The sequence below is a fragment of the Haliotis cracherodii genome, unplaced genomic scaffold (assembly GCF_022045235.1).
Source record: "Haliotis cracherodii isolate W230 unplaced genomic scaffold, xgHalCrac1.p SCAF_11, whole genome shotgun sequence".
In the NCBI taxonomy this organism is placed as follows: domain Eukaryota; kingdom Metazoa; phylum Mollusca; class Gastropoda; order Lepetellida; family Haliotidae; genus Haliotis; species Haliotis cracherodii.
In genome coordinates, this window is record NW_027266266.1 from 47,764,142 (window position 1) to 47,825,089 (window position 60,948).

Genomic DNA, 60,948 nt, shown 5'->3' on the forward strand with positions numbered 1-60,948 from the left:
TGATGGTTGGTGTGGATGCAGGAGTAGTGTTTTCTGCAGGCAGAGAAGCCCCCGATGAGTTGGGGCTTCTTTCAAAATTATTCCAGTTCTAAGGTGGGCTGGGGGAAATGTGAATTCAAACGTGTCCCAGACGTTTCCCACGAACGGGTTATGGTGCGGACAACCAACTGCATCTGATCTGATATACTAGTTTATACCACCCATCCATAAACTGCACCTGATCTGATAAATAATTAAGACAATGTACCCACAGACTGCATCTGATCTGATATACTAGTTTATACCATCCACCCATAAACTGCACCTGATCTGATAAATGATTTAGACAATGTACCCATAAACTGCACCTGATCTGATATACTAGTTTATCATCTAAAACTGGCTCCCACAGGAGATATCTCTTGGATGAGATCAAGCGATATCTACACTTTAGATATCGCTGCAATGAAATTACATCACAATGCTTTGCAGACCATTGTGACATCACTGGTTACCATGACGTCACAATCAAACGACATCACTAATGGCTCTGCTACTGAAGCTGTTTGCAGTACTTTTTATACCGAAGACACTGCTAATTACTGTCTACAAATTGAAAAAGTTGAAAGAATGATGTTGGATGATAAATAAAATCTCACCCTCGTGTCTTTTGATATCAAATATATCAACACTCGTTGATAAAAGTGGCAAATATCATCGGCAAGCCTCGGAATTTTTCCAATTTTATCAACTCGTGTTGATATATTTGATATCAAAAGACACTCGGGTGAGATTCTCTATTTATACCACTTACATATAAACTGCACCTGATCTGATATACTAGTTTATACCACTTCCCCATAAACTGCACTTGATTTGATATACTAGTTCAGACAATGTACCCATAAACTGCACCTGATCTGATATACCAGTTTATACCACCCATAAACTGCATCTGACCAGATAATCCAGCATATACCACGCACCTACAAGCGGCATCTGATGCTAGCTTATACCAGTCATCTACAAACTACATCTCATATGATATATAGCTTATACCACACTCAGATAAACTGCATCTGATCTGATATACTATAGCTTATACGACTCACCCATAAACTGCTACAGATCCGATTAGAACAAGGAAAGCTATCATGATTCTGAAAATTAATAAAATGGAGTTTTAGTTTGAACATTATTTACAGTAAATGGAACAGATTCATAGCACCCAGTACACCTGGTGTTGGGGGAGTTCGATAGCGCCCAGTAGATACAGAAGGTAACAGGTCTGGACAGCGCACCTGGTGTTGGGGGAGTTTGATAGCGCCCAGTAGATACAGAAGGTAACAGGTCTGGACAGCGCACCTTGTGTTGGGGAGTTTGATAGCGCCCAGTAGGTACAGTGAGTGAGTGAGTGAGTTGGGTTAAACGCCGCTTTAAACAGTATTCCAGTTATATGACGGCGTGTCAGCTTCATGTGGGAGGAAAGCCCGAAGTGATGCAGGTCTCAGACGTTTACCACTTCGGTGAAACCCACGAGCACGGGTATGGTGCTGACAAACCTAGAAACATAATCGGGGCCCAGGAGATACAGAAGGTAACATGTCTGGACAGCGTACCTGGTGTTGGGGGAGTTTGATAGCGCCCAGTAGATACAGAAGGTAACAGGTCTGGACAGCGCACCTGGTGTTGGGGAGTTTGATAGCGCCCATTAGATACAGAAGGTAACAGGTCTTGATAGAGCACCTGGTGTTGGGGAGTTTGATAGCGCCCAGTAGATACAGAAGGTAACAGGTCTTGATAGAGCACCTGATGTTGGGGAGTTTGATAGCGCCCAGTAGATACAGAAGGTAACAGGTCTTGATAGAGCACCTGATGTTGGGGGGTTTGATAGCGCCTAGTAGATTCTGCCCTTTATGTGATGATGTGAGAGAGATATTTAGAGATTCGTTAGATAAAACTATCCTACCTTTAAGTCACCAACTGACCCGTGAAGATCCGGGGTAAAATAGGTCTTCAGCAACCCATGCTTGCCGTAAAAGACGACTAACGGGATCGGGTGGTCAGGATCGCTGACTTGGTTGATGCATGTCATCGATCCCAATTGTGTGGATCGATGCTCATGATGTCAATTACTTAATTGTCTGGTCCAGACTCGATCATTTACAGACCGCCGTCATATAGAAGGAATATTGCAGAATGCGGCGTTAAACAAGAAACAAACAAACAAACAAACAAACAAACAAACAAACAAAAGATCACCTGCTGGAGAGGTTTGTCATTAACTATAGGTACAGTAACAGGCAAGCGTTTGTGTTGCACAAAGCAATATTGGCGCTTAGACAGGGCAAGTGGGCCGGAACAGAACACCTGGGCCCACTTGCACAAAGCGATCTTAGCACAAAGATGATCGTAACTCCCATACTTTAGCTTACAATAGTCTTAACGCTAAGATCGCTTTGTGCAAGTGGGCCCTGGTCTCCCTTTGGGGATTCCGGGTTAAATAGGTCTCCATCAACCTATGCTTCTCTTCTCATGGGCATTCCGGGTTATAATATGTCCCCAGCAACCCCTGCTGGGCCCACTTGCACAAAGCCACAAAAGCGCTAAGATGATCGTAACTCCCATACTTTAGCATAGGCTTACAATAGCCTTAACGCTAAGATCGCTTTGTGCAAGTGGGCCCAGGATGAGGTATTGACCAAAAAAAAGTTAAGATTCGCCACATAGCGGCATGGAAACATTAGCAACTATACCTGGAGGAGGAGAAGTACAGCTAGTGTTCCACAAGGCTGTCTGGCTGATACTACCGACAAGCGGGCGCGTTACTTCTCATTTAAAGTGTGAAGATGCGAAGGAGTGTCGTTTTAAAAAGTAAACATTTGTGCAGACTTTATACACTTGTGTCTTTCACAGAGTTGTCAGTTTAATTTGGATCGTGTTGAAGTCTAAAATATGCGTGTGATAGAGGCAAGGTCACGACAACTATGCAGTGTCCCTATTTAAGACAGATCTTCTGTTATTGGGTTCTCCATATATGGAAACATACTCTAAATTTTAGAAACAGTTTTTCCCCTGGGATCTCCACTGATGTTTATCGGATGGAGCGTCGGCCCGGAGAGCGGAAGGTCGTTGATTCAATTCCTAGCACGTCATACCAAAAGATGTTAAAAGATGGTACTTGTTGTTATCCTGTCTGGCGCTCGGCATTAAGGGGCTAAGGCAAGGACGTCAGTGTACTGTGTCTGAGTAGGGTATTCATGTTAAACTGCGGCATGGTATCTCAGTGGGCTAGCACTGTAAATCGGCATTAGTCCGGACGAGTACAACCAGCCACACATACTCAACGCACGCACGCACGTGAGTGTGTGAATGCACGTGGCTATATAAGAGCAATAATCTTGAACGCCATGTCATACCCATTTCACCTCACTTCAACCTTTCCCGCTGAATCAGGTAACAGAACACCTCGGGTCTCTTCCAAGACACATGTAGGAGGGAATGGATGACATTCCCACAGCGTCTAAGCTTCAGTATATAAGTGGCGGACATTTCTAAATTTGACCCATCAGTGACAAACATTTGGTCCGATGCAAGTACCTATTTTGACTTGTACCATGTGTTCCCGGGTGAAATAATTGACTAGCCTTTGCATGTGTTTGTGATGGATGCCACTGCTCTACCACTAGGCCACGGAGGCGGTCCTTTAAACAATAAAACTCTTAGGTAAAATGTTTTGTATAACAAATCTAACCATCAGTTTTTATTGCACATTTGGGTGTACCTACATATAATAGCAAACAATTAAAAACATACAAACCAATAGTTGATAAAACTGTAAATTGTTAGAAAAAATAAATAATCACATACCACCTTATAACGGTTATCAAATCAAATAGTTGAATTAAAAGTTGTATGTATATAATACATGTACACAGGTATTCACACTAATGGTCTGTCATGCAAGCAAGTTATTTTGGCTGTCTGACCTCGACCTTTGGTATCCGAGGGGACCTCTGGGTATTGGCGTCCTTGACCGGATTGGGGTTGATTGACTGCGCGTTTCCGGTTGACCTGTTGAAGCGCCTCATCACCATGTGCTTCAGTTCCTCGTGGCTCAGAGGGCGGAGGTCGGAAGATCCGGGATAGAATAGGTCTTCAGCAACCCATTTTTGCTCTAAAAGGCGACTATGCTTGTCGTAAGAGGCGACTAACGGGATCGGGTGGCCAGGCTCGCTGACATGGTTGATACATGTCATCGATCCTAGGTGCGTGGATCGATGCTCATGGTATTGATCACTGGATTGTCTGGTCCAGATTCCATTATTTACAGACCGCCGTCATATAGCTGGAATATTGCTTAGAGCGGCGTTAAACAACAAACAAACAAACAAACAAACAAACAAACAAACAAACAAACAAACAGACATGCCAGCATGACAGAAAAGCAGAATGTAAAATAATGCATGACCACAAGTTGTCGTTCAATTTATTTATTAATTTACATCTTTGAAACTGTGTACGGAACTGAAGATGAGTCCCTATCTCTCCCAAAGTGCTTGGTAGTTTTGAAAGAATTGGGTATGCGGCAAAGAATACATCATGTCTATACAAAGAAGGGTCATTGCAAACAAAGGTTCAAATAAAATTGGTGGGTTTTTAGGCCGCTAAAAAAGACCGTGGGAAAGTACCTCTCTAAATCCTTCAGACTGTGTTTGTGACGGGGAGGGACCTACCTTCCCAAGAACTGGAGAAGGTGTTTTGACGGTGTTATTGGAGGGATTACTTACCCAAGACCTGGAGACACATTGCCTGATAGAACTGTTTAGATGTTGCACATTGTACCACACATCACCCACCCATATACAGACACATTGCCTGATAGAACTGTTGAGATGTTGCACATTGTACCACACATCACCCACCCATATACAGACACATTGCCTGATAGAACTGTTGAGATGTTGCACATTGTACCACATAACACTCACTCATATACAGACACATTGCCTGATAGAACTGTTGAGATGTTGCACATTGTACCACATAACACTCACTCATATACAGACACATTGCCTGATAGAACTGTTGAGATGTTGCACATTGTACCACACATCACCCACCCATATACAGACACATTGCCTGATAGAACTGTTGAGATGTTGCACATTGTACCACATAACACTCACTCATATACAGACACATTGCCTGATAGAACTGTTGAGATGTTGCACATTGTACCACACATCACTCACCCATATATAGGCACATTGCCTGATAGAACTGTTGAGATGTTGCACATTGTACCACACATCACCCACCCATATACAGACACATTGCCTGATAGAACTGTTGAGATGTTGCACATTGTACCACATAACACTCACTCATATACAGACACATTGCCTGATAGAACTGTTTAGATGTTGCACATTGTACCACACATCACCCACCCATATACAGACACATTGCCTGATAGAACTGTTGAGATGTTGCACATTGTACCACACATCACTCACCCATATACAAACACATTGCCTGATAGAACTTTTGAGATGTTGCACATTGTACCACATAACACTCACCCATATACCGACGCAGTTCCGAGTAGAAGAAGGAGGGCTATCATGGTTGCTGAAACAGGTGAGGGACATCAGTCTATCACTCTTCTCATTGTACACCCACAGAACTATGACCGCCGTGAACAAGAGTGTCATGGTAAAATGTCTGCAGTGGTTTATATGCAAGTGTGGTACAAAAGGGGATGACAGGGTCTGGGTATACACAAGAACTAACAAGTGTTGACCGTAAACGTGGTGTTAGAAGAGGTGGCGGGGTTTGGGTATGTACAAGAACTAGCAAGTGTTGACCGTAAACGTGGTGTTAGAAGAGGTGGCGGGGTCTGGGTATGTACAAGAACTAGCAAGTGTTGACCGTAAACGTGGTGTTAGAAGAGGCGGCGGGGTCTGGGTATACACAAGAACTAGCAAGTGTTGACCGTAAACGTGGTGTTAGAAGAGGTGGCGGGGTCTGGGTATACACAAGAACTAGCAAGTGTTGACCGTAAACGTGGTGTTAGAAGAGGTGGCGGGGTCTGGGTATGTACAAGAACTAGCAAGTGTTGATGGTAAACGTGGTGTTAGAAGAGGTTACGCGGTCTGGGTATGTACCAGAATTAGCAAGTGTTAGGGAGGTGACAGGGTCTGGGTATATACGAGAAGCAGAAAAAGGTTGTATTAACAGTACAATAGTTGTAGGTATGCAAGCATCGAGTTAACCTGAATACGTTACCTGTTGAAGTGTTCAAGCGGGATTTTCCACCAGAAGTGTTATCTCTTATATAAAGTGTTGCAAAGGGAGTAGTGCAGATGGAGTGCCTAAATTAATTCACAGCAGATTTAACACAGCAGGTTAGGTAAGGACTCCATGTTTAGATACAAGAAAATGTTGAATCACAAACTATGTCGTGGGTCACGTAGGATGGGTACAAGAAGTATCTGGGGATTTATTCTACGCATGTACCCATCGTTATTCCGACATTGATATTGTAGAACTATTAGGACCGAGTATCGTCTTGTTGGGGTTTCGTCCCCAGCAACATTGGAGAGGCGACTCAGTGGATCGTGGTGTCAGGCTCGGTCAAATGTTGATACCATGTCATCGTATCATGTCTGCGAGGGACGTTGATCATAATACCAAATACCGATTTGTCTGGTCCAGCCTCGGCAATTACAGGCCGTCGTCATATACTTAGAATATTGTCGAGTGCAGCGTAAACCAGAAAAAAAACTAAAAGAAAGAGTACTAAATCAACATTGCTAGAAGCGCTCGTCGTATCTCTAAGACGTGGCCATTCGGTGGCTGAGTTCTGTTGGAAATGCTAGAAAACTGCTTTTCTGGCTTCATTTAATAAATACGAGTCAAATGACTATAAAAAGAGCATATATCAAAATAACTCAAATTGCCCTAATCTATCCTGTCCTTAATGACACTGCAATGACGCTTAAAATGTACTTTTACTGGTAAAATATCACCGTGTTGGGGGTGGTCTCAAAATATTGCTGTTATTGTACTTAATTGACGTGTGTTGATGGGGTAGCAATTTAGGATATATGTTGCATTATATTTGCTTGGAAACATGATAGAATAGTTAAGAGCTATGAAACGGGATGAGTATTGGAAAGTTGCGGTTTTGGAATCCAGAAGTATTTGTTGTTCTACAGATGATTTCTTGAGGTAGCATTTATCTCCGCTGATGACGTATATGAATCTTTACTTTTGAATGTCGTGTTATGTCTTGCCACGAACCCTTTACACTTAGCCAAAATGGGCACAACAGGGTTGAATTCACAATGTCTGACTGGCGAACGTAACCCAACGTAACCGTGTTGTGCCGCCAGCACATATGTCGTGTTCTTATTCCGCCGAATTTTCTACATGAGTTGAACTTTCGTTTTATATGGTCTGAAGTCGACGATGTCATATATTCCTGTATGGTCGCCTTCAGACTACTCATGGTTAGGGAGACAGTATCTGATTCCCGGACGTTATATTAACTGTCGTTACCCATGACAATGACACTGACGTTGTTTAAAATGGGGAATAGCTGAAATTCCAACCAGTCTATGAACACATCACCTCCTATAATTGCCTCATGAAAATCACCAGTTTTCTTTTTCGCCCCGATAACTAGCACACATCCATCAATAAGCCCCATATCATGGGTTGCAGCGTGCAAAACAATGACACGATTAGCTTTACCTGATGGCACCATGGGTGATTTTTGCCCATCTGCCGATAGCCACATGGAGTCAGCGGAATGATTCATTAAGGACGCCTTGACTGTGAAAGTTATAAACGGTTCGGAGATAATGTGACCTCATAAACAGGATGGAATATTTTCCCCTGAAAAGTGCTCGGTCATCGCCACGCTCAGTGTATCGAAATCCCATCTCTTGGAGAGCAATAGTTAGTGCAGTTAACATAAATTGTATCTTTAATTCCTCCCTGATTCTACAACAAGTCAGGGTTACCTTCTGCTCATAAAACTTGTACACTATACGCCTAATCACACTGTATCAAAGCTGTCTAATATCCTCTTACGTCCCAGTTTTGATTTTGAGACCACCCCTATGCCTGTTTTGTTTTATTTATCATACCGTAGGCTTGATGGTATAAATTGAAAACCCCATAGCCTGGGCAGTTCGGTAATTCACCCTATCTAAATTAATAATGGTTTCCCTCTATCTCTCTAAGTGTAAAGAACTTGTATACATTTCCCAGTACAGATCGTGTACCATGGTTATGGCTATGCAAGTGTTATGTAACATGCTTCATGGGAGCAATGTTAACAAAACAAACGCAACGTCATTTTGTCATTTAAGAAGATGCACATCTACAATTTTCTTAAAATGATTTTTGTGTGTGGATTAGCTGTTTTATGAAGACTACATTGTTATCGTTATAACGGAGTCACGTGCGCATATTACTATAGTCATTTTCAGACTGTCACCATTGGACTTTCTTTCGGATTTGTCTCCTGTAAACTTGTCGACAAGTGAGTGAGTGAGTCAGTTGGGTTTAACGCCGCTTTTAACAGTATTCCAGTTATATCGCGGCGTGTCAGCTTAATGTGGAAGGAAAGCCCGAAGTGATGCAGGTCTCAGACGTTCACCTCTTCGGTGAAACCCACGAGCACGGGTATGGTGCTGACAAACCTAAAAACATAATCGGGGCGAACCGGGATTCGAACCCACAATCATAGGGACGCAACTCTGCACAACAAACGCGACGCCTTAGACGACTGGGCCACCCGTGCTCCCCCTTGTCGATAGGATTCCTTGTGACTGAAATACTTCAAACCACAGGTAGGGCGATCTGTAGTTACTCGATATTTCAATTACTACTGTACAAAAAGCAGTTTTCTGGCATTTCCGACAGTACTTTGTTGACAGTGCAGGTGGTGTTAGAGGAGATGAAAAGGTTGGGTATGTACAAGAACTAGCAAGTGTTGACAGCACTCGTGGTGTTAGAGGAGGTGAGGAGGGCTGGGTATATACAACAACTAGCAAGTGTTGACAACACTCGTGGTGTTAGAGGTGGTGAGGAGGGTTGGGTATATACAAGAACTAGCAAGTGTTGACAGAGCAGGTGGTGTTAGAGGAGATGACGGGGTTGGGTATGTACAAGAACTAGCATCTGTTGACAGCACTCGCCTTAGGCATATACCTAATTAAAACAGGACTAATTAGTCGCATTTAAACCCCAAAATAAAATATTAAAACCAAAACTACCTTATCTAACAACCACCCAACACACACAGCTCCCTCAGTTCGTCCTCCACCCACTCTTGGCATTCATTCCAAATCTCAAAATTTCAAAATCACTATATAAGCATCCCCTAAAGCCCCCCTCCTGGGTTGCACAAACTCACTTTTCCCCTTTTCGGAAACACATTAAATGGCCTGGCCGGGCCCGTGTGCGACATACGCTTGCAGTCGGAAAGCGCACGTTAAATCTCCAATGTAAGTAAGTAAGACTGGACTCGTGGTGTTAGAGGAGGTGACGAGGTTGGGTATATACAAGAACTAGCAACTGTTGACAGCACACGTCGTACTAGACGGGACGAAAAGGTCTGAGCATATACAAGAACAGGAACAAGCAAGTGTTGACGAGGTCTAGGTATATACAGGAACTAGCAAGTGTTGACGAGGTCTGGGTATATACAGGAACAAGCAAGTGGTGGCGAGGTCTAGGTATATACAGGAACTAGCAAGTGTTGACGAGGTCTGAGTATATACAGGAACAAGCAAGTGTTGACGAGGTCTAGGTATAAACAGGAACAAGCAAGTGTTGACGAGGTCTGGGTATATACAGGAACAAGCAAGTGTTGACGAGGTCTGGGTATAGACAGGAACAAGCAAGTGTTGACGAGGTCTAGGTATATACAGGAACAAGCAAGTGTTGACGAGGTCTGGGTATATACAGGAACAAGCAAGTGTTGACGAGGTCTAGGTATATACAGGAACAAGCAAGTGTTGACGAGGTCTAGGTATATACAGGAACAAGCAAGTGTTGACGAGGTCTGGGTATATTCAGGAACAAGCAAGTGTTGACGAGGTCTAGGTATATACAGGAACAAGCAAGTGTTGACGAGGTCTGGGTATATACAGGAACAAGCAAGTGGTGGCGAGGTCTGATAAAACACAGGAACAAGCAAGTGTTGACGAGGTCTAGGTATATACAGGAACAAGCAAGTGTTGACGAGGTCTGGGTATATACAGGAACCAGCAAGTGTTGTCGAGGTCTGGGTATATACAGGAACTAGCAAGTGTTGACGAGGTCTGAGTATACACAGGAACAAGCAAGTGTTGACGAGGTCTGGGTATATACAGGAACTAGCAAGTGTTGACGAGGTCTGGGTATATACAGGAACAAGCAAGTGTTGACGAGGTCTGGGTATATTCAGGAACAAGCAAGTGTTGTCGAGGTCTAGGTATATACAGGAACAAGCAAGTGTTGACGAGGTCTGGGTATATACAGGAACAAACAAGTGTTGACGAGGTCTAGGTATATACAGGAACTAGCAAGTGTTGACGAGGTCTGGGTATATACAGGAACAAGCAAGTGTTGACGAGGTCTGGGTATATACAGGAACTAGCAAGTGTTGACGAGGTCTGAGTATACACAGGAACTAGCAAGTGTTGACGAGGTCTGGGTATATACAGGAACTAGCTAGTGTTGACGAGGTCTGGGTATATACAGGAACAAGCAAGTGTTGACGGGGTCTGGGTATGTACAGGAACAAGCAAGTGTTGACGAGGTCTAGGTATATTCAGGAACAAGCAAGTGTTGACGAGGTCTAGGTATATTCAGGAACAAGCAAGTGTTGACGAGGACTGGGTATATTCAGGAACAAGCAAGTGTTGACGAGGTCTAGGTATATTCAGGAACAAGCAAGTGTTGACGAGCTCTGGGTATATACAGGAACAAGCAAGTGTTGACGAGGTCTAGGTATATTCAGGAACAAGCAAGTGTTGACGAGGTCTAGGTATATTCAGGAACAAGCAAGTGTTGACGAGGACTGGGTATATTCAGGAACAAGCAAGTGTTGACGAGGTCTAGGTATATTCAGGAACAAGCAAGTGTTGACGAGGACTGGGTATGGACAGGAATAAGCAAGTGTTGACGAAGTCAAGTGTTGACGAGGACTGGGTATATACAGGAACCAGCAAGTGTTGACGAGGTCTAGGTATATACAGGAACAAGCAAGTGTTGACGAGGACTGGGTATATACAGGAACAAGCAAGTGTTGACGAGGTCTAGGTATATACAGGAACAAGCAAGTGTTGACGAGGACTGGGTATATACAGGAACAAGCAAGTGTTGACGAGGACTGGGTATATACAGGAACAAGCAAGTGTTGACGAGCTCTGGGTATATACAGGAACAAGCAAGTGTTGACGAGGTCTAGGTATATTCAGGAACAAGCAAGTGTTGACGAGGTCTAGGTATATTCAGGAACAAGCAAGTGTTGACGAGGACTGGGTATATTCAGGAACAAGCAAGTGTTGACGAGGTCTAGGTATATTCAGGAACAAGCAAGTGTTGACGAGGACTGGGTATGGACAGGAATAAGCAAGTGTTGACGAAGTCAAGTGTTGACGAGGACTGGGTATATACAGGAACCAGCAAGTGTTGACGAGGTCTAGGTATATACAGGAACAAGCAAGTGTTGACGAGGACTGGGTATATACAGGAACAAGCAAGTGTTGACGAGGTCTAGGTATATACAGGAACAAGCAAGTGTTGACGAGGACTGGGTATATACAGGAACAAGCAAGTGTTGACGAGGACTGGGTATATACAGGAACAAGCAAGTGTTGACGAGGTCTAGGTATATACAGGAACAAGCAAGTGTTGACGAGGTCTAGGTATATACAGGAACAAGCAAGTGTTGACGAGGTCTAGGTATATACAGGAACAAGCAAGTGTTGACGAGGTCTAGGTATATACAGGAACAAGCAAGTGTTGACGAGGACTGGGTATATACAGGAACAAGCAAGTGTTGACGAGGTCTGAGTGTATACAGGAACAAGCAAGTGTTGACGAGGTCTGGGTATATACAGGAACAAGCAAGTGTTGACGAGGTCTAGGTATATACAGGAACAAGCAAGTGTTGACGAGGTCTAGGTATATACAGGAACAAGCAAGTGTTGACGAGGTCTAGGTATATACAGGAACTAGCAAGTGATGACGAGGTCTGGGTATATACAGGAACAAGCAAGTGTTGACGAGGTCTGGGTATATACAGGAACAAACAAGTGTTGACGAGGTCTAGGTATATTCAGGAACAAGCAAGTGTTGACGAGGTCTGGGTATATACAGGAACTAGCAAGTGTTGACGAGGTCTAGGTATATTCAGGAACAAGCAAGTGTTGACGACGTCTGGGTATATACAGGAACAAGCAGGTGTTGGCGAGGTCTGGGTATATACAGGAACAAGCAAGTGTTGACGAGGTCTGGGTATATACAGGAACAAGCAAGTGTTGACGAGGTCTGGGTATATACAGGACCAAGCAAGTGTTGACGAGGTCTGGGTATATACAGGAACAAACAAGTGTTGACGAGGTCTAGGTATATTCAGGAACAAGCAAGTGTTGACGAGGTCTGGGTATATACAGGAACTAGCAAGTGTTGACGAGCTCTGGGTATATACAGGAACAAGCAAGTGTTGACGAGGTCTGAGTATATACAGGAACTAGCAAGTGTTGACGAGGTCTGGGTATATACAGGAACTAGCTAATGTTGACGAGGTCTGGGTATATACAGGAACAAGCAAGTGTTGACGAGGTCTGGGTATATACAGGAACTAGCAAGTGTTGACGAGGTCTGAGTATACACAGGAACAAGCAAGTGTTGACGAGGTCTGGGTATATACAGGAACTAGCTAATGTTGACGAGGTCTGGGTATATACAGGAACAAGCAAGTGTTGACGAGGTCTGAGTGTATACAGGAACTAGCTAGTGTTGTCGAGGTCTGGGTATATACAGGAACTAGCTAGTGTTGTCGAGGTCTGGGTATATACAGGAACAAGCAAGTGTTGACGAGGTCTGGGTATATACAGGAACAAGCAAGTGTTGACGAGGTCTGAGTGTATACAGGAACAAGCAAGTGTTGACGAGGTCTGGGTATATACAGGAACAAGCAAGTGTTGACGAGGTCTAGGTATATACAGGAACAAGCAAGTGTTGACGAGGTCTAGGTATATACAGGAACAAGCAAGTGTTGACGAGGTCTAGGTATATACAGGAACTAGCAAGTCATGACGAGGTCTGGGTATATACAGGAACAAGCAAGTGTTGACGAGGTCTGGGTATATACAGGAACAAACAAGTGTTGACGAGGTCTAGGTATATTCAGGAACAAGCAAGTGTTGACGAGGTCTGGGTATATACAGGAACTAGCAAGTGTTGACGAGGTCTAGGTATATTCAGGAACAAGCAAGTGTTGACGACGTCTGGGTATATACAGGAACAAGCAAGTGTTGGCGAGGTCTGGGTATATACAGGAACAAGCAAGTGTTGACGAGGTCTAGGTATATACAGGAACAAGCAAGTGTTGACGAGGTCTAGGTATATACAGGAACAAGCAAGTGTTGACGAGGACTGGGTATATACAGGAACAAGCAAGTGTTGACGAGGTCTGAGTGTATACAGGAACAAGCAAGTGTTGACGAGGTCTGGGTATATACAGGAACAAGCAAGTGTTGACGAGATCTAGGTATATACAGGAACAAGCAAGTGTTGACGAGGTCTAGGTATATACAGGAACAAGCAAGTGTTGACGAGGTCTAGGTATATACAGGAACTAGCAAGTGATGACGAGGTCTGGGTATATACAGGAACAAGCAAGTGTTGACGAGGTCTGGGTATATACAGGAACAAACAAGTGTTGACGAGGTCTAGGTATATTCAGGAACAAGCAAGTGTTGACGAGGTCTGGGTATATACAGGAACTAGCAAGTGTTGACGAGGTCTAGGTATATTCAGGAACAAGCAAGTGTTGACGACGTCTGGGTATATACAGGAACAAGCAAGTGTTGGCGAGGTCTGGGTATATACAGGAACAAGCAAGTGTTGACGAGGTCTGGGTATATACAGGAACAAGCAAGTGTTGACGAGGTCTGGGTATATACAGGACCAAGCAAGTGTTGACGAGGTCTGGGTATATACAGGAACAAACAAGTGTTGACGAGGTCTGGGTATATTCAGGAACAAGCAAGTGTTGACGAGGTCTGGGTATATACAGGAACTAGCAAGTGTTGACGAGCTCTGGGTATATACAGGAACAAGCAAGTGTTGACGAGGTCTGAGTATATACAGGAACTAGCAAGTGTTGACGAGGTCTGGGTATATACAGGAACTAGCTAATGTTGACGAGGTCTGGGTATATACAGGAACAAGCAAGTGTTGACGAGGTCTGGGTATATACAGGAACTAGCAAGTGTTGACGAGGTCTGAGTATACACAGGAACAAGCAAGTGTTGACGAGGTCTGGGTATATACAGGAACTAGCTAATGTTGACGAGGTCTGGGTATATACAGGAACAAGCAAGTGTTGACGAGGTCTGAGTGTATACAGGAACTAGCTAGTGTTGTCGAGGTCTGGGTATATACAGGAACTAGCTAGTGTTGTCGAGGTCTGGGTATATACAGGAACAAGCAAGTGTTGACGAGGTCTGGGTATATACAGGAACTAGCAAGTGTTGACGAGGTCTGGGTATATACAGGAACAAGCAAGTGTTGACGAGGTCTGGGTATATACAGGAACTAGCTAATGTTGACGAGGTCTGGGTATATACAGGAACAAGCAAGTGTTGACGAGGTCTGGGTATATACAGGAACTAGCAAGTGTTGACGAGGTCTGAGTATACACAGGAACAAGCAAGTGTTGACGAGGTCTGGGTATACACAGGAACAAGCAAGTGTTGACGAGGTCTGGGTATATACAGGAACTAGCTAATGTTGACGAGGTCTGGGTATATACAGGAACAAGCAAGTGTTGACGAGGTCTGAGTGTATACAGGAACTAGCTAGTGTTGTCGAGGTCTGGGTATATACAGGAACTAGCTAGTGTTGTCGAGGTCTGGGTATATACAGGAACAAGCAAGTGTTGACGAGGTCTGGGTATATACAGGAACAAGCAAGTGTTGACGAGGTCTGAGTGTATACAGGAACAAGCAAGTGTTGACGAGGTCTAGGTATATACAGGAACAAGCAAGTGTTGACGAGGACTGGGTATATACAGGAACAAGCAAGTGTTGACGAGGTCTGGGTATATACAGGAACAAGCAAGTGTTGACGAGGTCTAGGTATATACAGGAACAAGCAAGTGTTGACGAGGTCTGGGTATATACAGGAACAATACATGTGATGTGTAGAGGAGGAGAACTAGCAAGGTATATAGAAGTATTTGTAGACTTATTTAATGTTGTTATAAATCCAAACCATGTACATGTTTGTTCTGAACAAAGACTAATTCTCATTCATATCAAAATATGTGACAGCTTTCTTAATGATACGTAAATGTTTTCTTAACTATGCAGAACGCGTGGGCCAAGTAGGGGCCCTACTTCAACGATGCTGATCCCGTGGTCCTTGCGCGTCATCGCCTCATCTTCATTGTCAACCAACACCGTGGGACCCTTACCACCCACTCTGATAAATGAAACACGTTTGGAAGGTCGATCACAAAGTTTTTTTTGACAGATGATATCAATTGACGTGAGATGGAACACAGTTGGTGTAGAGCTGAAACATTCGAAGTGTTAAGTATTTTTCAAACATAGTTATTAATCTGAACATCATTTAGGTACTGGTCATTAATTATAGGGACGGGGTCATAAACAAATGTTCCATGTATTGGTTGTTGGTTGGTTGGTTTGTTGTTTAACGCCGCACTCCCATGTATTGGAGGGGGAGATAAATTGGTCATAATATGAGTGAGTGTGTGTGTCAGCAAAATATGATATAGTCCAAAGACCAATCGGTAGCCAAATGGTTAAACCGTTCGCTCGTCACTCCGAAGACCCGGGTTCGATTCCCGACATGGGTACAATGTGTGAAGCCGTGATATTGCTGGAAAATTGCTGAAAGCGGCGAAAAACAATGCTCACTCACTCTCACTCACTCACCCAAAGACCAATCTCACCCACACACCAGTCCCTAAGTTTTCGGGCAACAGAAGTCTTCCAGTCTTAACATTGAAATGCAGTGATTTCTGAATATAATTACATATTCTATCATGAAATTTAGGAACTTTGTTATTCAGTCAGTTGAGAATAGTCATAAACGTCGTATTTGGGTCCAGTGTTTGAGAAGAATACGTTTTACTGGACACGTTCGGCCATTTTGAGAGATGTGTACGATTTCTTTCTTTGGTCACGGATTTTCAGCCGCCTTTTAGACGCCTGTCCAAAACAACACACTGCATCTTGCAATGATTAGTTTCATAAGTAAATGACATTTTAGTTTCCAAAGTTACCCAGACTACTACAGTAGAACACGGATAGAGCGAACAAACGGATGCAACGAACTGTTACAAAATCCCCCATTTATCGCCTATATATTATCATATTTATCAAATTTACGCACTTAACAAACTCTCTACAGTGAACTAACGTATAAAGCGAACTGATATCTGCTCCCCGACAAGCGAAAATACCACTAATTAGTGATGTGTTTTGTGAACAGAGAAATCCCATGTTTGTTGAGATGTGGCCCAAGATCGGTCTAGTCGTTCTCACAGGCCTTACTATTTTCCCTTACTCACAACCCTTACTATTTTCCCTTCCTCACAGTCCTTACTAATTTCCCTTCCCCACAGTCCTTACTATTCCCTTCTTCACAACCCTTACTATTTTCCTTTCCGCACATTCCTTATTATTTTCCCTTCCTCACAGTCCTTACTATTTTCCCTTCCTCACAGTCCTTATTATTTTCACTTCCTCACATTCCTTACTATTTTCACTTCCTCACATTCCTTACTATTTTCACTTCCTCACAGTCTTTACTATTTTCCCTTCCTCACATTCCTTACTATTTTCACTACCTCACATTCTTTAGTATTTTCCCTTCCTCACATTCCTTAGTATTTTCCCTTCCTCACAGTCCTTAGTATTTTCCCTTCCTCGCATTCCTTACTATTTTCCCTTCCTCACAGTCCTTACTATTTTCACTTCCTCACATTCCTTACTATGTTCACTTCCTCACAGTCCTTACTATTTTCTCTTCCTCACAGTCCTTACTATTTTCACTTCCTCACAGTCTTTACTATTTTCACTTCCTCACAGTCTTTACTATTTTCACTTCCGCACATTCCTTACTATTTTCCTTTCCTCACAGCCCTTACTATTTTCCCTTCCTCATAGTCCTTACTATTTCCCCTTCCTCACAGTCCTTACTATTTTACCTTCCTAGCATTTCTTACTATTTCCCTTCCTCACAGTCCTTACTATTTTCTCTTCCCCACATTCCTTACTATTTTCCCTGCCTCACAGTCCTTACTATTTTCACTTCCTCACATTCCTTACTATTTCCCCTTCCTCACATTCCTTACTATTTTACCTTCCTAGCATTTCTTACTATTTTCCCTTCCTCACAGTCCTTATTATTTTCACTTCCTCACATTCCTTACTATTTTCCCTTCCTCACATTCCTTACTATTTCCCCTTCCTCACAGTCCTTACTATTTTCACTTCCTCACAGTCTTTACTATTTCCCCTTCCTCACAGTCCTTACTATTTCCCCTTCCTCACAGTCCTTACTATTTTCACTTCCTCAGTCTTTACTATTTCCCCTTCCTCACAGTCCTTACTATTTCCCCTTCCTCACAGTCCTTACTATTTCCCCTTCCTCACAGTCCTTACTATTTTCACTTCCTCACAGACCTTACTGTAATGCAAGAGACATAAATCAAGCTACTCTAGATTTTCCACGGGTTCAGAATTTCCATCTCACTTTGGTTGTTTTTTGTATCTCACTGGGATTCCTTTTTAAATGTTGTTGCTTGTTTCTATCAACATTATACATTTTCAGAATCAATAAATCAGGTTGCCACAATCCATTATATAACTTCTATTTTCGGTAAATTTTCGATATCGGTTTCTAATTTTCGATGTTTAGGAAATGCTTTCGGAATTTATTTTGGTTGTGTTTTTACACTATAGCTACCCACGGCTTTTATTTTTTCTGCTTCAAACAATCATGGCGGATAGGTATCTGGCAACTGCATGTGTATCACTGGAAAAGGGTATCGTCACGTGACTTACGTTGGTTAAGTAGGTCTGGAACTCTGCAACCGAGACTCGCCCATCTCCTGCAATTCATAAACCGGAGTCAATGGTTAAAGAGAGGGGAGACAACTCATTCCTTCGCACACACCATCCATATGTCTGTTTCAGAGACTGTCAAGTCCAAAGTGTTCACAGTTTCTGAAACTGGCGACAAAGGAACAACGACAGAACATGTGTGTTCTGTGTGGGTTTTCATTTGTACGAAACGAAATTTCCGAATTGAGGGGGTAAAGATATGGAGCAGAATAGCTTTAGAAAGCTGACATCTGATTGGCTAAGAACCAACAAATCTTTCATTTTGATTGGGCGGTGAAAGTACCCTCAAGGTTCACTTGACGTGACCTGATCTTCACGCAGAGAGGTATCGTATCGGAGAAAAAGATGTGATTTTAATGCGATTGTGTTCTAAGCGTACGATATGTACTTTCCGTTGGGTACATATGTGTAAATCTTATTGTTGTACACTTTTGTAGTCAGTCCCCATTGAATAAATTCATTAATTTTACCGGGAGGTTTACGACAAAAGACAACCACCCCTTCTCTACCCATCCCGTAACCTGAAAGCGTGAATGAATGAATGAATGAATGAATGAATGAACACCAACCGTCGGTATCGAGACCTTTTTCCAAAGCGACGACGTCACTGTCGGTGAGTTTTAGGTCGTCGTTGGCATCGAAGTGGTGGAAGAGGTAGCCGGCAAAGTCGTGCTCGTCGTGGTACCGCTGATGCCATTGTTTCACAAACTCATCCTCCGAGACATCGCCGCTCACTGAAACATCATCATCAACAGCCTGTCAAGCGAATATGTTTTCGCAAAACTCGAGGCAAAATGATCTTTTCAAGCATTTTCTGAACAAATTGTTGTTTTTTAAAATAGTACCGCGAATACTGTGCTAAGTCAGTGTAAGATTTCTGTTTGTTTATTTTTCTTTAAAAAAAAATTCATTTCAGAAGGAATTTACATTTTCGCATGTTCAGCATGTATGTTATCGCATACATTGTCAGGATGAATTTGTGACGGAGATGCATTCAGACAATATGCATACAATATATTACACGGCTAAATGTTCGTATTTCTTGACATGTAGCATGAGCAGTATATTGGTCGGGGCATGAATATATATGCGCATATACATGTATACAGTAAACTACGGTTATAACGAACTCAAAGGGACTACTAATTTTAGTTCGTTATAACCGTAGTTCGTTATAAGTACATATACAGCATGACTACAGCAAGTAGTCGGGACCAAAAAGTCAGTTCGTTATATCCGTCAGTTCGTTATTAGCGTGTTCGTTATAACCGTAGTTTACTGTACGTACCAAGCAACTGTTTCTAATTACAGTACAGTAAACTACGGTTATAACGAACACGCTTATAACGAACTGAGAGATATAACGAACTCTCTTTTTGGTCCCGACTACTTGCTGTAGTCATGCTGTAAATGTACTTATAACGAACTACGGTTATAACGAACTAAAATTAGTAGTCCCTTTGAGTTCGTTATAACCGAAGTTTACTGTATTTCAAATAGTTGTATTGACCATATTTCTTCAAACGTTGCAATACAGCTGTTCTTTCTGGGTATGAACCACGCCACTTGAACAAGATCTTTTATCATTCTTAGGAATATATTCAAGTTATGTTTATTGTTTTCAATACTACAGATATAAATATTAGATATATCTTTTTGCAGATGAACTTATATTATTCAGGAACTAAATAAGTTGTTTGTTGTTTAACACCGCAATCGGCAATTTTCCAGCATTATGATGACAGTTTGTAAATAATGCAGTCTGGACCGGACAATCCAGTGATTGACATCATGAGCATCGATCTATGTAACTGGAATACGATGACATGCATCAACCAAATCTGGTCTGACCACCCAATCCCGTTTGTACAGTCTTACGACAAGTATGGGTTGCTGAAGATCAATTCTAACCCGGATCTTCAGTTGAGGTAAGAGACTGAGAGTTTGAGAAGGTGACGTCACTTCCGAAACGACGCTACGGTGTCGAATGGTCCCAGGGTATTAACCCTAATCGATATACCATACGCTGAAGAGACGTAATATCGCAACACAACATGATTTATATATTTTAGGACAAGTTTGATTTGTGTAAAACCTGAGGCCAAATTATATTACGTCCAGATTATAAACCTATTCATTGGGATCGCTATTAAGTAAGAGACTTCTTTCTATAGGCATTAAAACCTATTGTGAGGTTTTACTTTCCAGTTGGGTTAAATCTCATAAGCAGGGACGTTGTAATGTCCCTGGGATTTTATATAATATCCCTGGGATTTTATACAATGTCCTGGGTATTTTATTGATATAACTTCCGTGCATATTGTAACATGTAATGAAATGTAAAATGAAATGACACATGTTTCCTTTATATTACCGAGGATCGAACTCGCAAACTTCATATCTGTAGCCCAGTGAGTGTACCGCGAGGCTACAGAGGTGTTGATAAGCTTCACTGGTTTTTAGAATGTCCTTTTCAAGATCCGTACGCCAGCAACAGATATTTTACGCGTTGATAAATGTTGTTTTAATTTCTTTTTTCGGTTTATAAGCATGAAAAAACACTTTCCCTCGGTTTTGGTAGACAGAGCATGCCCTGGGGGTCGGGAAAAACCGCGGGCATACTCTCCCCAGGGCATGCTCTGTCTACCAAAACCTCGTGAGCCTGTTTTCTCCAATACATATAAATTGGTCAGCCGTTTTGGGATGCAATCAACAAGGGCAATGTCCAGTGTAGGGTCCCTGGCCTCTATTTGAGGGTTTATGGCACTGCTTCTCAAAGGACATAGGAGTGAGTGAATGAGTTGGGTTTAACGTCCCTTTAAACAGTATTCCAGTCATATCAAAATAGGTCGATTCAGGTCGCCTAGCGTTAAGGAATGTTATATTTATTTCCTAAGTTTCGTAACAAATGTTTGAAACTAATCAAGTCTGGATCAGGTAAATCAGTAAAAGAAACCCAGCCGAACCAATATATTCATGCTAGTCAACGCCATCTTCCCGAGGCAAGAGAGTTAACTGACTTCAAAAGTCCAGTTTCCACCCTTGCCGAATTAGGCTGGAATTCCTGGGCTCGATCGTAGCGCCACCAGTGGCTTTTACGAGTTATATCCCTTCTATGCCTCTCCTATGGACCAATCAGATTCCACCTCTCGTATCACTTGCATTTGCTTCAAACAAAACTGCGGCGACCAGTCAAGACGAACTGATCGATAATCAAGATCTATACTGTGATAAAACGTGTCTTACATCGCAAACGCATCAAAACACGTGAACACCTTGATCAAAAACATGAACAGATTTAGAAAATATCTGTTGACAACGAGTTAGCGGTGCACATGCTTTGCAAATCCTTCAATCGACCGAAATCTGCATGACAGTTTACGAACCGGATTTCGATTTCTGAGCGCGATTTTGATTGGACTATGCATAGACTCGTTAGTCCAGCCAAAATGTAACTCCATAATACCAGCCTAGTTCGGTCAGGGTGGAAACTGGACTTTTATAGTCAGTTAACTCTCTTGCCTCGGGAAGATGGCCAACATTTACAACAAACATAGGTTACGGATACCAACGCTTATCCGAATCCTCACGCGGGTATATAATAAGTAGCGTCTCTTACTGTCCTTGTCATACTTGGTGAGAAACTCAGTCTTGACCTCGGTCTGCTCAACAATGCCGTCTCCATCTTTCTCCATGTCGGCGATGACGCTGGTGATCACCTGGGTCGCCTTCAGCTGTTGTTGGTTGTTGTGGATGCAGGAGTGGTGGTGGTGGTGGCCATCTGTAGGGTCCTGTCTGAACGCAGAGAAGCCCTTGATGAGCTGGGGCTTCTTTTTTCAGTTTTAAAGAGGACTGGGAGGTAAACCTGACTTTAAACTTGAAACCCTTGAACTGGGGCATGATGTTGACAAACTAACAATCTTAATCAGTGAATACACAGTGCCATTTAGAAAGTGGTCAAATGTAACTGATGTTATATTTGGGATAACACTTTCCAAGTAAAGTACAGATTCTAGTACTTTTTGGGTTGAGTCCCGTCCGGGATTCGAACCCATACCTGCCAGGATGAGGCACCTAATCCCCAGCACACAAAGTCAGCGATCTAACCCACTCAGCCACCGAGGCTTCCACAAAATGAAAGTCCGACAACTGGTAGTTTACTAAGAAAGTGTTATCCCAAATATAACATCAGTTACATTTGACCACTTTCTAAATGGCATTGTGTATTCATAGCTTTCGGCCATGGGAGCCGTGCTAATTTACACTTGTTAGGGGGTTACTCAAAGTACGTGATCTAGACTACCAGTTGTCGGACGTTCAGGTCAGGGGTTCGATCCCCGGCCGCGTCATACCAAAAGACGTTAAAAGATGGTACTTGTTGTTACACTGTCTGGCGCTCGGCATTAAGGGGCTAAAACAAGGACTGGTCAGCTCGGAGTCAGTATACTGTGTCTGAGTAGGGTATTCATGTTAAACTGCGGCATGGTATCTCAGTGGGCTAGCACTATAAATCGGCATCAGTCCGGACTAGTACAAGCAGCCACACAAACACACACGTACATGCACGTCGCTATATAAGTGCAATAATGTTGGACGCGACGTTAAACTCCATTTCACCTCACCTCACCATCTCATATTACTCACCCACAATCTACACCTTATATACTAGTTTATTCAACTCACCCATACGTTGATTACCTTATACCACTCACCCGTAAACAGCCACGATTCCGATTAAAACAAGGAAAGCTATCATGGTTCTGAAAAACAAATATACAGGTTTCAGCTTGAACAACATTTAGCAGATTCACAGAACCCAGTACGGCTGGAGTTTGATAGCGCCCAGTCGATACAGAGAGTGCCATGTCTGGCCAGGGCACCTGGTGTCGGGGGAGTTTGATAGCGCCCAGTCGATACAGAGAGTACCATGTCTTGACAGAGCACCCGGTGTTGGATGAGTTTGACAGCACACAGTACATACAGAGAGTAACAGGGCTGGACAGAGTAACCGGTGTTGGATGAGTTTGACAGCATACAGTACATACAGAGAGTAACAGGTCTGGACAGAGCACCCGGTGTTGGGTGAGTTTGACAGCATACAGTACATACAGAGAGTAACAGGTATGGGCAGAGCACCCGGTGTTGGGTGAATTTGACAGCATACAGTACATACAGAGAGTAACAGGTATGGGCAGAGCACCCGGTGTTGGATGAGTTTGACAGCATACAGTACATACAGAGAGTAACAGGTCTGGACAGAGCACCCGGTGTTGGGTACGTTTGACAGCACACAGTACATACAGAAAGTAACAGGTATGGACAGAGCACCCGGTGTTGGGTACGTTTGACAGCATACAGTACATACAGAGAGTAACAGGTATGGACAGAGCACCCGGTGTTGGATGAGTTTGACAGCATACAGTACATACAGAGAGTAACAGGTATGGACAGAGCACCCGGTGTTGGGTGAATTTGACAGCATACAGTACATACAGAGAGTAACAGGTATGGGCAGAGCACCCGGTGTTGGGTACGTTTGACAGCATACAGTACATACAGAGAGTAACAGGTATGGGCAGAGCACCCGGTGTTGCAGGAGGCTGATTGCACACAGTACATACAGAGAGTAACAGGTCTGGACAGAGCACCCAGTGTTGGATGAGTTTGACAGCACACAGTACATACAGAGAGTAACAGGTCTGGACAGAGCAACCGGTGTTGGGTGAGTTTGACAGCATACAGTACATACAGAGAGTAACAGGTCTGGACAGAGCACCCGGTGTTGGATGAGTTTGACAGCATACAGTACATACAGAGAGTAACAGGTATGGACAGAGCATCTGGTGTTGGATGAGTTTGACGGCATACAGTACATACAGAGAGTAACAGGTATGGGCAGAGCACCCGGTGTTGGGTACGTTTGACAGCATACAGTACATACAGAGAGTAACAGGTCTGGACAGAGCACCCGGTGTTGGATGAGTTTGACAGCACACAGTACATACAGAGAGTAACAGGTATGGGCAGAGCACCCGGTGTTGGATGAGTTTGACAGCATACAGTACATACAGAGAGTAACAGGTCTGGACAGAGCACCCGGTGTTGGATGAATTTGACAGCACACAGTACATACAGAGAGTAACAGGTCTGGACAGAGCACCCGGTGTTGGGTACGTTTGACAGCATACAGTACATACAGAGAGTAACAGGTATGGACAGAGCACCCGGTGTTGGGTACGTTTGACAGCATACAGTACATACAGAGAGTAACAGGTCTGGACAGAGCACCCGGTGTTGGATGAGTTTGACAGCACACAGTACATACAGAGAGTAACAGGTATGGGCAGAGCACCCGGTGTTGGGTGAATTTGACAGCACACAGTACATACAGAGAGTAACAGGTCTGGACAGAGCACCCGGTGTTGGGTGAGTTTGACAGCATACAGTACATACAGAGAGTAACAGGTATGGGCAGAGCACCCGGTGTTGGATGAGTTTGACAACACACAGTACATACAGAGAGTAACAGGTCTGGACAGAGCACCCGGTGTTGGGTGAGTTTGATAGCACACAGTACATACAGAGAGTAATAGATATGGACAGAACACCCGGTGTTGGATGAGTTTGATAGCACACAGTACATACAGAGAGTAACAGATATGGACAGAACACCTAGTTTTGGATGAGTTTGATAGCGCCCGGTGGATACAGAGAGTACCAAGTCTGGACAGAGCATCTGGTGTTGGAGGAGTTTGAAGCCCCAGGTATATACACGGAGTAACAGCACTAGTCAGAGCATCTGGTGTTGGAGGAGTTTGAAGCCCCCGGTATATACACGGAGTAACAGCACTAGTTAGAGCATCTGGTGCTGGAGGAGTTTGAAGCCCCCGGTATATACACGGAGTAACAGCACTAGTTAGAGCATCTGGTGCTGGAGGAGTTTGAAGCCCCCGGTATATACACGGAGTTTCAGCACTGGACAGGGAACCTGTTGGGGGAGGTTTGTCATTAACGATAGGTACAGTAACAGGCAAGCGTTGATGTTGCACAAAGCGATATTGGCGCTTAGACTACAAAGGGGGCCTGAACAGAAACCCATATTGAAAAAGTTGCCGGCATGGAAACCTTACCTTGACAGGAGTACAGCTAGTGTTCCGCAAGGTTGTCTGGCTGAGAATACGTACAAGCGGACACGATAATTCTTACATAAGGTGTGTACTGGGTGACGTAGATGCCAAGGAGTGTCGTTGTATGAAATGACACTTTTTACACCTGTGTCTTTCACAGGGTTGTCTGTCGAATCGTGGCCGAGGTGAACTCTGTTCTCCACGCGACATAGCGGGATACAGGCAAAGCTTTTAAAAACTGCGCTCTCTTGCCGACGAGAACTGTTGAGATGTTAGACAGTGTACTAAATATTAACGAGTACCCACATTCCGACACACACCCGATTAGAACTGTTGAGATGTTGGACAGTGTACCACACAGCACAACCCACATACCGACTAAAACTGTTCAAATGTTGGACAGTGTACCATACAGCACCACCCATATACAGACCCACACCCAACTAGAACTATTGAGATGTTGGACAGTGTATACCACAACAACACCATATACAGACCCACACCCAACTAGAACTATTGAGATGTTGGACAGTGTATACCACAACAACACCCACATACAGACCCTCACCCAACTAGAACTATTGAGATGTTGGACAGTGTATACCACAACAACACCCATATACAGACCCACACCCAACTAGAACTGTTGAGATGTTGGACAGTGTATACCACAACAACACCCATATACAGACCCACACCCAACTAGAACTATTGAGATGTTGGACAGTGTATACCACAACAACACCATAGACAGACCCACACCCAACTAGAACTATTGAGATGTTGGACAGGGTATACCACAACAACACCCATATACAGACCCACACCCAACTAGAACTGTTGAGATGTTGGACAGTGTACCACAACAACACCATATACAGACCCACACCCAACTAGAACTGTTGAGATGTTGGACAGTGTATACCACAACAACACCACCCATATACCGAAACACACCCAACTAGAACTATTGAGATGTTGGAGATGGTGACGGGTTCTGGGTATATACAAGAGCTGGCAAGTGTTCATAGTACACGTGGTGTTAGAGGTGGTAACGAGGGCTGAGTATATACAAGAACTAGCAAGTGTTGATAGTACACGTGGTGTTAGAGGTGGTAACGAGGGCTGAGTATATACAAGAACTAGCAAGTGTTGACAGTACACGTGGTATTAGAGGAGGTAACGAGGGCTGAGTATATACAAGAACTAGCAAGTGTTGACAGTACACGTGGTGTTAGAGGTGGTGACGAGGTCTGGGTATATACAAGAACTAGCAAGTGTTGACAGTACACGTGGTGTTAGAGGTGGTGACGAGGTCTGGGTATATACAAGAACTAGCAAGTGTTGACAGTACACGTGGTGTTAGAGGTGGTGACAAGGTCTGGGTATATACAAGAACTAGCAAGTGTTGACAGTACACGTGGTGTTAGAGGTGGTGACGAGGTCTGGGTATATACAAGAACTAACAAGTGTTGACAGTACACGTGGTGTTAGAGGTGGTGACGAGGTCTGGGTATAAACAAGAACTAGCAAGTGTTGACAGTACACGTGGTGTTAGAGGTGGTGACGAGGTCTGGGTATATACAAGAACTAGCAAGTGTTGACCGTAAACGTGGTGTTAGAGGTGGTGACGAGGGCTGGGTATATACAAGAACTAGCAAGTGTTGACAGTACACGTGGTGTTAGAGGTGGTGACGAGGTCTGGGTATATACAAGAACTAGCAAGTGTTGACAGTACACGTGGTGTTAGAGGTGGTGACGAGGTCTGGGTATATACAAGAACTAGCAAGTGTTGACAGTACACGTGGTGTTAGAGGTGGTGACGAGGTCTGGGTATATACAAGAACTAGCAAGTGTTGACAGTACACGTGAGATTAGAGGTGGTGACGAGGGCTGGGTATATACAAGAACTAGCAAGTGTTGACAGTACACGTGAGATTAGAGGTGGTGACGAGGGCTGGGTATATACAAGAACTAGCAAGTATTGACAGTACACGTGAGATTAGAGGTGGTGACGAGGTCTGGGTATATACTAGAACTAGCAAGTGTTGACAGTACACGTGGTGTTAGAGGTGGTGACGAGGTATGGGTATATACAAGAACTAGCAAGTGTTGACAGTACACGTGAGATTATAGGAGGTGACGAGGTCTGGGTATATACGAGAACTAGCAAGTATTGACAGTACACGTGGTGTTAGAGGTGGTGACGAGGGTTGGGTATATACAAGAACTAGCAAGTGTTGACAGTACACGTGGTGTAAGAGGTGGTGACGAGGGCTGGGTATATACAAGAACTAGCAAGTGTTGACAGTACACGTGGTATTAGAGGTGGTGACGAGGTCTGGGTATATACAAGAACTAGCAAGTGTTGAAAGTACACGTGAGATTAGAGGTGGTGACGAGGGCTGGGTATATACAAGAACTAGCAAGTGTTGAAAGTACACGTGAGATTAGAGGTGGTGACGAGGTCTGGGTGTATACAAGAACTAGCAAGCGTTGACAGTACAGGTGGTGTTAGAGGAGGTGACGAGGTCTGGGTATATACAAGAACTAGCAAGTGTTGACAGGACAGGTTGTTAGAGGTGGTGACGAGGGCTGGGTATATTGTTGACAGTACACATGGTGTTAGAGGAGGTGACGAGGTCTGGGTATATACAAGAACTAGCAAGCGTTGACAGTACAGGTGGTGTTAGAGGAGGTGACGAGGTCTGGGTATATACAAGAACTAGCAAGTGTTGACAGTACACGTGGTATTAGAGGAGGTGACGAGGTCTAGGTATATACAAGAACTAGCAGGTGTTGAAAGCACACGTGGTGCTGGAGGCAGTCACGAGTGCTCGGCATGTACTTGACGTGAAAAGGTTACATTAGATGTTCCACTGGAAGTATTATCTCTTATGAAATGTGTTGGAAAGGAGTGCTGCGTGGCCTACTCTAGTTCACAGCTGTTTGATTGCCTCACACACTGTCGCGAGCAGAGGTCATGGACTACATGTTTAGATAAAAGCAAATGTTGAAACACCATCTTTGTAGTGTCGGATACGAAACGTGGTTTTGGAGGATGATGCGAAGCTTCTGTATATACAAGACGTGCCGCATGTACACATCGTTATTCCGATACACTGAGTGAGTGAGTGAGTGAGTTGGGTTTAACGCCGCTTTTAACTGTATTCCAGTTATATCACGGCGTGCCAGCTTAAGGTGGGAGGAAAGCCCGAAGTGATGCAGGTCTCAGACGTTTACCACTTCGGTGAAACCGACGAGCATGGGTATGGTGCTGACAAACCTAGAAACATAATCAAGGCGAACCGGGATTCGAACCCACAATCATAGGTTTTTGGCGTGCCCAAGGGACGCAAATCTGCACAGCGAATCGCGGCGCATTAGACGACTGGGCCACCTGTGTCCCCTGATACACTGAGTGAGATTTCTCAGTTCGCTATACACGTCACTAATTAGTGATAGATGGGCTTTTCGATCATCAGATATCAGTTCGCTGTATCCGTTAGTTCGCTGTAGAAAGTTCGTTACATACGTAAATTTTATATGATATTATATAGGAGATAAATCGGGGATTTTGTAACAGTTCGTTGTATCCGTTTGTTCGCTATATCCGTTTGTTCGCTATATCCGTGTTCTAATGTATTCCTACTGCATCACTATAAGGCCTGAGTATTATAGGCCTAGTTATCGTCCCGTTGGGATTTCGTCCCACGCAACATTGGAGAGGCGACAGAATGTAACGGGGTGTCAGGCTCGGTGATTTGGTTGATACCATGTCATCGTATCCTGTCTGCGATCAAATACCGATGCTCATGATGTCAATCACTGGCTTGTCTGGTCCAGATTCGACCATTACAGGCCCCCTTCATATACTTAGAGTGTTGACGAGTGCGGCGATAAACAGCCAAACAAACAAACAAACAAACAAACTAAAACAAAGAGAACTAAATCAACATTGCTAGAAGCGCTCGTTATATCTCTAAGACGTGTCTGTGTAGTGTTGGCTGCAGATGTAGTTGGTGTCATGATGAGGTTGTGTTGTGGATGCAGGTCATCCTCAATAATCCAGGGTACTATATCTCCGTCCTTTGTGATATATACCCTGGACCCATTCACCATCAACGTTTCGTTTCGGAAGTGACGTCACCATCTCAATCTCTCGTATCACAAATCAGCACATCATTTTTCTCTCTTATGAGAGTAATTTGATTGGAGAGATATTTTTAGTGTCATTGTAGGATATATCCAACTAGATGGAGATATAATACACGCTTTAATTAGCTTATATTAAACATAATCGTTGTACTCAGGGAAGAATGTGTACTCGATAAATATACTGAACCGCAAAGGAAACGTCACCATGGATAGATATATGAGAAACCTCATTTGTCCAAACACTGTAAACATACTTTGAGACATATTTAAAAGATGAAACTTGACAAAACTGATCATCAAGGTTGAAATTAATGTCTCAAATGTTCTTAAAGTGAAACACAACACTAGTCTCTGAGAAAATGGTATCCCAAGTCAGTATCTCGTGTGTCCGCCATGTGCATTGATGATTGCCGTGCAACGTCGATACATGGAATGGTTGTGGCGGTTGATGAAGGCCATAGGCACTTGAGCCCACACACTGAGGAACGCCTGACGCAGTTCAGCTGCAGTTGTCGGCCTTGGTCGGACGTCATTCAGCTGTCTTTGAAGCTCGTCCCACAGGTGCTCAATGGGATTTAAGTCGGGACTGAGGGCAGACCACTGCATGGTTTTGATGTCATTCTGCTGGAGAAAGTCTCGTGTTACTCTCGCAGTGTGGGCACGGGCGTTGTTATGCTGAAACTCGTGGTTGCGGCGACGTGCGAAATGAGGTATGGCGTGTGGTCTCAAGACTTGATCAATGTACCGAGCTGCTGTGACACCATTGCCTCTCCCTGGACCGATGTTCTGGAAGACCACAGGGCCGACCTTCTGTGCAAGACCAATTCCACTCCACACCATGATGCTCTGACCACCCCACGAGCCTCTCTCAACAACACAGCGTCGCCAGACTCCCTCTCTGCCATCTGCTGTTGAGATACAGTAACGACTGTCGTCTGAGAAGAGGACTCTTCTCCATTGCTGGTGGCGCCAATGCTGGTGCTGTGTTGCCCACTGAAGACGGTCCCGGCGATGACGTGGTGTCAGAATGGGTCCTCGGTGTGACCTGTGACAGTGGAGGTGTCTGCTCGTCAATCGTCGACGCACGGTGTCCGCAATAATGTGTCGCTGGTGTGTCCCCATGGTCTGTCGAGCAGTTTCCGCAGCAGTAACAAAGAGATCTTAAAGATGCTGTCGTACAATCTGACGATCCTGACGTCGGGTGGTGACCCTTGGTCTTCCACTACGTGGTCGGTCATCTGTTGTGTTGGTGGTCTGGTACCGTTGCTGGAGCCTGTATATGGTCCTTACGTGGACTTGAAATGTATTGGCTACTTGCAATCGTCCAATGTCTTGGTGTCCCTGATTTCTTGTCAATCTTGGCATGTCGTAGCAATTCAATAAGGAAAGAATGTTATCCGATCTGGCTGGATTTTTATTGGGCAAGTAATGGGGGAACGCATGTGTATTTCAATTTGCACGGAACTCACGTTACCATGACCGTTGCCGTGATGCGTTTGGGCGATCGGTTTTATTGTCATCTGCTTTGTATTTTTATCATCAATTTCATTTTTCCGGACAAGGTAATGTTAATTTTTTTTAAATGAAAAAAATACCCAGATATTTAAATGACAACTTTTCATGCAATGTTACTTGGGGTGACGTTTCTTTTGCGGTTCAGTATATTAATGTTAAATATTCGTCAAAATGATATATAATCAATATTTACGGACCCTGCACTGTCATCAGTGTTATAAACAAAACTCAGATGTGTGTACGTCTCTGGCTATCTCTATGTTACCAGAAACTAATCATCACGCAGTCTTTTGTCAAAACTTGATCCTGGACCAGGCAACAGGAATTAACGGAGTGTCACTTTCTCACATGGAACTATCTCTGTGTGTTGCTAGTTACTTCAACCAAAGCCATTTATGTACAATAGGCCGTGACCATGATAACTGTGTAATGGGTCATAAAAGCTTCACTTAGAACGTGGTCACAGTCTGTACTGCCGGGTCGAACTATCGCATCCCCTCCTGGAGCGTTCTATGAAGAAACCATGAGCTTGTGAGTATGTGCGAGTGTGAGGGTGTGTGTGAGTGTGAGTGTGAGTGTGAGTGTGAGTGTGAGTGTGAGTGTGAGTGTGTGTTTGAGTGTGTGTGTGTATGTGTGTGCGTGCGTGCGCACGCGTGTATGTGTGAGTGTGTGTATGTGTGTTTGTTAGTTAATGTGAGTGTGTGTGTATGTGATAGTGTGTATGAGTGCATGAGTGTGTGAGAATGTGGGAGTGTGTGTGTATGTGTGTGTGCGTGCGTGCGCACGCGTGTATGTGTGTGTGAGTGTGTATGTGTGAGTGTGAGTGTGTGTGTGCGTGCGTGCGCACGCGTGTATTTGTGAGTGTGTGTATATGTGTTTGTTAGTTAGTGTGTGTGTGTGTATGTGTGTGTATGCGCGTGAGTGCATGTATGAGTGTGTGTGTGTGAGAGTGTGTGCGTGCGTATGTGTGAGTGAGTGTTTGTTAGTTAATGTGTGTGTGTGTGTTAACGTGAGTGTATTAATGTATGTGTGTGAGAGTGTGTTATTGTTAATTTGTGAGTGTGTGCGTGAATGTGTGTATGTTAGTGTGTGTGTGTGTGTGTGTACGGCGTGTGTGAGTGTATGTGTGATTGAGTGTGTACGTGACGTGTGTGTGAGTGTGTCTGAGTGGGTGTGTGTTAGTGTAGAGTGTGTGTGTACGGCGTGTGAGTGCAAGCGTAATTTAGTATGTCTGTGTGTTAGTGTGTGTGTGAGTGAGTGAGTCTGTGTGTGTTAGTGTTAGTAAGTGTGTTGGTGTGTTTGTTATTGATACGCATCCTGAAAACCTCCACACTTTGTAGACTGTGTTGTCATAAATCCAAAACATGGAAGTATTGTAATTCTGATTCATAAAAGTATTGTAGTATGTAAATGTTTTCTCATATCCTATCTACGCAGATCCAGTGGTCCAAATACAGGGCCCTCACAACACCGGACCTTCGCACGTCATCACCTCATCTTCATTGTCGACCAACACAGTGGGACCCCTCCTACCCACTCTGACAAACAAAACACATTTGGAATGTCGATCACGATGTTTTATTTCACAGCGGACATCAGTTGCCGTGAGCTGTAACACAGTTGGTGTAGAGCTGAAACATACGAAGTGTTAACACGTCTCATAGTGACATAGTGAGTGGTTCACGCCTCTCCCAGACATATGGGTGGGGGAAGAGAGGGGGAGGGGGTTACTGGGGTTCATGGAAAAGTTACACGGAGAAAGTGGGGGGTCGGCATGAAAAAATAATATTTTTTTTCAAATAATGTGGGTACTGGTCATTAATTATAGGACGGGGTCATGAACAAATGTTACATTTGGGAAGGGGGTGGGGTTTGGGTGTGGTAGTGTGTGTGTGTGCGGGGAGGGGGGGGGGGGGGGGGGGGGGGGTGACACCGAATGGGGAAGTCAGTAGAATATGATACTAGAGGATGCGCCCGTCATGGTTTATTCTCCCTGCAGTGTTTTATTGTACGATAACCAACTCCCACTCGTCGTATATTTCTTAAATACGATTTAATAAAACATATTACATATTCCTAAATGAAAATCGTTGTACTTTGTTATTCAATCTGTTGTGAAGTAATCATGAACGATGTATCTGGATCCAATGTGCTGAAAAGAATCCTTTTACCGGACACCTTCGCGATTTTGTCAGAGATGTATACGAGATTTTTCCTTGACCCGTGAAGATCCGGGATCGAATAAGTCTTCAGCAACCCATGCTTGCCGTAAAAGGCGATTATGCTTGTCGTGAAAGGCGACTAACGGGATCGGGTGGTCAGGCTCGCTGACGTGGTTGATACATGTCATCGATCGAGGATCGATGCTCATGATATTAATCACTGGATTGTCTGGTCCAGATTCGGACATTTACAGACCGCCGTCATATAGCTGGAATATTGCTGAGTGCGGCGTTAAAAAACAAACAAACATGCCAGCAGGGCAGGACAGCAGAATAAAAAGTAATGCATGACCATATATTGTCGTTCAGTTTATTTATTTTTGCTGGGTGCGACGTTAAACAACAAACCAACCAACCAACTTGGTGACGGAATTTCAGTTGTCATTCGTAAGTAAATGACGTTTTGGTTACCAAAGTCAGGGTATTTATCATTATACATGTACAAATATCATACACTTGAATTCTTGTCAGAGACAGAATACTGCTTCAAGGCACACAATGTCCTTTTACAACATACTATCAAGCATTTCCAGCAAACAGGTTTGTTTTGTGTAAAATTATATTATATTACCCATACGGGTCGAAGGATCGTGTGTAAACGCCTTCCGATAATTGCACATGTGCATTCAGCGATTCTCAATGTCGGGTGTTCATTTGAAGCCATAATACGTCACAACGCTTTTCTGTTGAGTAAAAGCCGATATAACGTCATCCATTGTTCATCGCGACACACATTGATTACATCACGTCATCTGAACAATAGGCATCCTTCAGTGAAGTGTACCTGCGATAAAGTACACTTTTTGAATTACGTCATAATGGACTGACGTCATGGCGCTGTTCAAGTTCCATCCTTGGTAACACCGTTCTTTCATTATTGTCAAGCAAGATGGCGCATCCACGTCAATTTTCGGTTAAGGAGTTTCTTTAAACTTGCATAAATATATATAGTCAAATTATTAACTTTACATTTTTTAAACTAATCCCATATATGATGTATAACGGACAAATGTATCAGAGAAGGTAATTTTTAATAATTAATGTCCAAAGAAGGATTTTAATTAACGGTGGTAACCATCGTTTGTTCCAAGCACCTACGGTATTCGGTAATAACATCAACAGTTTAAATCATAAGTCCGAAACTCGAGAATCTGATGGCACACAAGTTCAGTAGCGTGTATGGCCACCATTTGCGTTGACAACTGCCACACAACGCCTCCGCATGGACCTTGTGATGCTTGTGAACACATGATTGGGAAGACGACGCCATTGTTGCTGCAAAATGGTGCCAAGATCTTGCAAATTCTGTGGTTGGTTCTGGAGAGTGCGCAGACTTCTGCCAAGACCATCCCAGACGTGTTCGATGGGATTGAGGTCGAGAGACCTTGACGGCCAGTCCATGACGTTGACTCCCGCATTCTGAAGGAAATTCCTTGTCAAAATTGCTGTGTGGGGTATGGCATTGTCGTGTTGGAAGATCAAACCTGGTCCATGTGCTGCCATAAAAGGCAGAAGTTCTGGTGCCAGTACCTGGTCGCGGTAAGCAGCAGCGTTGAGGTTGCCACGGATGACAAGAAGCCTGGAACGTGCATTGCCACAGAAAGCACCCCACACCATGACACTTCCGCCTCGAAATCTGTCAACTTCCTGTACACAACACTGAGCGTAACGTTCATGACGGCGCCTCCACACCCTCGCCCTACCATCAGCAAATTGAAGATTAAATCGGGATTCATCACTGAAGACGACTTGAGTCCATCGTAAGTGCCTCTGTGCCCACAATTGACGTTGGCGTCTGTATAATTGAGTCAAAATCGGCCCGCAGTATGGCCATAGTGCTTGAAGGTGAGCAGTTCTCAGACGGTTTTGAACAGTTTGCGCACTCTGTCTACCCCTAAACTATTCATTTCTGGTTGATGTAGCCGTCAAAAATCGGTTACGGAGGTGGCGTAAGACAATCTGACGATCCTCTGCATGTGACGTCACACGTGGTCGACCTGGCCGAGGGCGATCAGCGGTGGTACCCGTTTGCTGTAGACGCGTCTGTAAATCATGAACAGTCCGTCGACTACAACCCATCGTCCTTGCGACTTCAACTACGGACGTTCCCGTCTGCAACATGCCGATGGCACGTTCACGTTGCACATTTGAAAGGCGTGGCATGACAAATGGCCGTAAAGACTTTTGTTTTCTTGTGTTTTTCTTTTTTTGTTAATGACTGCTAACAAGTATGGCTGAAAACAAGTGCGGTATTATGGCCACGTGATCAGTTGCACGTGAAAAACCACTTTTGCCATGATGATTTTGATCGATTCACCTGCACCTGTGTTATCTGAAGACAATACGTGGCCATTACTGTTTAAATACACAATAAGGGCCCACAATGATAACAGGTCAAAATGTTAAAATTTTAGGATTGTGAGTGAGTGAGTGAGTTTTATTTTACGCCGCTTTTAGCAATATTCCAGCAATATCACGGCAGGGGACACCAGAAATGGGCTTCACACATTGTACCCATGTCGGGAATCGAACCCGGGTCTTCAGCGTGACGAGCGAACGCTTTAACCACCAGGCTACCCGACCGCCCCTTAGGATTGTGAAGTTTTTAATTTGGTTCAGTATATTTGAATAATATTACGTGGGAAGTAATATGGCAAGATGATGTCAGTCATATATCATGCCGCAGGCATCTCCCACACATACATACACCACTGTGCCCGTGCCAAAGCAATCTGAAACTGTCCGAGGCGGGCGTTGGTGCTCTAGGAGTTATGTCTGTCTCTGGGTTAGGGAATGAGCATCTTCACGAGGCAAGAGAATTAACTGACTATATAAGTCCAGTTTCCATCCTTGCCGAACTGGGCTGCAGATGTGGAGTTTTGGCTGGACTAACGAGCCTATGCATAGTCCAATCAAAATCGCGCACCGAAATCGAAAAACGGTATGGAATCCAAGAAGGGACATTGTCGCCCTCAGGGAAACAAGCGAAAAGTGTCAAAATTAACCAAAGTGCAACAATGCGACAATGCGACAACGCGACATTTTGGCCATTTGTTGCATTGTCGCGCTTTGAATGATATTTTTTATATTACCAAAGGGCGATTACGTCCCTTTAAGGATTTCATATTCAAGCAAACCAATGACAGAAAGCTTGAGCAACGACGCGAAATTGGCCATGGCACCGAGCTTAACCACGCGATCAACTTCAATCGGTAAGAGGCGACTATCGGAATCGGGTGGTCAGGCTTGCTGACTTGGTTGATGCAGGTCATCCAAATTGTGTGGATCGATGCTCATGATATCAATCACTGGATTGTCTGGTCCAGACTCGATTATTTACAGACCGCCGTCATATAGCAGGAAAACTGCCGAGTGCGACGTAAAACAACAAATCAACCGACACTTCAGACGACTCTTGCAACAAGCATAGGTTACAGGGCACAGATTCTTATCATAATGATTATCCTACTGTCAACGTCATATCTGGCGACGAACTCCGCCTGGACCTCGGTTGGCTCCACAATGCCGTCGCCATCTTTGTCAATGTCGGCGATGACGTTGCTGACCACCTGGCTCGGGAGCAGCTGGTCATGGTTGGTGTGGATGCAGGAGTAGTGTTTTCTGCAGGCAGAGACGCCCCCGATGAGTTGGGGCTTCTTTCAAAATTATTCCAATTTCTAAGGTTGGCTGGGGGAAATGTGAATGCAAACGTGTCCCAGACGTTTCCCACGAACGGGTTATGGTGCGGACAACCAACTGCATCTGATCTGATATACTAGTTTATACCACCCACCCATAAACTGCACCTGATCTGATAAATAATTAAGACAATGTACCCACAAACTGCATCTGATCTGATATACTAGTTTATACCATCCACCCATAAACTGCACCTGATCTGATAAATGATTTAGACAATGTACCCATAAACTGCACCTGATCTGATATACTAGTTTATACCATCCACACATAAACTGCAACTGATCTGATAAATGATTTAGACAATGTACCCATAAACTGCACCTGATCTGATATACTAGTTTATCATCTAAAACTGGCTCCCACAGGAGATATCTCTTGGATGAGATCAAGCGATATCTACACTTTAGATATCGCTGCAATGAAATTACATCACAATGCTTTGCAGACCATTGTGACATCACTGGTTACCATGACGTCACAATCAAATGACATCACTAATGGCTCTGCTACTGAAGCTGTTTGCAGTACTTTTTATACCGAAGACACTGCTAATTACTGTCTACAAATTGAAAAAGTTGAAAGAATGATGTTGGATGATAAATAAAATCTCACCCTCGTGTCTTTTGATATCAAATGTATCAACACTCGTTGATAAAAGTGGCAAATATCCTCGGCAAGCCTCAGAATTTTTCCACTTTTATCAACTCGTGTTGATATATTTGATATCAAAAGACACTCGGGTGAGATTCTCTATTTATACCACTTACATATAAACTGCACCTGCTCTGATATACTAGTTCAGACAATGTACCCATAAACTGCACCTGATCTGATATACCAGTTTATACCACCCATAAACTGCATCTGACCAGATAATCCAGCATATACCACGCACCTACAAGCGGCATCTGATGCTAGCTTATACCAGTCATCTATAAACTACATCTCATATGATATATAGCTTATACCACACGCAGATAAACTGCATCTGATCTGATATCCTATAGCTTATACCACTCACCCATAAACTGCTACAGATCCGATTAGAACAAGGAAAGCTATCATGATTCTGAAAATTAATAAAATGGAGTTTTAGTTTGAACATTATTTATAGTAAATTGAACAGATTCATAGCACCCAGTACACCTGGTGTTGGGGGAGTTCCATAGCGCCCAGTAGATACAGAAGGTAACAGGTCTGGACAGCGCACCTTGTGTTGGGGAGTTTGATAGCGCCCAGTAGATACAGTGAGTGAGTGAGTGAGTTGGGTTAAACGCCGCTTTTAACAGTATTCCAGTTATATGACGGCGTGTCAGCTTCATGTGGGAGGAAAGCCCGAAGTGATGCACGTCTAAGACGTTTACCACTTCGGTGAAACCCACGAGCACGGGTATGGTGCTGACAAACCTAGAAACATAATCGGGGCCCAGGAGGTACAGAATAAACAGGCCTGGACAGCGTACCTGGTGTTGGGGGAGTTTGATAGCGCCTGGTAGATACAGAAGGTAACAGGTCTGGACAGCGCACCTGGTGTTGGGGAGTTTGATAGCGCCTAGTAGATACAGAAGGTAACAGGTCTGGACAGCGCACCTGGTGTTGGGGAGTTGGATAGCACCCAGTAGATACAGAAGGTAACAGGTCTTGATAGAGCACCTGGTAATGGGGAGTTTGATAGCGCCCAGTAGATACAGAAGGTAACAGGTCTGGACAGCGAATCTGGTGTTGGGGAGTTTGATAGCACCCAGTAGATACAGAAGGTAACAGGTCTGGACAGCGCACCTGGTGTTGGGGTGTTTGAAAGCGCCCAGTAGATACAGAAGGTAACAGGTCTTGATAGAGCATCTGGTGTTGGGGAGTTTGATCGCGCCCAGTAGATACAGAAGGTAACAGGTCTTGATAGAGCATCTGGTGTTGGGGAGTTTGATCGCGCCCAGTAGATACAGAAGGTAACAGGTCTTGATAGAGCACCTGATGTTGGGGGGTTTGATAGCGCCTAGTAGATTCTGCCCTTTATGTGATGATGTGAGAGAGATATTTAGAGATTCGTTAGATAAAACTATCCTACCTTTAAGTTACCAACTGACCCATGAAGATCCGGGGAAAATAGATCTTCAGCAACCCATGCTTGCCGTAAAAGACGACTAACGGGATCGGGTGGTCAGGATCGCTGACTTGGTTGATGCATGTCATCGATCCCAATTGTGTGGATCGATGCTCATGATGTCAATTACTTAATTGTCTGGTCCAGACTCGATCATTTACAGACCGCCGTCATATAGAAGGAATATTGCAGAATGCGGCGTTAAACAAGAAACAAACAAACAAACAAACAAAGATCACCTGCTGGAGAGGTTTGTCATTAACTATAGGTACAGTAACAGGCAAGCGTTGGTGTTGCACAAAGCAATATTGGCGCTTAGACAGGGCAAGTGGGCCGGAACAGAACACCTGGGCCCACTTGCACAAAGCGATCTTAGCACAAAGATGATCGTAACTCCCATACTTTAGCTTACAATAGTCTTAACGCTAAGATCGCTTTGTGCAAGTGGGCCCTGGTCTCCCTTTGGGGATTCCGGGTTAAATAGGTCTCCATCAACCTATGCTTCTCTTCTCATGGGCATTCCGGGTTATAATATGTCCCCAGCAACCCATGCTGGGCCCACTTGCACAAAGCCACAAAAGCGCTAAGATGATCGTAACTCCCATACTTTAGCATAGGCTTACAATAGTCTTAACGCTAAGATCGCTTTGTGCAAGTGGGCCCAGGATGAGGTATTGACCAAAAAAAAGTTAAGATTCGCCACATAGCGGCATGGAAACATTAGCAACTATACCTGGAGGAGGAGAAGTACAGCTAGTGTTCCACAAGGCTGTCTGGCTGATACTACCGACAAGCGGGCGCGTTACTTCTCATTTAAAGTGTGAAGATGCGAAGGAGTGTCGTTTTAAAAAGTAAACATTTGTGCAGACTTTATACACTTGTGTCTTTCACAGAGTTGTCAGTTTAATTTGGATCGTGTTGAAGTCTAAAATATGCGTGTGATAGAGGCAAGGTCACGACAACTATGCAGTGTCCCTATTTAAGACAGATCTTCTGTTATTGGGTTCTCCATATATGGAAACATACTCTAAATTTTAGAAACAGTTTTTCCCCTGGGATCTCCACTGATGTTTATCGGATGGAGCGTCGGCCCGGAGAGCGGAAGGTCGTTGATTCAATTCCTAGCACGTCATACCAAAAGATGTTAAACGATGGTACTTGTTGTTATTCTGTCTGGCGCTCGGCATTAAGGGGCTAAGGCAAGGACGTCAGTGTACTGTGTCTGAGTAGGGTATTCATGTTAAACTGCGGCATGGTATCTCAGTGGGCTAGCACTGTAAATCGGCATTAGTCCGGACGAGTACAACCAGCCACACATACTCAACGCACGCACGCACGTGAGTGTGTGAATGCACGTGGCTATATAAGAGCAATAATCTTGAACGCCATGTCATACCCATTTCACCTCACTTCAACCTTTCCCGCTGAATCAGGTAACAGAACACCTCGGGTCTCTTCCAAGACACATGTAGGAGGGAATGGATGACATTCCCACAGCGTCTAAGCTTCAGTATATAAGTGGCGGACATTTCTAAATTTGACCCATCAGTGACAAACATTTGGTCCGATGCAAGTACCTATTTTGACTTGTACCATGTGTTCCCGGGTGAAATAATTGACTAGCCTTTGCATGTGTTTGTGATGGATGCCACTGCTCTACCACTAGGCCACGGAGGCGGTCCTTTAAACAATAAAACTCTTAGGTAAAATGTTTTGTATAACAAATCTAACCATCAGTTTTTATTGCACATTTGGGTGTACCTACATATAATAGCAAACAATTAAAAACATACAAACCAATAGTTGAAAAAACTGTAAATTGTTAGAAAAAATAAATAATCACATACCACCTTATAACGGTTATCAAATCAAATAGTTGAATTAAAAGTTGTATGTATATAATACATGTACACAGGTATTCACACTAATGGTCTGTCATGCAAGCAAGTTATTTTGGCTGTCTGACCTCGACCTTTGGTATCCGAGGGGACCTCTGGGTATTGGCGTCCTTGACCGGATTGGGGTTGATTGACTGCGCGTTTCCGGTTGACCTGTTGATGCGCCTCATCACCATGTGCTTCAGTTCCTCGTGGCTCAGAGGGCGGAGGTCGGAAGATCCGGGATAGAATAGGTCTTCAGCAACCCATTTTTGCTCTAAAAGGCGACTATGCTTGTCGTAAGAGGCGACTAACGGGATCGGGTGGCCAGGCTCGCTGACATGGTTGATACATGTCATCGATCCTAGGTGCGTGGATCGATGCTCATGGTATTGATCACTGGATTGTCTGGTCCAGATTCCATTATTTACAGACCGCCGTCATATAGCTGGAATATTGCTTAGAGCGGCGTTAAACAACAAACAAACAAACAAACAAACAGACATGCCAGCATGACAGAAAAGCAGAATGTAAGATAATGCATGACCACAAGTTGTCGTTCAATTTATTTATTAATTTACATCTTTGAAACTGTGTACGGAACTGAAGATGAGTCCCTATCTCTCCCAAAGTGCTTGGTAGTTTTGAAAGAATTGGGTATGCGGCAAAGAATACATCATGTCTATACAAAGAAGGGTCATTGCAAACAAAGGTTCAAATAAAATTGGTGGGTTTTTAGGCCGCTAAAAAAGACCGTGGGAAAGTACCTCTCTAAATCCTTCAGACTGTGTTTGTGACGGGGAGGGACCTACCTTCCCAAGAACTGGAGAAGGTGTTTTGACGGTGTTATTGGAGGGATTACTTACCCAAGACCTGGAGACACATTGCCTGATAGAACTGTTTAGATGTTGCACATTGTACCACACATCACCCACCCATATACAGACACATTGCCTGATAGAACTGTTGAGATGTTGCACATTGTACCACATAACACTCACTCATATACAGACACATTGCCTGATAGAACTGTTGAGATGTTGCACATTGTACCACATAACACTCACTCATATACAGACACATTGCCTGATAGAACTGTTGAGATGTTGCACATTGTACCACACATCACCCACCCATATACAGACACATTGCCTGATAGAACTGTTGAGATGTTGCACATTGTACCACATAACACTCACTCATATACAGACACATTGCCTGATAGAACTGTTGAGATGTTGCACATTGTACCACACATCACTCACCCATATATAGGCACATTGCCTGATAGAACTGTTGAGATGTTGCACATTGTACCACACATCACCCACCCATATACAGACACATTGCCTGATAGAACTGTTGAGATGTTGCACATTGTACCACATAACACTCACTCATATACAGACACATTGCCTGATAGAACTGTTTAGATGTTGCACATTGTACCACACATCACCCACCCATATACAGACACATTGCCTGATAGAACTGTTGAGATGTTGCACATTGTACCACACATCACTCACCCATATACAAACACATTGCCTGATAGAACTGTTGAGATGTTGCACATTGTACCACATAACACTCACCCATATACCGACGCAGTTCCGAGTAGAAGAAGGAGGGCTATCATGGTTGCTGAAACAGGTGAGGGACATCAGTCTATCACTCTTCTCATTGTACACCCACAGAACTATGACCGCCGTGAACAAGAGTGTCATGGTAAAATGTCTGCAGTGGTTTATATGCAAGTGTGGTACAAAAGGGGATGACAGGGTCTGGGTATACACAAGAACTAACAAGTGTTGACCGTAAACGTGGTGTTAGAAGAGGTGGCGGGGTTTGGGTATGTACAAGAACTAGCAAGTGTTGACCGTAAACGTGGTGTTAGAAGAGGTGGCGGGGTCTGGGTATGTACAAGAACTAGCAAGTGTTGACCGTAAACGTGGTGTTAGAAGAGGTGGCGGGGTCTGGGTATACACAAGAACTAGCAAGTGTTGACCGTAAACGTGGTGTTAGAAGAGGTGGCGGGGTCTGGGTATACACAAGAACTAGCAAGTGTTGACCGTAAACGTGGTGTTAGAAGAGGTGGCGGGGTCTGGGTATGTACAAGAACTAGCAAGTGTTGATGGTAAACGTGGTGTTAGAAGAGGTTACGCGGTCTGGGTATGTACCAGAATTAGCAAGTGTTAGGGAGGTGACAGGGTCTGGGTATATACGAGAAGCAGAAAAAGGTTGTATTAACAGTACAATAGTTGTAGGTATGCAAGCATCGAGTTAACCTGAATACGTTACCTGTTGAAGTGTTCAAGTGGGATTTTCCACCAGAAGTGTTATCTCTTATATAAAGTGTTGCAAAGGGAGTAGTGCAGATGGAGTGCCTAAATTAATTCACAGCAGATTTAACACAGCAGGTTAGGTAAGGACTCCATGTTTAGATACAAGAAAATGTTGAATCACAAACTATGTCGTGGGTCACGTAGGATGGGTACAAGAAGTATCTGGGGATTTATTCTACGCATGTACCCATCGTTATTCCGACATTGATATTGTAGAACTATTAGGACCGAGTATCGTCTTGTTGGGGTTTCGTCCCCAGCAACATTGGAGAGGCGACTCAGTGGATCGTGGTGTCAGGCTCGGTCAAATGTTGATACCATGTCATCGTATCATGTCTGCGAGGGACGTTGATCATAATACCAAATACCGATTTGTCTGGTCCAGCCTCGGCAATTACAGGCCGTCGTCATATACTTAGAATATTGTCGAGTGCAGCGTAAACCAGAAAAAAAACTAAAAGAAAGAGTACTAAATCAACATTGCTAGAAGCGCTCGTCGTATCTCTAAGACGTGGCCATTCGGTGGCTGAGTTCTGTTGGAAATGCTAGAAAACTGCTTTTCTGGCTTCATTTAATAAATACGAGTCAAATGACTATAAAAATAGCATATATCAAAATAACTCAAATTGCCCTAATCTATCCTGTCCTTAATGACACTGCAATGACGCTTAAAATGTACTTTTACTGGTAAAATATCACCGTGTTGGGGGTGGTCTCAAAATATTGCTGTTATTGTACTTAATTGACGTGTGTTGATGGGGTAGCAATTTAGGATATATGTTGCATTATATTTGCTTGGAAACATGATAGAATAGTTAAGAGCTATGAAACGGGATGAGTATTGGAAAGTTGCGGTTTTGGAATCCAGAAGTATTTGTTGTTCTACAGATGATTTCTTGAGGTAGCATTTATCTCCGCTGATGACGTATATGAATCTTTACTTTTGAATGTCGTGTTATGTCTTGCCACGAACCCTTTACACTTAGCCAAAATGGGCACAACAGGGTTGAATTCACAATGTCTGACTGGCGAACGTAACCCAACGTAACCGTGTTGTGCCGCCAGCACATATGTCGTGTTCTTATTCCGCCGAATTTTCTACATGAGTTGAACTTTCGTTTTATATGGTCTGAAGTCGACGATGTCATATATTCCTGTATGGTCGCCTTCAGACTACTCATGGTTAGGGAGACAGTATCTGATTCCCGGACGTTATATTAACTGTCGTTACCCATGACAATGACACTGACGTTGTTTAGAATGGGGAATAGCTGAAATTCCAACCAGTCTATGAACACATCACCTCCTATAATTGCCTCATGAAAATCACCAGTTTTCTTTTTCGCCCCGATAACTAGCACACATCCATCAATAAGCCCCATATCATGGGTTGCAGCGTGCAAAACAATGACACGATTAGCTTTACCTGATGGCACCATGGGTGATTTTTGCCCATCTGCCGATAGCCACATGGAGTCAGCGGAATGATTCATTAAGGACGCCCTGACTGTGAAAGTTATAAACGGTTCGGAGATAATGTGACCTCATAAACAGGATGGAATATTTTCCCCTGAAAAGTGCTCGGTCATCGCCACGCTCAGTGTATCGAAATCCCATCTCTTGGAGAGCAATAGTTAGTGCAGTTGACATTAATTGTATCTTTAATTCCTCCCTGATTCTACTACAAGTCAGGGTTACCTCCTGCTCATAAAGCTTGTACACTATACGCCTAATCACCCTGTATCACAGCTGTCTAATATCCTCTTACGTCCCAGTTTTGTTTTTGAGACCACCCCTATGCCTGTTTTGTTTTATTTATCATACCGTAGGCTTGATGGTATGAATTGAAAACCCCATAGCCTGGGCAGTTCGGTAATTCACCCTATCTGAATTAATAAATGATTTCCCTCTATCCCTCTAAGTGTAAAGAACTTGTATACATTTCCCAGTACAGATCGTGTACCATGGTTATGGCTATGCAAGTGTAATGTAACATGCTTCATGGGAGCATGTTAACAAAACAAACGCAACGTCATTTTGTCATTTAAGAAGATGCACATCTACAATTTTCTTAAAATGATTTTTGTGGTGTGGATTAGATGTTTTATGAAGACTACATTATTATCGTTATAACGGAGTCACGTGGGCATATTTCTATAGTCATTTTCAGACTGTCACCATTGGACTTTCTTTCGGATTTGTCTCCTGTAAACTTGTCGACAGGTGAGTGAGTGAGTGAGTTGGGTTTAACGCCGCTTTTAACAGTATTCCAGTTATATCGCGGCGTGTCAGCTTAATGTGGGAGGAAAGCCCGAAGTGATGCAGGTCTCAGACGTTCACCTCTTCGGTGAAACCCACGAGCACGGGTATGGTGCTGACAAACCTAAAAACATAATCGGGGCGAACCAGGATTCGAACCCACAATCATAGGGACGCAACTCTGCACAACAAACGCGGCGCCTTAGACGACTGGGCCACCCGTGCTCCCCCTTGTCGATAGGATTTCTTGTGACTGAAATACTTCAAACCACAGGTAGGGCGATCTGTAGTTACTCGATATTTCAATTACTACTGTACAAAAAGCAGTTTTCTGGCATTTCCGACAGTACTTTGTTGACAGTGCAGGTGGTGTTAGAGGAGATGAAAAGGTTGGGTATGTACAAGAACTAGCAAGTGTTGACAACACTCGTGGTGTTAGAGGTGGTGAGGAGGGCTGGGTATATACAAGAACTAGCAAGTGTTGACAGAGCAGGTGGTGTTAGAGGAGATGACGGGGTTGGGTATGTACAAGAACTAGCATCTGTTGACAGCACTCGCCTTAGGCATATACCTAATTAAAACAGGACTAATTAGTCGCATTTAAACCCCAAAATAAAATATTAAAACCAAAACTACCTTATCTAACAACCACCCAACACACACAGCTCCCTCAGTTCGTCCTCCACCCACTCTTGGCATTCATTCCAAATCTCAAAATTTCAAAATCACTATATAAGCATCCCCTAAAGCCCCCCTCCTGGGTTGCACAAACTCACTTTTCCCCTTTTCGGAAACACATTAAATGGCCTGGCCGGGACCGTGTGCGACATACGCTTGCAGTCGAAAAGCGCACGTTAAATCTCCAATGTAAGTAAGTAAGTAAGTAAGACTGGACTCGTGGTGTTAGAGGAGGTGACGAGGTTGGTTATATACAAGAACTAGCAACTGTTGACCGCACACGTGGTCATAGACGGGACGACGAGGTCAGAGCATATACAAGAACAGGAACAAGCAAGTGTTGACGAGGTCTAGGTATATACAGGAACAAGCAAGTGTTGACGAGGTCTGGGTATATACAGGAACTAGCAAGTGTTGACGAGGTCTGGGTATATACAGGAACAAGCAAGTGTTGACGAGGTCTGGGTATATACAGGAACTAGCAAGTGTTGACGAGGTCTGATAATACACAGGAACAAGCAAGTGTTGACGAGGTCTAGGTATATACAGGAACAAGCAAGTGTTGACGAGGTCTGGGTATATACAGGAACTAGCAAGTGTTGACGAGGTCTAGGTATAAACAGGAACAAGCAAGTGTTGACGAGGTCTGGGTATATACAGGAACAAGCAAGTGTTGACGAGGTCTGGGTATATACAGGAACAAGCAAGTGTTGACGAGGTCTAGGTATATTCAGGAACAAGCAAGTGTTGACGAGGTCTGGGTATATACAGGAACAAGCAAGTGTTGACGAGGTCTGGGTATATACAGGAACAAACAAGTGTTGACGAGGTCTGGGTATATACAGGAACAAACAAGTGTTGACGAGGTCTAGGTATATTCAGGAACAATCAAGTGTTGACGAGGTCTGGGTATATACAGGAACTAGCAAGTGTTGACGAGCTCTGGGTATATACAGGAACAAGCAAGTGTTGACGAGGTCTGGGTATATACAGGAACTAGCAAGTGTTATCGAGGTCTGAGTATATACAGGAACTAGCAAGTGTTGACGAGGTCTGGGTATATACAGGAACTAGCAAGTGTTGACGAGGTCTGATAATACACAGGAACAAGCAAGTGTTGACGAGGTCTAGGTATATACAGGAACTAGCTAGTGTTGACGAGGTCTGGGTATATACAGGAACAAGCAAGTGTTGACGAGGTCTGGGTATATACAGGAACAAGCAAGTGTTGACGAGGTCTGGGTATATACAGGAACTAGCAAGTGTTGACGAGGTCTGGGTATATACAGGAACAAGCAAGTGTTGACGAGGTCTGGGTATATACAGGAACTAGCAAGTGTTGTCGAGGTCTGGGTATATACAGGAACAAGCAAGTGTTGACGAGGTCTGGGTATATACAGGAACAAGCAAGTGTTGTCGAGGTCTGGGTATATACAGGAACAAGCAAGTGTTGTCGAGGTCTGGGTATATACAGGAACAAGCAAGTGTTGACGAGGTCTGGGTATATACAGGAACTAGCAAGTGTTGACGAGGTCTGGGTATATACAGGAACAATACATGTGATGTGTAGAGGAGGAGAACTAGCAAGGTATATAGAAGTATTTTTAGACTTATTTAATGTTGTTATAAATCCAAACCATGCACATGTTTGTTCTGAACAAAGACTAATTCTCATTCATATCAAAATATGTGACAGCTTTCTTAATGATATGTAAATGTTTTCTTAAACCATGCAGAACGCGTGGGCCAAGTAGGGGCCCTACTTCAACGATGCTGATCCCGTGGTCCTTGCGCGTCATCGCGTCATCTTCATTGTCAACCAACACCGTGGGACCCTTACCACCCACTCTGATAAATGAAACACGTTTGGAAGGTCGATCACAAAGTTTTATTTGACAGATGATATCAATTGACGTGAGATGGAACACAGTTGGTGTAGAGCTGAAACATTCGAAGTGTTAAGTATTTTTCAAACATAGTTATTAATCTGAACATCATTTAGGTACTGGTCATTAATTATAGGGACGGGGTCATAAACAAATGTTCCATGTATTGGTTGTTGGTTGGTTGGTTTGTTGTTTAACGCCGCACTCCCATGTATTGGAGGGGGAGATAAATTGGTCATGATATGAGTGAGTGTGTGTGTCAGCAAAATATGATATAGTCCAAAGACCAATCGGTAGCCTAGTGGTTAAACCGTTCGCTCGTCACGCCGAAGACCCGGGTTCGATTCCGGACATGGATACAATGTGTGAAGCCGTGATATTGCTGGAAAATTGCTGAAAGCGGCGAAAAACAATGCTCACTCACCCACTCACCCAAAGACCAATCTCACCCCACACACCAGTCCCTAAGTTTTCGGGCAACAGAAGTCTTCCCGTCTTTGCATTGAAATGCAGTGATTTCTGAATATAATTACATATTCTATCATGAAATTTAGGAACTTTGTTATTCAGTCAGTTGAGAATAGTCATAAACGTCGTATTGGGGTCCAGTGTGTTGAGAAGAATACGTTTTACTGAACACGTTCGGCCATTTTGAGAGATGTGGGCGATTTCTTTCTTTGGTCACGGATTTTCAGCCGCCTTTTAGACGCCTGTCCAAAACAACACACTGCATCTTGCAATGATTAGTTTCATAAGTAAATGACATTTTAGTTTCCAAAGTTACCCAGTCTACTACAGTAGAACACGGATAGAGCGAACAAACGGATGCAACGAACTGTTACAAACCCCCCGATTTATCGCCTATATATTATCATATTTATCAAATTTACGCACTTAACAAACTCTCTACAGTGAACTAACGTATAGAGCGAACAAACGGATGCAACGAACTGTTACAAAACCCCCGATTTATCGCCTATATATTATCATATTTATCAAATTTACGCACTTAACAAACTCTACAGTGAACTAACGTATAAAGCGAACTGATATCTGCTCCCCGACAAGCGAAAACACCACTAATTAGTGATGTGTTTTGTGAACAGAGAAATCCCATGTTTGTTGAGATGTGGCCCAAGATCGGTCTAGTCGTTCTCACAGTCCTTACTATTTTCCCTTACTCACAACCCTTACTATTTTCCCTTCCTCACAGTCCTTACTAATTTCCCTTCCCCACAGTCCTTACTATTTCCCTTCTTCACAACCCTTACTATTTTCCTTTCCGCACAGTCCTTACTATTTTCCTTTCCGCACAATCCTTACTATTTTCACTTCCTCACATTCCTTACTATTTTCACTTCCTCACAGTCCTTACTATTTTCACTTCCTCACAGTCCTTACTATTTTCACTTCCTCACAGTCCTTACTAATTTCCCTTCCCCACAGTCCTTACTATTTCCCTTCTTCACAACCCTTACTATTTTCCTTTCCGCACATTCCTTACTATTTTCCTTTCCGCACAATCCTTACTATTTTCACTTCCTCACATTCCTTACTATTTTCACTTCCTCACAGTCCTTACTATTTTCACTTCCTCACAGTCCTTACTATTTTCACTTCCTCACAGTCCTTACTATTTTCCCTGCCTCACAGTCCTTATTATTTTCACTTCCTCACATTCCTTACTATTTTCCCTTCCTCACATTCCTTACTATTTTCACTTCCTCACAGTCCTTACTATTTTCACTTCCTCACATTCTTTAGTATTTTCCCTTCCTCACATTCCTTACTATTTTCCCTTCCTCACAGTCCTTAGTATTTTCCCTTCCTCACATTCCTTACTATTTTCACGTCCTCACATTCCTTACTATTTTCACCTCCTCACATTCCTTACAATTTTCACTTCCTCACTGTCCTTACTATTTTCACTTCCTCACAGTCCTTACTATTTTCCCTTCCTCACAGTCCTTAGTATTTTCCCTTCCTCACATTCCTTAGTATTTTCACTTTCTCACATTCCTTACTATTTTCACCTCCTCACATTCCTTACTATTTTCACTTCCTCACATTCCTTACTATTTTCTCTTCCTCACATTCCTTACTATTTTCACTTCCTCACAGTCTTTACTATTTTCACTTCCTCAAAGTCCTTAGTATTTTCCCTTCCTCAAAGTCCTTACTATTTTCCTTTCCTCACAGCCCTTACTATTTTCCCTTCCTCACAGACCTTACTGTAATGCAAGAGACATAAATCAAGGTACTCTAGATTTTCCACGGGTTCATAATTTCCATCTCACTTTTGTTGTTTTTTGTATCTCACTGGGATTCCTTTTTAAATGTTGTTGCTTGCTTCTATCAACATTATACATTTTCAGAATCAATAAATCAGGTTGCCACAATCCATTATAGAACTTCTATTTTCGATATCGGTTGCTAATTTTCGATGTTTAGGAAATACTTTCGGAATTTATTTTGGTTGTGTTTTTACACTACAGCTACCCACGGCTTTTATTTTTTCTGCTTCAAACAATCATGGCGGATAGGTATCTGGCAACTGCATGTGTATCACTGGAAAAGGGTATCGTCACGTGACTTACGTTGGTTAAGTAGGTCTGGAACTCTGCAACCGAGACTCGCCCATCTCCTGCAATACATAAACCGAAGTCAATGGTTAAAGAGAGGGGAGACAACTCATTCCTTCGCACACACCATCCATCTGTCTGTTTCAGAGACTGTCAAGTCCAAAGTGTTCACAGTTTCTGAAACTGGCGACAAAGGAACAACGACAGAACATGTGTGTTCTGTGTGGGTTTTCATTTGTACGAAACGAAATTTCCGAATTGAGGGGGTAAAGATATGGAGCAGAATAGCTTTAGAAAGCTGACATCTGATTGGCTAAGAACCAACAAATCTTTCATTTTGATTGGGCGGTGAAAGTACCCTCAAGGTTCTTCACGCAGAGAGGTATCGTATCGGAGAAAAAGATGTGATTTTAATGCGATTGTGTTCTAAAAGTAAGAATTTGTTTAAAACGTTCCGTTGGGTACATATGTGTAAATCTTATTGTTGTACACTTTTGTAGTCAGTCCCCATTGAATAAATTCATTAATTTTACCGGGAGGTTTACGACAAAAGACAACCACCCCTTCTCTACCCATCCCGTAACCTGAAAGCGTGAATGAATGAATGAATGAATGAATGAATGAATGAACACCCACCGTCGGTATCGAGACCTTTTTGCAAAGCGACGACGTCACTGTCGGTGAGTTTCAGGTCGTCGTCGACATCGAAGTGGTGGAAGAGGTAGCCGGCAAAGTCGGGATCGTCGTGGTACCGCCGATGCCATTGATTCACAAACTCATTCTCCGTGACATCTCCGCTCACTGAAACAACATCATCAACAGCCTGTCAGGCGAATATGTTTTCGCAAAACCCGAGGCAAAATGATCTTTTCAAGGATTTTCTGAACAAATTGTTTGTTAAATAGTACCGTGAATACTGTGCTAAGTCAGTGTAAGATTTCTGTTTGTTTATTTTTCATTTCTTTATTCATTTCAGAAGGAATTTGCATTTTTGCATGTTCAGCATGTTCAGTTTGTTATCGCATACATTGTCAGGATGAATTTGTGACGGAGATGCATTCAGACAATATGCATACAATATATTACACGGCTAAATGTTCGTATTTCTTGACATATGACATGGGCAGTATATTGCCCGGGGCATGAATATACATGCGCATATACATGTATACGTACCAAGCAACTGTTTCTAATTACAGTACAGTAAACTACGGTTATAACGAACACGCTTATAACGAACTGACGGATATAATGAACTTACTTTTTTGTCCCGACTACTTGCTATAGTCATGCTGTATATGTACATATAACGAACTACGGTCCCTTTGAGGTCGTTATAACCGAAGTTAACTGTATTTCAAATAGTTGTATTGACCATATTTCCTCAAACGTTGCAATACAGCTGTTCTTTCTGGGTATGAACCACGCCACTTGAACAAGATCTTTTATCATTCTTAGGAATATATTCAAGTTATGTTTATTGTTTTCAATACTACAGATATAAATATTAGATATATCTTTTTGCAGATGAACTAATATTATTCAGGAACTAAATAAGTTGTTTGTTGTTTAACACCGCACTCGGCAATTTTCCAGCATTATGATGACGGTTTGTAAATAATGCAGTCTGGACCGGACAATCCAGTGATTGACATCATGAGCATCGATCTATGTAACTGGAATACGATGACATGCATCAACCAAATCAACTAGTCTGACCACCCAATCCCGTTTGTACAGTCTTACGACAAGCATGGGTTGCTGAAGATCAATTCTAACCCGGATCTTCAGCTGAGGTAAGAGACTGAGAGTTTGAGAAGGTGACGTCACTTCCGAAACGACGCTACGGTGTCGAATGGTCCCAGGGTATTCGATATACCATACGCTGAAAGTTTTGTCAGAGACGTAATATCGCAACACAACATGATTTATATATTTTAGGACAAGTTTGATTTGTGTAAAACCTGAGGCAAAATTATATTACGTCCAGATTATAAACCTATTCACTGGGATCGCTATTAAGTAAGAGACTTCTTTCTATAGGCATTAAAACCTATTGTGAGGTTTTATTTTCCAGTCGGGTGTAATCTCATAAACATGGACGTTGTAATGTCCCTGAGATTTTATATAATATCCCTGGGATTTTATACAATGTCATGGGTATTTTATTGATATAACTTCCGTGCATATTGTAACATGTAATGAAATGTAAAATGAAATGACACATGTTTCCTTTATATTACCGAGGATGGAACTCGCAACCTTCATATCTGTAGCCCAGTGAGTGTACCGCGAGGCTACAGAGGTGTTGATAAGCTTCACTGCTTTTTAGAATGTCCTTTTCAAGATCCGTACGCCAGCAACAGATATTTTACGCGTTGATAAATGTTGTTTTAATTTCTTATTTCGGTTTATAAGCATGGAAAAACACTTTCCCTCGGTTTTGGTAGACAGAGCATGCCCTGGGGGTCGGGAAAAACCGCGGGCATACTCTCCCCAGGGCATGCTCTGTCTACCAAAACTGAGGGAAAGTGTTTTCTCCAATACATATAAATTGGTCAGCCAATTGATGCAATCAACAAGGGCAAAGTCCAGTGTAGGGTCCCTGGCCTCTATTTGAGGGTTTATGGCACTGCTTCTCAAAGGACATAGGAGTGAGTGAATGAGTTGGGTTTAACGTCCCTTTAAACAGTATTCCAGTCATATCAGTGAGTGAGTGAGTATGGATTTACAGCGCTTTTAGCCATATTCCAGCAATATCACGGCGGGGGACACCAGAAATGGGCTCCACACATTGTACCCATGTCGAGAATCGAACCCGGGTCTTCAGAGTGACGAGCGAACGCTTTAACCACTAGGCTACCCGACCGCCCTTTCCAGTCATATCACGGCGTGTGGGTTTAATGTCGTGGGAAAGCCCGAAGGGATTCGTGACTTGGACGGTTGCCACTTCGGTGAAATCCACGAGCACGGTTAAGGTTCTGAAAAACCCAGAAACATAATCGGGGCAAATCGGAATCCGAACCCACGACCATAGATTTCTGGCGTGCCCAAGGAACGCCACTCTGCTCAGTGAATTAAGCGACTGGGCCACCCCTGCCCCCTGAGAATAGGATGTCAAAATAGATCGATTCAGGTCGCCTAGCGTTAAGGGATGTCATATTTATTTCCTAACCTATTTGAAACTAACCAAGTCTGGATCAGGTAAATCAGTAAAAGAAACCCAGCCGAACCAATATATTCATGCTAGTCAACGCCATCTTCTCGAGGCAAGAGAGTTAACTGACTTCAAAAGTCCAGTTTCCACCCTTGCCGAATTAGGCTGGAATTCCTGGGCTCGATCGTAGCGCCACCAGTGGCTTTTACGAGTTATATCCCTTCTATGCCTCTCCTATGGACCAATCAGATTCCACCTCTCGTATCACTTGCATTTGCTTCAAACAAAACTGTGGCTACCAGTCAAGACGAACTGATCGATAATCAAGATCTATACTGTGATAAAACGTGTCTTACATCGCGAACGCATCAAAACACGTGAGCACCTTGATCAAAAACATGAACAGATTTAGAAAATATCTGTTGACAACGAGTTAGCGGTGCACATTCTTTGCAAATCCTCCAATCGACCGAAATCTGCATGACAGTTTACGAACCGGATTTCGATTTCTGAGCGCGATTTTGATTGGACTATGCATAGACTCGTTAGTCCAGCCAAAATGTAACTCCATAATACCAGCCTAGTTCGGTCAGGGTGGAAACTGGACTTTTATAGTCAGTTAACTCTCTTGCCTCGGGAAGATGGCCAACATTTACAACAAACATTGGTTACGGATACCAACGCTTATCCGAATCCTCACGCGGGTATATAATAAGTAGCGTCTCTTACTGTCCTTGTCATACTTGGTGAGAAACTCAGTCTTGACCTCGGTCTGCTCAACAATGCCGTCTCCATCTTTCTCCATGTCGGCGATGACGCTGGTGATCACCTGGTCCGCCTCCAACTGTTGTTGGTTGTTGTGGATGCAGGAGTGGTTGTGGTGGTGGCCATCTGTAGGGTCCTGTCTGAACGCAGAGAAGCCCTTGATGAGCTGGGGCTTCTTTTTTCAGTTTTAAAGAGGACTGGGAGGTAAACCTGACTTTAAACTTGAAACCCTTGAACTGGGGCATGATGTTGACAAACTAACAATCTTAATCAGTGAATACACAGTGCCATTTAGAAAGTGGTCAAATGTAACTGATGTTATATTTGGGATAACACTTTCCAAGTAAAGTACAGATTCTAGTACTTTTTTGGTTGAGTCCCGTCCGGGATTCGAACCCATACCTGCCAGGATGAGGCACCTAATCCCCAGCACACAAAGTCAGCGATCTAACCTACTCAGCCACCGAGGCTTCCACAAAATGAAAGTCCGACAACTGGTAGTTTACTAAGAAAGTGTTATCTCAAATATAACATCAGTTACATTTGACCACTTTCTAAATGGCATTGTGTATTCATAGCTTTCGGCCATGGGAGCCGTGCTAATTTACACTTGTTAGGGGGTTACTCAAAGTACGTGATCTAGACTACCAGTTGTCGGACGTTCAGGTCAGGGGTTCGATCCCCGGCCGCGTCATACCAAAAGACGTTAAAAGATGGTACTTGTTGTTACACTGTCTGGCGCTCGGCATTAAGGGGCTAAAACAAGGACTGGTCAGCTCGGAGTCAGTATACTCTGTCTGAGTAGGGTATTCATGTTAAACTGCGGCATGGTACCTCAATGGGCTAGCACTATAAATCGGCATCAGTCCGGACTAGTACAAGCAGCCACACAAACACACACGTACATGCACGTCGCTATATAAGTGCAATAATGTTGGACGCGACGTTAAACTCCATTTCACCTCACCTCACCATCTCATATTACTCACCCACAATCTACACCTTATATACTAGTTTATTCAACTCACCCATACGTTGATTACCTTATACCACTCACCCGTAAACAGCCACGATTCCGATTAAAACAAGGAAAGGTATCATGGTTCTGAAAAACAAATACACAGGTTTCAGCTTGAACAACATTTAGCAGATTCACAGAACCCAGTACGGCTGGAGTTTGATAGCGCCCAGTCGATACGGAGAGTACCATGTCTGGCCAGGGCACCTGGTGTCGGGGGAGTTTGATAGCGCCCAGTCGATACAGAGAGTACCATGTCTGGCCAGGGCACCTGGTGTCGGGGGAGTTTGATAGCGCCCAGTCGATACAGAGAGTACCATGTCTGGCCAGGGCACCTGGTGTCGGGGGAGTTTGATAGCGCCCAGTCGATACAGAGAGTACCATGTCTGGCCAGGGCACCTGGTGTCGGGGGAGTTTGATAGCGCCCAGTCGATACAGAGAGTACCATGTCTGGCCAGGGCACCTGGTGTCGGGGGAGTTTGATAGCGCCCAGTCGATACAGAGAGTACCATGTCTGGACAGAGCACCCGGTGTTGGGTGAATTTGACAGCACACAGTACATACAGAGAGTAACAGGTCTGGACAGAGCACCCGGTGTTGGATGAGTTTGACAGCACACAGTACATACAGAGAGTAACAGGTATGGGCAGAGCACCCGGTGTTGGGTGAATTTGACAGCATACAGTACATACAGAGAGTAACAGGTATGGGCAGAGCACCCGGTGTTGGATGAGTTTGACAGCATACAGTACATACAGAGAGTAACAGGTATGGGCAGAGCACCCGGTGTTGGATGAGTTTGACGGCATACAGTACATACAGAGAGTAACAGGTATGGGCAGAGCAACCGGTGTTGGATGAGTTTGACAGCATACAGTACATACAGAGAGTAACAGGTATGGGCAGAGCACCCGGTGTTGGATGAGTTTGACAGCATACAGTACATACAGAGAGTAACAGGTATGGGCAGAGCAACCGGTGTTGGATGAGTTTGACAGCATACAGTACATACAGAGAGTAACAGGTATGGGCAGAGCACCCGGTGTTGGATGAGTTTGACAGCATACAGTACATACAGAGAGTAACAGGTCTGGACAGAGCACCCGGTGTTGGGTGAGTTTGACAGCATACAATACATACAGAGAGTAACAGGTCTGGACAGAGCACCCGGTGTTGGGTACGTTTGACAGCATACAGTACATACAGAGAGTAACAGGTATGGACAGAGCACCCGGTGTTGGGTACGTTTGACAGCATACAATACGCAGAGAGAGTACCAAGTCTGGACAGAGCACCCGGTGTTGCAGGAGGCTGATTGCACACAGTACATACAGAGAGTAACAGGTCTGGACAGAGCAACCGGTGTTGGATGAGTTTGACAGCATACAGTACATACAGAGAGTAACAGGTCTGGACAGAGCAACCGGTGTTGGATGAGTTTGACAGCATACAGTACATACAGAGAGTAACAGGTCTGGACAGAGCACCCGGTGTTGGATGAGTTTGACAGCATACAGTACATACAGAGAGTAACAGGTATGGGCAGAGCACCCGGTGTTAGGTACGTTTGACAGCATACAATACACAGAGTACCAAGTCTGGACAGAGCACCCGGTGTTGCAGGAGGCTGATTGCACACAGTACATACAGAGAGTAACAGGTCTGGACAGAGCACCCGGTGTTGGATGAGTTTGACAGCATACAGTACATACAGAGAGTAACAGGTATGGGCAGAGAACCCGGTGTTGGGTACGTTTGACAGCATAGAATACGCAGAGAGAGTACCAAGTCTGGACAGAGCACCCGCTGTTGCAGGAGGCTGATTGCACACAGTACATACAGAGAGTAACAGGTATGGGCAGAGCACCCGGTGTTGGATGAGTTTGACAGCATACAGTACATACAGAGAGTAACAGGTATGGGCAGAGCACCCGGTGTTGGGTACGTTTGACAGCATACAATACATACAGAGAGTAACAGGTATGGACAGAGCACCCGGTGTTGGGTACGTTTGACAGCATACAATACGCAGAGAGAGTACCAAGTCTGGACAGAGCACCCGGTGTTGCAGGAGGCTGATTGCACACAGTACATACAGAGAGTAACAGGTCTGGACAGAGCACCCGGTGTTGGGTACGTTTGATAGCACACAGTACATACAGAGAGTAACAAATATGGACAGAACACCTAGTTTTGGATGAGTTTGATAGCCCCCGGTGGATACAGAGAGTACCAAGTCTGGACAGAGCATCTGGTGCTGGAGGAGTTTGAAGCCCCAGGTATATACACGGAGTAACAGCACTAGTCAGAGCATCTGGTGCTGGAGGAGTTTGAAGCCCCCGGTATATACACGGAGTAACAGCACTAGTCAGAGCATCTGGTGCTGGAGGAGTTTGAAGCCCCCGGTATATACACGGAGTATCAGCACTGGACAGGGAACCTGTTGGGGGAGGTTTGTCATTAACGATAGATACAGTAACAGGCAAGCGTTGATGTTGCACAAAGTCATATTGTCGCTTGGACTGCAAAGGGGGCCGTAACAGAACACCTTATTGAAAAAGTTGCCGGCATGGAAACCTTACCTTGACAGGAGTACAGCTAGTGTTCCGCAAGGCTGTCTGGCTGAGAATACGTACAAGCGGACACGATAATTCTTACATAAGGTGTGTACTGGGTGCCAAGGAGTGTCGTTGTATTACACCTGTGTCTTTCACAGGGTTTCCGGTTGAATCTGGGTCGAGGTGAATTCTGTTCTCCACGCGACATAGCTCGATGGCGGGATACAGGCAAAGCATTTAAAAATTGCGCTCACTTGCGGACGAGAACTGTTGAGGTGTTAGACAGTTTACTAAATATTAACCACCACCACACACCCCCCCCCCCCCCCCCCCCCCCCCCACCCCACCCCACCCCACACACCCCCGACTATAACTGTTGAGATGTTGGACAGTGTACCACACAACACCACCCATATACCGACATACACCCAACTAGAACTGTTGAGATGGTGGACAGTGTTTACCACAACACCACCCATATACCGAAACACACCCAACTAGAACTATTGAGATGTTGGACAGTGTATACCACAACACCACCACCCATATACCGAAACACACCCAACTAGAACTATTGAGATGTTGGACAGTGTATACCACAACAACAACACCCATATACCGAAACACACCCAACTAGAACTATTGAGATGTTGGCTAGTGTCTACCACAACAACACCACCCATATACCGAAACACACCCAACTAGAACTATTGAGATGTTGGACAGTGTATACCACAAAAACACCACCCATATACCGAAACACACCCAACTAGAACTATTGAGATGTTGGACAGTGTATACCACAACAACAACACCCATATACCGACATACACCCAACTAGAACTATTGAGATGTTGGACAATGTATACCACAACTAGAACTATTGAGATGTTGGACAGTGTATACCACAACTAGAACTATTGAGATGTTGGACAGTGTATACCACAACTAGAACTATTGAGATGTTGGACAGTGTATATCACAACAACAACACCCATATACCGACATACACCCAACTAGAACTATTGAGATGTTGGAGAGTGTATACCACAACTAGAACTATTGAGATGTTGGACAGTGTATACCACAACAACACCACCCATATACCGAAACACACCCAACTAGAACTATTGAGATGTTGGACAGTGTATACCACAACAACACCACCCATATACCGAAACACACCCAACTTAGAACTATTGAGGTGTTGGACAGTGTATACCACAACAACAACACCCATATACCGACATACACCCAACTAGAACTATTGAGATGTTGGACAGTGTATACCACAACTAGAACTATTGAGATGTTGGACAGTGTATACCACAACAACACCACCCATATACCGAAACACACCCAACTTAGAACTATTGAGGTGTTGGACAGTGTATACCACAACAACAACACCCATATACCGAAACACACCCAACTAGAACTATTGAGATGTTGGACAGTGTAAACCACAACACCACCACCCATATACCGAAACACACCCAACTAGAACTATTGAGATGTTGGACAGTGTATACCACAACAACAACACCCATATACCGACATACACCCAACTAGAACTGTTGAGATGTTGGACAGTGTATACCACAACTAGAACTATTGAGATGTTGGACAGTGTATACCACAACTAGAACTATTGAGATGTTGGACAGTGTATACCACAACAACAACACCCATATACCGAAACACACCCAACTAGAACTGTTGAGATGTTGGACAGTGTATACCACAACAACAACACCCATATACCGACATACACCCAACTAGAACTATTGAGATGTTGGACAGTGTATACCACAACACCACCACCCATATACCGAAACACACCCAACTAGAACTATTGAGATGTTGGACAGTGTATACCACAACAACACCACCCATATACCGAAACACACCCAACTAGAACTATTGAGATGTTGGACAGTGTATACCACAACAACACCACCCATATACCGAAACACACCCAACTAGAACTATTGAGATGTTGGCTAGTGTCTACCACAACAACACCACCCATATACCGAAACACACCCAACTAGAACTATTGAGATGTTGGACAGTGTATACCACAACAACACCACCCATATACCGAAACACACCCAACTAGAACTATTGAGATGTTGGACAGTGTATACCACAACAACAACACCCATATACCGACATACACCCAACTAGAACTATTGAGATGTTGGACAGTGTATACCACAACAACAGCACCCATATACCGACATACACCCAACTAGAACTGTTGAGATGTTGGACAGTGTATACCACAACAACAGCACCCATATACCGACATACACCCAACTAGAACTGTTGAGATGTTGGACAGTGTATACCACAACAACAGCACCCATATACCGAAACACACCCAACTAGAACTATTGAGATGTTGGAGATGGTGACGGGTTCTGGGTATATACAAGAGCTAGCAAGTGTTGATAGTACAGGTTGTGTAAGAGGTGGTGACGAGGGCTGGGCATATACAAGAACTAGCAAGTGTTGATAGTACAGGTTGTGTAAGAGGTGGTGACGAGGGCTGGGTATATACAAGAACTAGCAAGTGTTGACAGTACACGTGTTGTTAGAGGTGGTGACGAGGGCTGGGTATA

General features: G+C 43.8%; 3 protein-coding genes across 3 annotated transcripts in view; all 3 read right to left on the reverse strand.

Moving 5' to 3' along the window:
* Positions 1–2,820, reverse strand: part of LOC139455908 (uncharacterized) — a 9,794-nt gene extending 6,974 nt beyond the window's left edge. Inside the window, exons 1-3 of the mRNA XM_071237458.1 lie at positions 2,736–2,820; positions 1,092–1,139; positions 1–33 (exon numbers count right to left, since the gene is read on the reverse strand). The exon at positions 1–33 is cut by the window's left edge and continues 119 nt beyond it. Coding sequence (XP_071093559.1) covers positions 1–33; positions 1,092–1,135 — 77 coding nt within the window. The 5' untranslated portion in view covers positions 1,136–1,139; positions 2,736–2,820. The remainder of the gene's footprint in view (positions 34–1,091; positions 1,140–2,735) is intronic.
* Positions 2,821–15,724: 12,904 nt separating this feature from the next.
* LOC139455909 (calmodulin-like) lies at positions 15,725–25,581 on the reverse strand. Its single transcript, XM_071237459.1, has 6 exons — positions 25,502–25,581; positions 23,084–23,131; positions 21,991–22,166; positions 18,941–19,105; positions 18,312–18,358; positions 15,725–15,792 (listed from the first exon to the last, which is right to left on the reverse strand). Exons 2-6 carry the CDS (start codon positions 23,125–23,127, stop codon positions 15,757–15,759), a joined length of 468 nt encoding a protein of 155 aa, XP_071093560.1. The 5' UTR covers positions 23,128–23,131; positions 25,502–25,581; the 3' UTR covers positions 15,725–15,756.
* Positions 25,582–48,220: 22,639 nt separating this feature from the next.
* LOC139456570 (uncharacterized) lies at positions 48,221–55,846 on the reverse strand. The gene is made up of 5 exons (XM_071238356.1): positions 55,803–55,846; positions 54,710–54,885; positions 51,460–51,624; positions 50,839–50,885; positions 48,221–48,296 (listed from the first exon to the last, which is right to left on the reverse strand). The coding sequence occupies exons 1-5, from the start codon at positions 55,844–55,846 to the stop codon at positions 48,261–48,263; spliced, it is 468 nt and encodes a 155-aa protein (XP_071094457.1). The 3' UTR covers positions 48,221–48,260.
* Positions 55,847–60,948: the final 5,102 nt, after the last annotated feature.

Excerpts from the sequence above, each read along its gene's own strand:
- LOC139455909 (XM_071237459.1), bottom strand. The coding sequence starts at position 23,127 with ATGATAGCTTTCCTTGTTTTAATCGGAATCGTGGCTGTTTACGG. Across the intron at positions 22,167-23,083 it reads GGAATCGTGGCTGTTTACGG|ACAGGACCCTACAGATGGCC; the intron begins GTGAGTGGTATA and ends CTCTGCGTTCAG. Across the intron at positions 19,106-21,990 it reads CACCAAGTATGACAAGGACA|TGAGCGGCGATGTCTCGGAG; the intron begins GTAAGAGACGCT and ends ATGATGTTTCAG.
- LOC139456570 (XM_071238356.1), bottom strand. The coding sequence starts at position 55,846 with ATGATACCTTTCCTTGTTTTAATCGGAATCGTGGCTGTTTACGG. Across the intron at positions 54,886-55,802 it reads GGAATCGTGGCTGTTTACGG|ACAGGACCCTACAGATGGCC; the intron begins GTGAGTGGTATA and ends CTCTGCGTTCAG. Across the intron at positions 51,625-54,709 it reads CACCAAGTATGACAAGGACA|TGAGCGGAGATGTCACGGAG; the intron begins GTAAGAGACGCT and ends ATGTTGTTTCAG.